General features: G+C 38.3%; 1 protein-coding gene across 1 annotated transcript; it reads right to left on the bottom strand.

The window, feature by feature from the left end:
• Nucleotides 1-399: 399 nt before the first annotated feature.
• On the bottom strand, nt 400-59,722 carry VIPR2 (vasoactive intestinal peptide receptor 2; the record flags this gene model as incomplete). Its single annotated transcript, XM_082015162.1, has 13 exons — nt 400-573; nt 2,267-2,308; nt 2,395-2,524; nt 5,765-5,856; nt 11,154-11,223; nt 12,554-12,614; nt 13,913-14,063; nt 16,979-17,120; nt 22,438-22,535; nt 40,323-40,420; nt 44,125-44,232; nt 56,465-56,567; nt 59,672-59,722. The coding sequence occupies 13 exons, from the start codon at nt 59,720-59,722 to the stop codon at nt 400-402; spliced, it is 1,320 nt and encodes a 439-aa protein (XP_081871288.1).
• Between the last annotated feature and the right edge of the window lie 1,226 nt (nt 59,723-60,948).

The following is a 60,948-nucleotide window of genomic DNA, read 5'->3' as shown; positions in this document are numbered from 1 at the left end:
TCCTTAAGTATAAATAAAGTGTAAGAAATTTTCTTGCTTCCCATCTTAGCCTTTTCAACATGTACCAAAGCGGTCTGCATTAAACAGGATGCCATACATCTATCTTGTAGAGATGGTGGAGGGTAAAGAGACCATTATAGTAAATGAATTTTTGAATAGTTACGGCTAGTAAATGGCAAGAGAACATCAGAATTAATATGAAGGCCACTTAAAAAAAACAGAAAACATTCATGGGGCAGGTGTCTCTTATTAACTGGTTGGCTGCACAAACCAATTTCCCAGATACCAACATGTAGAAAAGCAAAGCACTAAACTGTACATTTTATAAAATATCACATTAAGCTCCATAATGAATGATATATCCCACAGTTTTTTCATGTTTTGAGGAAGCTAGTTGATTTATATCATGGTGGTCTCTGTCTGCATAAATGACTGAGCCCTTGAATTCCGGTGGAGCTGAGAAACGCTTTCTGATCCATTTCGAGAAATCGAAGAGCTGTGGAGTCTGTAATCTCTGCCTGCTGTCTGCTTCCAGCACAAACTCCGCCATTTTCTTTTCAGCTCCCCTTGCACCTGTGTTAAAAAGAAAATCCACAAGATGAGCTGAAAATGTTCTTTTACGTGAGGAACTGTTCCATGTTTATTGGCTGTCAAACTGGGACCTCTAGGAATAGAATCATAGAATGGCTTGTGTTGGTAGGGACTTTTATTGATCATCTACTCCAACCCCCCTGTCATGAGCAGGGACATCTTTCACTAGATCAGGTTGCTCAGAGCCCCGTCCAGCCTGATCTTGAACACTTCCAGCAATGGAGCATCCACAACTTCACTGGGCAACATTTTCTGGTGTCTCCACCACCCCCATAGAAAAAAATTCTTCCTTACATGCAATCTAAATCTACCTTCTTTCAGTTTAAAACCATTACCCCTTGTCCTGTCACTACAGGCCCTGCTAAAAAGTCTTTCTCCATCTTCCTTATAATCCCCCCTTTTTGTCCTGAAAGGCTGCAATAAGGTCTCCCCAAAGCCTTCTCCTCTAGAGACTGAACAATCCCAACTCTCTCAGCCTCTCTTCACTGGAGAGTTGTTCCAGGCTTCTGACAATTTTTGTAGCCCTCCTCTGGACTCACTCTAATGGGTCCATGTAATTCTTATACTGAGGACAATCACCTCTCTCGACCTGCTGGCCATGCTTTTTTTGATGCAGGATACAACTGGCTTTCTCAGCTGCGAGTGCGCATTGCCAGCTCACGTCCAATTTTTCATCCTCTAGTGCCCCCAAGTCCTTCTCTGCCAGACTGCTCTCAATCCATTCATCCCCCAGTTTGTACTGATATTGGTGACTGCCCCGACCCAGGTGCAGGACCATGCACTTGGCCTCGTTGAACTTTATGAGGTTCGCATGGGCCCACTCAACAAACCTGTCAAGGACTCTCTGGATGGCATCCATTCCCTCTAGAGGATCAAATCAATTTTTACAAAGATCACAAAACTGAGGTGAAGACTATGGCTACACTGTCTGCGAGAAGATGCCCCAAGGCCACTTTCAAAATTAGTTTTGTACCACTTGTGCTGCAACATTAGCTTTTGGTATCTAGCTATTAATCACATGTACTTAAAGCATAGAATCAAATGATTAGCCCAAAATCAGGCATATTATGAGTATCTAAGACTAGAATAGCACTCAGGAGACCTGAATGTCAATTCCCTGTGCAAGAAGGTGTCTTCTTCAGACACATTCCTCCTGTCAGACACTGCGTGCTCTTTAATGTATAGTCTACCTTCAAAAGTGGCTGACATCAAAAGGAATTCCTTGTATCTTCCTCAGTTGAGATTAGGAAAGCTGCTACATGCTGAGCACTTCTGAAAATCTGCTGCTGTTCTGGGGGTTAGATTCTGTCAGCAGATTACCTCTAAATACTCACTAAATGGTGTTGCAAGTTTTGGATAAATTTCTAGACTTGTTGCACCTCACGTGAACAATCCATATTGCTTGTAACAGAGTGAGAATTCGATCATGTTACATAACAGAAGACACACTTACTAACACCTCGGTTTGCAAAGAATTGGATTTCGAACAACTCTTAACTCTTCACCCAAATACACTAATTTCTGCTGTTGCATCGAAACTGCCACATATATATTCCATAAATAGGAATGCAACCATCTTCTAAAAAAGCTTCATGTATCAGAGTGGTATTACAGGGGCACTTATACATTTACTAAACCAATATTTAACATCCTCAGTGGGAAAGGTGAGACTTACTTCACTGTTCAAAAAACAATACAGGACTGCAACAATCAACCCCTGGAAAGAGACAATATTCCTTAGTTAGTAGGCAGCACCAACCTAGGTCAATAAAACTTCTTTTGAATAAAAACTTTAAAATTTACCTGAAAAGATCCCAAACACAACTCAAAGATTATTTTATAATTATTGGAACTGCGGTCAGGAAATAGAGCAAACACTGTGTAGTGAACTCCAAATAACGGAATAAGCAACAACGTGGATTTTGCAAGTCTCCTGGGTAAATAAAAGACAAAAAGCGGGAATTTAATGATAAGCTCTTGCTTTACTAAGGTAAGAACCTGATGCAATGTCATTTACATAAACCTCGTATGACTTCAGATTTATAAACAGGCTTAGTAAGAGTCAATTATTGCAATTTGTTTTCCTTTCAGGCTTGCTATGAGATTAGCCACATAGTAACCTCGTGCATTTCCATGTTATACTTGATCTTGCTGACCTTGCACCCTTCCAAAAGCTGGCAAAAGGCTGCAGGGCCTCTCTAAACCAAAAGACCCTTTTTCAGGTGCCCTCTGGACAGCAGCAGAGTGTAGGACTCGCCCTCTTCAGTGTCTCTTTGACACACATTCAGTTCCCAGCCTGGTTTCATGGCACAGTTTTTTGGGGTGGGATTTTACTGCATTATTCCGCAGGATGACATTCGGCAGTGTCATGAGCTGCTGTCAGATCTCTCAAGATGTTTTTTACCTGGCATAAAGGGTTCAGAGTGGAAAGGAATAACACCTTCCTGCAAAGTCATACTGGCAGATCCTCTTGTATGGAAGGTAAAATCTCTCTCTTGAAATTAATTGATGTTAATTTCCTTTAAATGTGCAACTGTATGGTTAGTCCGTACATTGCACATACACAGTATGCAAACAGTACCTAGAAAATGTAATCCAGAATAATGTCAACTGTAAGATTTTCAAGAGCAATTTGAGATTTACCCCCAAATACTAAAATCGTGTAACTATACTGATGGTATTAAGCATATACTATTAACTAATTTTTAATGTCATCAATTACATAATACATTTTAACACAAGACACTACTGAAGTTTAGGAAGGAGATCTTCAAATTATTAAGCACAGCAGCCCTGACAAACTGTCTGTGAAACTGCTGAAATGATGAATTGCTAATTATCCCTTATCTGTCACTCATTTCACTCTAATAACATCAGTTTTATATATTATACAGGGCCAATCATGCATGATTATGGATGTCTGGTATCAGATAAAATTCAAGAAGTTATAATGTTGAGTCCCATAATTCATCACTGTCTTGATGAATATAACTTGATTCAACAATGAAAGGATGCTGTTGTGAATTCACCTATTTTAACAGAAAAATCAAGGTATTTCAAGAAGGGTTTTCTTTTTTCTGTGTCAGTCTTCATGGCCTTCCTTTGTTCATAGCGTCCCAGAGGCTGCATCTGTTTACATGGAAATAATCAGTTCTGACAGCAAAGTTTCTCAAGAATAGTAAAACCCTCGCATCTAAAGGTGATACCAGTAAGTGGGACAAATAGGATTTCCTTAGCAGAAAAAATTAATTTACAACTTGAGGAGATGACGATGGCAGCAAATTTCCTGGTTTCCCAAGTGAAATGGAAAACTGATTTTATTTGAACTTAACCTTACCCACTGCTAAAGTAAAATGAGCAACAAAGGGATGGAACCAGGTACAAGCAAGTGTGACAGAGGAAGGGAAGAAAAATGGTGACTTGCATTTTAGACTCATATTTCACTTTCACTCCATTCTTATTTTAATAATTTTTGTCTAGCTGATGTTACTTTCTCTACACTGCACTTACTTACATTTTAATGAAGGAAAGGGATAGACAAAAGAGCCTTATTCTTCTCTGTATTTTACAAAATGCATTTGCATTTTGAAAAAAACGAGCCTTCCAGACCTTAATTTGCTCTGTAGATGCAGTATTTCTTGAGGAGGTTAGTCTACTGTTCCCATGGGTATCAGCTAAAGACCATCCAATCCAAACTTAATCAGGCAATCAAATGCTAAACACAAAGAATCCACAGGGCTGAATAATGACGGACAATGTTGCTCTTACTGAACATTTTATACTATGAAGTGCTTCCAGTAAACTGTGGAAAATGATGGGACTGATAGGAAGGGAATGCCTCATTTTCATAAAATACATAAATACGACACAGAAACAAAGAAACGTTCCTGTCACAAAAAGTAAACTTGAGAGGATTCCCTTCCCACAGATCAGTTGTTGTGCTGAATAGTAATGTGGCAACTGCATAATTTCATCTAGGTTCATTTGGTTCTCCTACATGTTTAGTAAATTCAAGCAGCAAACACAAAAATGGACCCTTGTAGCTCTATGAAGCAAAGCCTTATGTCAATCTAGTCATGTCACCTTTTCTGTGGTGCATCAGAATTCTTCAATTTGTATCAAATGTATCACATTATTTATAAAACACATAAGGTTCTAGTTCTCTTGGCTTTAAAGATATGCTTTACTTTAGCACACCATGTTTCATCTGCTTTTAGCACAGGAATTCAGTATTTTTTAAATTAAGAAAAGCTGTTATCCAGGAGCGCATTTTCAAACGCCACTTGCATGGGTTTGAATTTTCAGCGTTCATGTTAGGTTTTGTCATGGAAATATCATAACAACATCCTGAAGTGTCAAACTCGGTGTCTATACCTGGACTTGAAAGTAAGACCTACTACAACAGACTCTTGATTCTAGATTACAGTATCCAGCAGCTATTATAATAAAAAACAACAACTGATATGGCAACATAATAAAGAACAAATCCAATTTTAGCAATGCATTTAAATTGCTCCCAATATTCCTTGATTCTAAAGCTGTGGAAACAATGGATGTTAGGATTTGATGATCAAACCAAAACACAAAAGAAGAAAGCCTAAACAGAAATTAAGTTGATCTGAATCAGATGCACTTGTTTTCCTCTAGAAAATTAAAGATGCGATTTTAAATCAACATAAAACATTGTATCTTATTTTTTACTTTTTGGGAACAACATAACTTCTTTCCAACTCTTAAAATAGATGTAAATATTACAACAAAAAGTATTTTAGAATTGAAAAATTGGAAGAAAAATGTTTTAAGGAGGTTGAAGCAAAGTGCTTTGATCTTGAAACATTTTTATGTCAAAATGAAATATTTATACATTGTAAGAAAGATATTACCCTCCATATCTTTTGTACCAGCATATCCATTCATGGATTAAACTAAAATTCAAGAATAGCTTATTGTCTTTATGAAACTGCATTTCTTCTGTTGAATTTAGTGTTTGACAAAAAAAATTATGTCCATCTCTATTTCAGCATAGTGATAAGATCTTTAAACCACATCTAAAAGTACTTCTGAATCAAATGTAGTTATAGTATCACAGCAATTGTTGGTAGTAGGTTTCAGTAGAAGAAATCTTACACAGATTATTTTGGTTCTATATATAATAACTATAAATATGACTCACTTGTACTGTGACTGGTCATTTCCTCCAACATCTGGAGATCTTAACTTCTGCAGTAAGATTCTTATAATACTAATGAAAAGTGTAAAATTCACCTGCAAAGAAAACAAATATAATGGTGATTTCTCACCTATCTACTCAATACGTAGTACAGAGAAATGCTTCTCAAGTAAGATAAATCAGCTCAGCACTGGGTGTTGTGTACCTCCTGCCAGAACACATCAAGCTCTACAATGTCAAACCTATTGTCTGTTTTCTGTCCCTCTAGGTCCCTCTACATCCAGCGCACCTCTGCATGGCCACCAGTTCTAGTCTGGCTGGCAAAAGCCTTTGAAAGCCCCAGTTGTCAGAAATGCCCTCCTTCCAAAATCTCAGCTGAAGACAGGTTTCCTAGCAGGATAGGACACTGGATGTAATTTGGTGCAATCAAACATTGTCCTAAATTGTCATGTGGATTCACAACTGGAAGCCCAAGGAAAATGTGAGTCCCATACACAGTTTTGACTCTCTCTTGCCTCTCACCTTGACTTTTAACACTTTCTGTCTGAATTAGGGGAAGAGAAGATTGTTGCACAGGTCATCTGTCCACTCCAGTCAAGCATAGAAAGGGCCTCTCAGAATTATCTGTCTTGGGTATCGATGCAGACATTATCACTGAAGGAACTCAATCGTTCCAGTCTAATTCTCATGACAGCCCCCTGAGATAGAACAGTAGTACTATTTTATTTCATATTTTATTTCATAGAAAGGCACTTGCATACAAAAGTTATGATCAGACCCTGATCAATCTAGAAAAATGAAGTATAAAACTCGGTGTATCCTAAGTCTCACTCCCATTATTTCTTCATTCTTGGCTTTTGGCATCTTGTGTTCACCAGACCTTCTGGTGCTGGATTGTTTGGTGCGGTCCAGAAAACCACACACTAAATACAGCATGCCGATACTAAAGCGAGGGAACACCTGGAATCCACACCTTCACAGCAACAACATGAGCTAAAAACTACAGCTACAGCTACCTAAACAGCTGCATCAAATTCACACATTTTAGAAGAAGTCAACCTAGAGAAAAATTTTTAGCACTGTGAAAATGAGCATTTTATTGTTTTTAACTAACCCCATCCCAAAGCCCAAAATCAGGAGGTTGGGTACCCAACCAGACAGTGCCTGCCTCACTGCTATAAACTTTCAGTCTCTGCCTTGATGTATTGCTGGAACTCTTCTTCTTCCAGTCTTAAAAATTTATCTGTAAGCTTTTTCAAGTCCAGTGAATTTCTGTGTCTTCTCTGACATACCCAGTACAATTTGTGGTGTTAATAAATAAACTATAATCATAGCAATTGCATGCCCCTCTGTATTTAATATTTTCTTTGAAATGACAGGTGAAGTGACAGGAAATGACAGGGATTAAATAAAAAATTAAGAAAATTAAATCTAGTACTTTTGTTGGAAAAAAAAACAAAAAAAGAAATGTTAGAAAATATAGGCCTTTACTGAAGTTAACATACATTTTTCAGGCAGATGATGACTTAGAAGTTTTCCTTGATGTACATCTCCTATAAAAGTAACAGGCAGAAGCCTGTTATTGGTGATTGTATCTACAGACTTAAAACACCAGAGTGTACAGACCAAGGGATATACATTTAGTTTGCCATAGGCACTGCAGCCAGTATTAATGGACAAGGAGAGAGCTTCCGTTTCACTGTATATTTCTTAGCCACAAAATAGGAGGAGGAAAAATATTTATTCTGTATTTGCAAAGGGACTGGCAGAATAATTTATCGCTCTTCACAGGCATCCCTAGTTTCTACTGTAACAGAATAAACTGCCATCCGTGTGGTTTCTGAAGCATCAAATCATCTGCAAAACTACACTCAGGTGACTCATATTCTCGACTGACATTTATGTATTACTTTTAAGCCTGTTTTCAAACACATACTTTTCTGTCTGTAAGCACAATCTTGGATTAATGAAAAACATACATTCTTGTTTGGAGTTTGTAACAGTCCTTGACAGTGCTGAGCTTGTAAATCCAGCCAACTGAAACTGGGTATTAAGATCTTAAAGGTGGCAACTGCCACTGACTTACTACAGTGGAGCAAATTAATTTCTTTAAGATTATTACTGAATTGATCATCTGTTAAAATCCTCTAAAGTATACACCTGATTTAGAATAGCATGTTTCAATAAAATATGAAACAAGTAGTGCCCTGGAACTTTACTTTTAATATCGTAGCTTTTCATTCCCATAAAATAATTTGAGCATAATGTCTTTAAATAAAATAGAATATATATACCGTTCAATGAACATCTAAGAACAGGAAAATAAGAAAAGAATATGAATGCAGAGAAACTGCAAGAGAGTGAGGACAAATGATGCCTCTTTAGTGGAGTAACAGCAAGATGCTGCTGGTACCCTTTTCTACTATTTGACTTCTGACAATAAGTGTTTTGAGCCTAAACACATAGTCCGAGCATGTATCATTTAAAGTGTCTTCATGTTGCTTCTTTCTTGCCATTTAGTCCCTTATACTACCTGCAATGTGAGATAACAAGATAAACATTTCTCAGTTACTTTGATGTGACAGAACACCACTCCTTCCCAAATGAGAACAGTTTATGCAAGTGGAAGTGTGGAGAACGCAGCTGTGGAGGTATTTGCTAAATGGAGAATATGGGTAACACCACATTAACTGTTTGGCATAGTCATCCTCTATTAAATAACTCTGAAATGTGTACAGTCTGAAGCATGGAAACCTGCCAAATAACTTTTCTCAAGCCAAAATTGTCAGCAGGAGATTCCAGGGAAAGTTTCTGACACGCCAAATTAACAGAAACCATTCCCACTTCATGAGAAGTGACTTCAGAACTTGCTCTCACGTTTGCTGTCTCATGTTTGGTGCTGGATAACAACTGTATAGAAAGTATAATCTTTTAAGCAGAGAAAATGTTTGGAGTTAACACAGAAACTGATGGAAGAGAGTGAATATGGCATGAAGATTAAGCAGACATCTTGTTAAATCTAATGCAGTTAAACCATTGTTCCTTAAAACCTTTGCTTGATTTACTCTGTCTTTCAAAAATATTCATGGCATCATCCTCACAATCAGTCTCTATTCTACTCCTCTTTTCTTCACTCTTCTTCCTTAAAGAAATCTTAAAGATTTTCAATATCAACCATGCTCTGGGCTTGCTTTCATGCCATTACATAAGACAGTAGATGAGAGTTCTCAGCTTAGGTGTTCTGCTCTCCTTTCTTTTCCTGAAATTCAGCTTCTTTCAGAGTTTTCCTGTGTTTACCTCATTGACCACTTACATAGATGTCCTTCCTACTGCTGAAGCCTTTTGCTATTGCTGGTCATCCTTGTCACCATTCTCTGCAAGTCTTCCAATTTCCCTACATTCTCAAGCAGACTGAAGGCACAGTGTGAGTAAGTATGATACAAGTACATCATACTTTTATCAAGGAACATCATGACTCTTTCACAATAACTATCCAAAGAACTTGCAATGATCTATTTTCATTGTTGAATGGCACGCAGCACTGATCTCATTATTCAAAGATTTGAATCTTCAACTTCTACTTTTTCGAGAAGGTATCAGGAAACGTTGAGGCTTATGATGGTGTATGTATATTGAAAATAATGTTCTCATGAATGTAGTGTTTTTCATTCATCGATGACCAATTTTACAAGACATTTCATTAGCTCCTCTTGAGCTATGAATGCATGCTCTACTTTGCACAGCAGTAAGTCTGCATAGCATCCTAGCTGCCACAATGAACATGCTGGCTGTAGTTCGATGTTCCAACAAGATACGTTACTTATCCATCAGGAAAGGGTGAGTATCACTCCCTTTCACAACTTAAATTCCCAAATGCAAAATGCAGTTGATCAAACAACTGAAGAATCATCTAATCGGAGAAGTAAGTGGCTTCTCACAGTAAACACTGCAGAATCACTTGGCTCTCTTTAGTTGCTCTCATCCCTAAAACATGCTGTTTAAGACAAGAAACATATCTGGAAGGAGACAGCAGATTCTAAACTTGTGCACCTGGCAAGCCAAAAAAGGTAACTGGCAAAATGTTTCCCTATGTCTTAGAATCCCTTTGGAGAACGACCGTTCCTTTGCCTCAAACAGTGATTCTGGTACATGTTTTATGATATACTGGACTTTTGCTGACTGACTAGTATGTTAAGTACTCCATGTTCTTAACTCACAACTAATTTCTGAGTCTTTGCTGAGATCCAGTCTGCCAATGAACACTTGGATAACTTCTGTTTCCAGGTCTATGACTCCTTTGGAGAAGCACTGCTTTCTGGCACATGAAGTCTCACCTGCCTACCAGATAGCTGTTTAAATTGAACATCCAGAGAATAGACTTTCATCTTTCTGTAAACACCAGGTGGTTTGTTTTGCTTTTATCTCTCAGCATGTTTTCTTCACTCTGGACCATCCGCCATTCTCCAGCTCCTTTGAGGTACACATACTCCTCTTCATGCTGCAGTTCTGTTGCATGCCCATTTCTTCATATCATATACCAACTTTTCTGTGAGTTACCTTATGTCATTTCACACATATGTCTACTCTGCTTTCTCTTTAAACACTGTAGCATTCACTCTGATGAAGATGATAGGAAGTTCTCTCAAAATGATTTTCAGCTGGCACAGATTGAAAGGCAAGCCCAAGAATAATGTAGACACTTGAAATCTTCTGTAATCTAATAATGTCTGAATTTTTCTGACTAAAATGTTAAAAATAAAGCAACTGTATCTAAAATGTATTAATTTGCACTGTGACTGTTTTCAGGAATGGACATATAACCGTAGTATATTATGCCCAAAGTTAATTACACAATAATCACAGTGAACAGGAATTTTATTACGCTACTCCAGTAATTCTAATGAGTTCCACATAGGAAAAACCCCATGAAACATTCTCAAATGGTATTCCTTTGCAAATACTTCATGTTCAATATGTATTTCAGTAGCCTACCAATTAAAGAAAGATATACACAGCCACAGTTTTTTATGGCTACAATAGTATCAGATTCTCAATTGCAGGGCTATCTATTTGCACACAAAATCAAATCTGCAATTCATTGCAAAGTGTAATTAAATTTTTGCATCCCCCAGGCTTATAAACAGGAGAGATATTAAAGAAAGAACAACATACAAATAAAAGCAACTGCTCATTTAATAGAAGGCAGATAAATTTTGAAGGCAACAAATTTTAATGGCCCTGGCATCTGTTTAACATTTCTCCTACAGCACAATTTCTTTTCATTAAAACGGAATTCTTGCCTATCTGTAACTAGCAGTAAAGAATAATGGCTATATTGATAAATGGCACAATACTGAACTGATCTATAATTCATGCTTCGAAGTTTACTTACTATAATAGAAATTAAAATTGGTATTCGTATAACCCACCAGGGACCACCATGCTCATTTGTATCCCAGCAACTATGAAAAAAAAAAGAGGGAAAATGATGTTGACATTAATATCATCTGGCAAGCAAGACCTATGAAGAGAAGTATTTCTTATATACAAGTCAAAACACACTAAAATAATACCTGTTCTAGCCTAGAATTTGGCATTCAATCTTTTTCTGCTTTAAATTTTATTTCCCTGGTTTTAATATGCATATTCAAATCAGCTAAAACACTAGGCACACTTGACTGTACTATTAGACATCATGGAGGATGTTGGCCTTTAGGGAAACCAAGCTTAGTTCCACTTTGCGTAAGGACACTTTTCCAATATGCACTTAACACAAGCCTCTGGGTAGCAAGATGATCTAAAGCAACTGACAGATACAACTGAAATGACGTAATTCCTTGTGGGATATTTAGGTTACAGATGGCTGGAACTGGTTTAGGAAAATGTGAGACAGAACGTGAAACGACATCTGAAAAACTGAAAATTACATTTTTTTAATTTAGCACTTTTGGTCTAAATACTCTGAGAATAAGTGGTCTGAGAGATTAATCTTAAGGAATGGCAATACCCTTGAGAGTTCCTCTAACTGTGATCATAATGACAAAGGAAAAAGGAGTTAGCCTTTTTCCATGTTAGAGATCTTGCAAAGAAAACTTAGAGATTATGCAGGACATGATTTTTCAGTTTAGTTACAGAATCAATTGAAAAATATTAGTAATGTTGCTAAAAAAGAGTGTGAAAACTGTTTGTCCCACTAGCTAGGAATGCTCTCCCATTCCTTGGGGCCAGCAGCAGCAGCAAGTCTGATCTTCCTATAAAATTCTCTCAGTTCCCCTTCCCATGCCAGGAGCCAGGCCTAACGCTAGTTAGTCATAGTTTTACCTGACTATGTGCATCCAACATATAGTTACATCACACTGCTTCACTTCTGGGAATGTAATTTAGATATACCCAAAGTTATCTAGATTTCAATCTTCTGAGCCGCTAGTTAGCAAATTAGAATGCCCAACATCTTTCTGCACTGTATTGCAGCACTGAACCCAAGGACTCCTACTGCTATTTTAAGTATTATTTTGACTTCCAAAGCAGATGAAAGCTCTAAATGTGGGTCTCAAGGGGTAACGTTAATCATAACCAACCTCTGCCGTCTCCTGCTCTTAGAGATTTTCAAATAAAGAGCAAGCATAAGAGCTCCTAAACGCCTGTCCCTTTATTGCCATATCTGAAATTTCTGTTTTGTGCTCGTCCCCTTCAGAACAGCAAAATACTTTTTTGTGAACACCACCACATCCAAGGCAAGGATTGCATTGGCACAGTTGGAGGCTTTAAGCTCTCCCTCCTGAACAGACTTACCCAGTGTCCTCTAAAATGATCCGTGTCACTGTCCACGTAATAATGAATATGGTAGGAATTCCTGAAAAATCCCAATGAGGTTTAGAGATCGATCACAGAAATATAAGTCCACAAAAAAAAAAAAGGTTCAGCTTGCTAGTAATCAATTATTCCCCAAATATACAGCATATAGTAAACAGTTTAGTGAATGGACGGAGGGCCCAGCTGATGAGCTATGTGATGTAAGCAATGCGTTACAAACAAAGACTGCAGGGAAGTGGGTTTCTTTCTTATAAAAATGCAGCCATAATGACTAATACACAAAAAACATCCCTTTCTTAGGCTTCTTTCAAGCTGTCAGAGTGACCTACAAGGGAGATAGTTACAAGTTATGCATTCCCAATGCACTTCCAAGGACTACAATATAAAACCGAACTGTAGATCATTTCATGAGGAACCATTTCCACAGACGGGTTTACTCTTGGACTCGATGATCTTGAAGGTCCTTTCCAACCTAGTGATTCTGTGATTCTGTGACTCCCATTTCCCAGCAATACCTAAATGTTTTATGACCACCTATTACTGGAAGCTTTAAAGTGCTCTGTATAAATATCATTGCACTTTCTGGAAATGAAAGGAATACATGTTAAATACAAGCTTTTTAGCTGGGCCTGTTGCCATAGGACAAGGGGAAATAAAGATTTTAAACTAAACCTTAAATAAGGTTTTAAACTAAAAGAGGGTAGATTTAGACTAGATATAAGGTAGAAATTTTTGACAATGAGGGTGGAGAAACCCTGGCACAGGTTGCCCAGAGAGGTCGTAGATGCCCCATCCCTGTAAACATTCCAGGTCAGGTCGGACGGGGCTCTGAGCAACCTGATCTAGTTGAAGATGTCCCTGCTCATTGCAGGGTGGTTGGACTAGATGACCTTAAAACGTCCCTTTCAACCCAAAGATTCTGATTTAAAACCAGGTGGACAATATTACTGAGTTTTTTAAAAAGGCAAATAGCATAGCCTGTGGCTGTGCAGCTAAACTTTTTTTTTTCCTCCCCAATTAGGACAGCCTGAATCGTAAGTTTTGCAGTGGTGGTCCTTACACCATCCTATATCCTGAATAACCCCACGGCATTGTGCAGGTTGGGACACGTCAGAGCCATGCCAGGGAGCAAGCTAGCAGTTATGCTTCAGCAGTTTTGTGCCTACTCCCACCCATGGTACCGCAGCTGTAACCTATGCTGGAGCTGAACTGAGGAACTAGGGAGTCTGAGGAGTCATCCAACAGAAATGGCATGACTACCTTGTTGTGAAACACTGAAGTTGGCTAATACATGCATATGTAAACAAAAATATTATTGGAAGATGTTTAAGTCCTTACCCCATCCAATCAGCAGGTAGATTGTGAAGTGTCTGTTGGGGGAGAATATTAGCACAAGGAGGATGTGGAGGTAAAGTCCTTCAACTAAGAGCCAGTAAAAGTTTGCCATAACACCATACTGAAAAAACACCAAAATAGCCTTGCAGCCCACCTGAAATAAGAGAATAGGTATCAAAGTTGTTGCAGGAAAGATGCTGTATTATTCTGTTATTAATATATCCTACAGGTCTTAACTCCATGTAATACTACTAACCCAGGTCCAGTAGAATTCTTTTTTTCTTCTGTCAAGCAAACTGAGATATTGTAAATGTTAACTGTATGTATAAAAAGAAAATGAATTATAAAAAAATTATTTAGATGGCTCTTATAGCAAATTCACTCAGAAATTTTGAAAACTTCATAGCATAAATATTGTAAAAGGTGGTGTTTATCAATAAATGCACATTTTTGCAACAGTTAATTAATGAATGGCTATTAGATTAAATTATCATCTATTAGGTGGCTAATAAATATATTAAAATCCCAGCTGTCTACCTAACACAGTAAAAACTAACAAAGAAACTGCTTTATGAATTTTTCAAGGCTAAATGGGAAACTGAGTGATAAAAATAACTTTACATGATGAATACCCTAATTAGAAAAAAAAGTTGACTAGACTTTTAAAAATTATGTTTTCCCTTTAGAAAATGCTTTAGTGTTTCTTAAGTAACAAAACTCATGAGCATGTATCATAAAATGAAGTCCCAATACACTTATAGTCTGTGTGCTGCTCTTCAGAATTAATTTTCAGATGTCTGTGCTTCTGATGTTCCACAGTGCTGGCTGCTGCTACTTTGGTACTTCCCAGCAGGAATCTGGGATGCGAGGATTGAACATAAAATGTTTCTGCTGAGATTGAGCTGAGAAATGTGATCATATGATAAAATCAATGGACATTGGACTACATAAAATGGATGAAATAAAACTTCTAGTTTCTGCCTGTTTTAATCCCTTCCCCATTTTTAATAGCCTCCATACCTCTGCTGTTTCTGTTACAATTCCAAGTGCATCAAATACTTAAGTAGGTAACTTGCTCATTCAGTGACTGATTCCTCTGTCTAAACATAGGTGTCTACTATGAAGTGAGATGCCCTCAGGGACCCCAGCCACCAGCTGCTAAGCCAGACCTCCTAGAGATACTTCTTTGTATCCAGCAGCCCCTTTTGGTGTCGCAGATATCTCAGTGCATCCCAAGTAACATACATGCCTATATTTATGGCTGTGTACATGCCTATATACATAGCCAAGTAAGAGCCCAAAGGCGTGAATTCATTTCACATAATTTTAGCTGCCTACATGCAAGGTTTGTGGTGAAAGCTAGCCACCTACTAGCCACCTGCTAGCCAGCTAGCTCCTTATACAGCTCATGAAGAGAGACAGGCATGTCCAGAGAAAGTCTTAAAGCGGATGAGAGAAACTGTTCAGTGAGAAAGACAGCAGCCAGTCATCTCATCTTACCTCTGGACTTTGTATCCACTGAAGGGATATCCATTGCAGACCAGTAATGGGCCAGAAAATTTAACACAGAGAACATGGAGAAATTTAACATTTCAAAATGCAAGTTGAGACTTGCCTTTATGCTTCTGACTACTTGCAACTAGATTAGCAGTCAAAGTCTAAAATTCTTGCAATCTCTTTTAAATTACAATAGTCCCCTGTATTATATTCTCGATTTACATACCAGAACCCCACATCAAAATATTTTCCCTTCCTTCTGCAGCTAATTCTGTATCAGGTGTATTTCCAGATGCTGAACAGCAAAGGTATCTGTCAGTAAAATTATAGCTCTGTGTCATTCAGATCCAGAACCTAGCTACACTGCATTTTGAATTGTGTGCTTTTTGGACATCTGTGCATATAACAGAACTGTGGAACATCACATACGTGACAAAAGGGGCAAACCACGCCTGCTGTTACGTAAGAAAGGTAGCATCAGCCAATGCAAGACAAAATAGCCTTGCCAAGCTGGTGTCAGATCAACCCACATACAATGCAACAGAAATTACTCAACGGTCCACAAAACTAGACATATTCAAATAAGAAGGTATGAGGCTTTGCAGCCAAGAATATCTGGAGAACAAAAGAAATTGCAGAAATCAAGTTGTATTTTGAGGGTCCATTGACTAATCTCTCAAGGACCCGAGAACTTTTGATTACCCCTGGCAGTCTGCCTACTAACTACTCTGCCTACTTTGGGTCTACTAACTCAGAGCCTATTTGTCTTCCTTAGAAATATCCCAGATTACAAATTCATACATACAGTTTGGTAGTGACTGCCAAGAACTTTATGTCTTCATCAATATAAAAACATCTTCCTTCCATTTTTTTCTCACAAGCTTTAACTGTACTAAATTAAGTTCAGAAGGTATTCAGCAATATTTGTAGGGTTCTTATGCAGCACTTCTGACTGAAACAATGGAGCTAGAGAATGGGGACTATCATATAGTGGTCAGTGTTTTAACAACAAGACTTGAGATTTTTTTAACCCTGTGCATGAAAATGCAGTAAACGTGTTAGCTTGCCAAGAATGCAGATGACAACACTTCTGTCACAGCCAGAAAGTACAGAGGAGTTAATAAAGACAACTCCTGGAAATATGTAACTTCCTGACTCATTTATCTCCTCGATTGATACCCATCCAATTCCTGGACCCCTGATAAAGCTGCTGGAACTTTTCCAGATGAGCTACCTTTAATGATTCACAGCTGATGGCACTCCTGTTTATCTGAAACTCTCCCAGCTGATTAATGCAGTGGCCATATTTATTCTGAGCTACAGCTGGTGATGATTTGTTTTGGCAGATGACATGTTGTCCCTTCATGGACATGCAAAACAACATTAAATACTCTTACTTGTCCTGCAATCTTCTTTCTCTGGCTACTTCTAAAAGATCATTTTGCTAGTCATTGTATTCTCTACAGAATTGTCTACACTGAGAGCTTGGTACTCTTAAATATTTAAAAGGACTGGGGAGGAAAATTTAGTGACACAACAGTATTATACCAGGTAGCAAATGAGGTTTATTACCCATGAGGTTTGATCCTCTGGACAGTGAGCTGTGTTGGAGCTGGAATAGAGAACATCGTCCTTGACTAAAACAGAGATTGCTCTTAGAATGAAAGAGAGGAACAGGTTCAGATGGATGTAGTTCCGAGTACAATGAAGTTTTCTAAGAAGAGATTTAAAAACAGGCATTTTAGATTTCAAGACAGAAAGCTCTTGAACAGACTTCTATTATTCTCCAGTTGTTTCTTAGTAATATGAACCTCAAATAGGAGACTACCCTTTCCTCCACTGTCATACTGTCAGTGCTGTCTTATCATCCTCAGGCTGTCCAAAATATAAAAATAAATATCTCTTACTCCTTTTCAGTATCACAGACCAAAAGATTCCAGTGGTATTTCTCCTACACTTTAGCATAAACTGACAATAAAAATAGATTATTAGACTATTCTTCTCTGTATGCACTCATCCCAGTGTTTTTCTTGCAAATAAAACCCTGGTTATCCTGCATATATTTCAGACCTGCTCTCATCTATTACTTTCTGGTTTAATTTTTTGTTTAACTAACTGCATTTTGCTATATAATGTATTTTCATCCTGTGATGTGAATGTATGCAGGAAAAATTAAAAAATGAATTCCAAACATTAGATCGCTTATCCTTTCTATCCAGTGCAACATAAAACTTCTCTTCTTTAGTCCAGCAGCCATGTGAAAGCCTGACAAACAAATGACAAATTAAATATTCCTAGTAGGAATGAGTGCTCAGGGGAAGCAAGTTATAAGTTGAGGGCTTTTCACTTAAAAGACATTCCCTTCAAGATTGTCCCATTCAACAGAATTTTTTAATAGCAAATCAAAGGAAAAATAGAAATAGAAAACAGAAATTTCAAATAGAATTTTCAAATAGAAATCAAACTGCTAGGAAGCATTTTTTGTCAAAACCAGCACCTTGAACTGCACCTGGGAATAAACCAGAAGCTAGGGCATTTCAGCAAGTACGAGGCATGAAAGAATGAAGATGCAATAGGATGTTATAGTGATGTGCAGTGTCAGCCTCCAAGCATTCTTCATGTTTTGGTTTTTACAAAAGAACAGGAAATAATCCTTTCTGAAACTCCTAAAGCAAGGATAGTTACAGTGAGTGTAGGGAAATAAATAACAGATCCATCTTGCTATCCCACAGTTTGGCAAATAACATAATACCAGGCTGAACTTAAAGCAGTTGTCAAAAATACAGGGATTTCTGTGGCTATGCTTGTCCTTTGCTGAAACAGGTTCTGAGAAAAACTGAAATACCTCTATTACGTTGGACTGCATCATATGTTCCTATGGAACTCAGAGATACATGCAAGGTGAAAATGGGAGGAAAATAATTTTCCTGAGTAACTAATTTACATGGTAAGTTCTTCATGCCATTCAGTACCTGAAATAATAAATGTTGGATATATACAAGGCTGTCAAACCAACATTTTAGAGGTAGTGGCAAGACAGTATTTTTATTTGGTTTATATATGATGATTCAGAATAACAAAGAAATTCTGTTCTTCAACAATGAAACAAAAGCTGTCATGCTGATTCCTTTGATATGACTACCTCATGATACAAAACTACCATGTGAGGAACTTTTACAGACAGCTGATGCATATGACATCACATCTTATAAAAATGTTGAAGATTTGTATTTTTCTCCTTGGTAATAAACACGTAGTTTTTTGGAAGGTTATGTTATACAGGAGTAACCTTGAAGGAAGCACAGCAAGAGCTACACTAAGATCTAGAATGTCAGTGTTAGGTAGAAATAAGCTGTTCCACAATTTATTTTCACTCTGAGGTGGAACAAACCAACCTTTTAAAAAATATCTGTAAATACTATTTATGTTCAGTCATTTTGATTTCTACTTTTCTACAACTTTATGATACATTAAAACTTAGACATTCAAAATGAAGAAATAGAAACTTGGATTCTAAGAAGGGTAAAGCAACTTCTTTTGACTAAACTGAAATTAGCTTTGCTGTTTATAAATTAAGTTTGCAGAAGCAAGAATGTGCCTTATGAATTGGCAGTATCTCCAACAGCAAAATGTTATACCAGAATGATACCAATTAGAATCATAGAACAGTTTGGGCGGGAAGGGACCTTTAAAAGTCACCTAGTCCAGCCCCCTGCAATGAGCAGGGACATCTCCAACTAGATCAGGTTGCTCAGAGCCCTGTCCAACCTGACCTGGAATGTTTACAGGGATGGGGCATCTACGACCTCTCTGGGCAACCTGTGCCAGGGTTTCTCCACCCTCATTGTCAAAAATTTCTACCTTTCATCTACCCTCTTTTAGTTTAAAACCAGAACCCCTTGTCCTACCACAACAGGCCCTGCTAGAAAGTCTGTCCCCACCTTTCTTATAAGCCTCCTTTAAGTACTGTAAGGCTGCAAGAAGGTCTCCTCGGAGCCTTCTCTTCTCCAGGCTGAACAACCCCAACTCTCTCAGCCTGTCCTCACAGGAGAGGTGTTCCATCCTTCTGATCAGTCTTGTGGCCTCCTCTGGAGCTGCTCCAACAGGTCCGTATCTTTCCTGTGCTGAGGGCTTCAGAGCTGGATGCAGTACTCGAGGTGGGGTGTCAGCAGAGCGGAGCAGAGGGGCAGAATCACCTCCCTTGACCTTCTGGTCATGCTTCATCTGATGCAACCCAGGATACAGTTGGCCTTCTGGGCTGCCAGTGCACATTGTTGGCTCATGTCCAGCTTTTCATCCACCAGTACCCCCAAGTCCTTCTCGGCAGGGCTGCTCTCAATCCCTTCATCCCCCAGCCTGTCTTGATACCGGGGTTTGCCCTGACCCAGGTGCAGGACCCTGCACTTGGCCTTGCTGAACCTCATGAGTTTCACACGGGCCCATTCCTCGCGATTGTCCAAGTCTCTCTGGATGGCATCCCATCCCTCAGGTGTGTCAACTGCACCACTCAGCTTGGTGTCATCTGCAAACTTGCCGAGGGTCCACTCGATCCCTCTATGTCATTGATGAAGATATTAAAGTGTACTGGTCACAATACAGGCCCCTGAAGGACACCACTTGTCATCGATCTCCATCTGGACATTGAGCCATTGACTGCTATCCTCTGGATGCTTTAATTAGAATAAGTACATAGAGTATTATGTGGAGAGTGGCACCACAGTAACCTGAAAAGTGCTGTCAGCTTAGTCTGGCAAGTTATTTACAGATATTCACGTTCTATGTCTTTGTTTTGAGATTAAAAGTTTAGCCAAATATAAAAAACTTTCCTTTTACAATGCTTCTAAATGTGTGCTTTACAGATATCAATAATGGGAACCCATACGATGTTTACATAAAGAATAAAATCAAATCGCATCTTTGGAAGAAATGCAAAACAGAATATTGCAACTGCATGGAAACTTTCAGAAACAACTCTCCTTTCCCTACCCCACAGTTCTGCCTTTCATATGCTTATAACTGATACTGTGAACAACTGCAAAGCCTTGAGGCTGTATCTGTTCAGCCAGACAGTACATAACAATATATAATGGACTGCAGAAGTCAAATTGTAATACTTAAAAAGGAATTTCCACTTCCTTGTCATGAACACATTACCTACAATTAAATTAAACTCCACATTATTCCATGTTTTCTTTCATTAAAAATACTGCACATATTCAAGATTAAATGCAGTATAATTTGAAGCACATATACACAAACCCAGCAATGCACAATTTTAATAATCTCTTGTTATTAATAGCCAGAGTTCAAATCCTAATCCTGCTGGATGAAGTCAGGATTCTTAGAACCCTCCTGCATTAGTAACCTCTCATTTTTAACTCACTACTTAACTACCAAATCTCCTTTAGATAGCTTCACTTAGAATAGTTCTTTGCTCTCCTTTTTAAACACAGCAAGGTGGAAGTTTGCTGGTTACATTCAAAGGTGAATGTGTTTCAGGGGTGAGTGACTGATCTTTTATTCTTATTTTCCAAACTCTGTCCTTAAAAATGACCATTATGTATGTAGGTATGCCCTACAAGATATGTGAGGGACAAACAGACATACACACATAGGCATTTGTATTCACTTCTATTATTGATAATTTGCAATTGCTTCAGCTGAAGTCTTCCATAGTAACTGGCTGCTTGCTACATGCTTGGGAAACTATATACTGAATTGGGTATTTTTACAACATATTTGGGTTCCTAATTGAAGTCACCATGTTAGGAGGCCCATGCACTCCCTGTAGATAACAAAGAAATAGGCTTCTTTAGGAGGAGACTTAGAAGACTCCCTGAAAAAAAGCCTGGACCTTTCCACTGACTCAACAGAGAGACTGAGGAGTTCTCAGCTTGGATATTTAAACTGAAGTTGAAGGTTTTGAGTACACTTCTGAAATTCTTGATCTGTTTGTTAGAACGGACTTCCAGAGACGGACAACATTCAGATGTCCATAACACACTGTCTTAAATGTGTTATTAGGTTTTAGCAGTTTTGAAAATGCAAGATCTGCCTGTAGCATTTGCTAGTAGAAAGAAGATAACCATGAGTAACTCAATTCATTTTATCAAAGGTATCCCAAAATATAATTATGGGTTATGTATCTGCTCTGTATGGTCTCTGAATATTTAAATATTGACAATTTCATGGCAGACTGAAAGGCTTACAGAATTCACCATAGGAACAGTTCATCAAAGGAATGAGGCTCTGACAAACAACATGCTCTCCTCTACATATTATGTGTACTGCTTTTCTAGCAAATCTGAGAAATGCATTTTCTTGTTTTTCTTGCTGCAGAGTGGAATGGAAAAACTGTGTGAAGTTTATAATGGACAATACAAAGGCTATTCTATTAGACAGGTAGAAGTGATACATAAAGGCATGAAGGTGGACAGACTGAGAAAAGCTATGATACTGATAATAGCATTTTGCAATGTCTTTTACCAGCTGGAGATTGCTTTCAGTCTCAGAAAACTCCCAGAAATTAGGCAAAACCAAAAGACAGTACTGCCTTTCCTTAACACTGCCTAAAAAAAACTCACCACTATCCTTCAGCACAATTATCCATACCTTTACAACCCCACTTGGGCAAATTAATGATTACCTTTGATTATAGTAGCCCTGGAGACCACTGAGAAACTTCTGAAAAATATGGCTGCCCACTTGTTCAGTGTTGAGACCAGCATCCTACTAATTTTCAAGAGCAATTCAAGGTGTCAATTTTAATAATCAAATAGAAAATGCTTTATATAATCCATTCCTAAATGACTATTGTTTATTACATGGCCTGTAATATCTTTAAATTTGTAAAGTGCTTTGAAATTTTTTAGTATGACTGGTGCTAGCACAAATCAAGTTCGCATTACATTATTGTCAGCTGTTTAATTGAGCAAAGTGTAAAAACAATACATTTTCTAAATACCTGAGCAATCAGACAACAGTTAAAACTGTCTTATCATTGTTCAATTTACTCATGAAAAATAACATACCTGAAAAGGCAAAGAATTATACTTCCTGTTGTAAGAGCAATCAGAGATAGGCTGTGTCCAAGGGTATAAATTGCCTTCACCCTTACATAGAAGTTGACCTGCACAGAAAAATACATATGCAGAAACCACTTACTCAATGTAAAATTGACTGTGAAATAATATAATTTTCCTTTAAATAGCTCTGAAGGCTAAATAAATAGCATTATTTTCACTCTTTGCTCTGCAGTACATGATGAGAATGTAGCTTTATTCCAACCTACTTTTGCAATGCAACATCTCAAGCCAATTGACCTCAGTAGAAAATTCAGCCTCAGGAACTCAAAATTTAGACACACAAGCTGGTACAATTTCAGCTGATTATTCCATGTCAATGAGGTCATAGAAAATATCCGATTCATCAACTTTCATAAGCACAATGAAACTGGGAAGAATGAGCCACAGTTTGAAAGAATGGATTATCCCTGAAAGAGAGGATCTCTCTCAGTCCTTCTCCAGTGTACTTCGTAATGCACTTATACTTTAGTTTAATTTCAAAGACATGTTTTTAAGTCTCATTAATTTCCTAATCTAAATGTTCAAATACTTTATTAAATTGTGACCCAAGGAACTCTTTCTCTCTTTAGTAAAGTTACTTGCTAAAACTTGGAAAGGAAATTTTTCAACAGAGTAAAAGTAGGCTGAAGTGCACAGTCCACTGATTAACTGCAGTTATCTGTAAATTTCCCAGCTACATATTACATTAAATCCTATTCTGAATGACAACATCAAGAAAAATAATGCTAAATACTCCCAGAATTAAGCCGCTTTTTCATTTATGCCTATAACAAAGTCATTAGACTGACATCATTTTCCACTGAAGGTAGATAAAATATTAAAATTGTAAAGTTTTTCACTATGTTATGAAAAGTTTTTAATAGCAGTGTAGAATGTGCTATGAATAACAGCCAGAATTTCAATATTTAGTGCACATGGTTAAATCACTCACCTTCTTGAACAACATTTCTAAAAAGTAGCAAGGAAGCAATACTTTTAAATAAATGATAGCAAAAGGAAAAGTAAATCACTTAAATATATTCATTTTTATAGCATTTAAAAGGCCAAGTAAAGAGGTAACTTTAGCAATCCCAATTCATGATGAAATTAGCTAGACATTAACTTAGAAAATATTACACAGATATAGAAAAGACTAAATGAAATGTTAAATGAAACTGCACTATCATAGATTAAAGGCAAAAAACAAGGGAAACATAACTGCCATAGATCTTAAGTATATTCATAGCAAATGTCATGCTTGTTAGGAGCTAAAAGCGGAATATGAGGTGTCACAGGAAACCAAAATTAGAGAAGTAAGTTTTTTTAATTAGAGAAGTAAGCTGGGCTGGCCCTTTTGACAACAGTCCTGATGTTAATATTTTGTTTGCTTTACATGATATTCTTTTACTGCGGAGACGAAAGAAGGAACATACAGACTTAATGAAGTTTCCAGTGGCATTACAATGATGGTAAGAAAGTCCGTCAGTGAAAATCCTGCTTTTTTTTTTTTTTTTAATTGGTGTCCCTGGCTGGTTAAAATGGTAAAACCTAAAGTATTACTTTATTGCTCTCTATAGAGTCTGCTGTATATTTGCAAAGCCCCACTTCATTCCTAGGCACTCTCTGTGGCCATAAATTGTAGGCTCTATTTCACCTAGTGTTAGGTGTCTACACTGCAAATATAAACATCTAAGGCAATGTAGGGTCTCTTCATAGGGTCATCTAGGAAGCACTTCTTGTATCTGTGTAAGCAGTCAACATGGACTTCATTAGATATATTTCTGCAGACAATGAAAAGGCCCCATAGTGACTAATTCAAGTGTAGCTACCCAGAGTGTACAAATGCTTGCACTTAGACGAATGCCCCCAAAGATCCTGGTTTTCCCCATGAATCCCGTGTTTGCTAAATAGGACTCTAAGTAGTCCAATGTTTCTTGAACAATGTTTCTACAATTGTTTTCAAATACAATTCTAAAAATATTATTTTCAAAATTAACATAATTTCACATAAAATCGGTTCTGAAGAACTCCCTGCTAGAATGGCAGAATTATATTCCCCAGTTTGGCTCATTTTTGGACAACTCTGAAAACTATGCCTACAGATAAGCACTGCAGAGCACCCCTACGCTACTTTAATTTGGCTTCTGTCATAGCAAAAGGAACATCACCCAGTCTACAGGCAATTTTCTGGGAATCGAGTGATAAACTGTTTCTCAGCAGCAATTACAACAGCCCACAGCACCAAGAACACTGCAAATACTTTGGGCACCCTCCTTCATTCATTGAACCTGACCTGCTCTGCAAAATCATGGAAAATGGATGCTCTGATAAATGATTTAGCAATTTGTCAGCCTCACTGTGCCCATCATCAGCGTTCTGTAAGGAAATTACTTTTATTTCCTGACCTTGTGCACATCAGGAGTTGCAAATATAGTGTAAAGCTTAGAAATTATGCACAGCAGTTCCACAATATGTTCTATTTGTTATCAACTTGTTGGCATTTGCAGACCCCATTAAAATACATTTCTACTGAGTGTACAAATAGCAGCCTGAATGGTCTTTAACTCAAAAATTCTTAACATCCACCATGTAAACTTGAGAAAGATAAATGCCATTTGCAAAGTAAGTTGCAATGACAATGAATCTGCATTGTTTAAATACTGAGTGGAAGTATTCCTGTTCACTTTCACTGAAAAAAATGATTAGAAGAGATACCCTTTTAATAGTAACAGGGATGCTCAACATCACATTACTGCAGAGCAGAGACAGAGGTCTCCCCAGGTATGCTAAAGCCATGGACATGACACCTGGTAAAAGTACACACAGGGACAACTTTACACTACTCATCTTCTTATCCGGGGAACTACCAAGTAGTTTAACAAATCCTAATATGTTAAAATAACCACTGGTGTCCTGTAATTTATATTTGTTAACAGCCTTCAAAAGGAAAGCTCTTAAACCAGAACTTCTGATGTAAATTGTGTTCTGGCCCTTCACAGTGCCCAGTAGAAATTACTTCTTGCCTCCTATTGAGGCTTTTCATTGTGCTAGAAAATCTTAAAGCAGCTGTAAGGTCCCATTCTGCTGCTGAGCAGCCAAACTGTGCTATGAGTTGGTTATAAGGTCTGCTCCAAAGTCAGTCTTAGGTTTGCCTAAGGAGCAGAAATAACTCTGAGACAAGAAGTGTGTGAGTTTGACACATGCCAACTCATGCATGTGCTGTTAAACAGATGACTAAACTGTATACTTTTCTGTTAAGTACCATGGTCTTTATACTCCAGACTTAAGATTAGTTCCCGCTGGCTAGACATTAAACTTCCCCCCATCACCTCCTTGCTTCATTCAGAAACAATCTTGTGCTGACCTTTTTGCTGCTGACATTTGGGTTAGGCCTTTGTACCGGTTTTGGCTGGGATACAGTTGATTTTCTTCATAGCAGCTCGTAGCATTTGTGATGAAAACACATAATAATGCAGGGATGTTTTTGTTATTGCTGAGCAGTGCTTACACAGACTCAAGGCCTTTTCTGCCTCTCACACCACCCCAGCAGCAAGTAGATAAAAAGTTGAGAGGAGACACAGCCGGGACAGCTGAACCCCAACTGACCAAAGATATTCCATACCATATGATGTCATGTTCAGCAGTAAAAGCTGGGAGAAGAAGAAGGAAGGAGGGACGTTCGGAGTTAGGGCATTTGTCTTCCTAAGTCACCATTACATGTGATGGAGCCCTGCTTTCCTGGAGATGGCTGAACACCTGCCTGCCAATGGGAAGTGGTGAATGAATTCCCCGTTTTGCTTTGCTTGCACAAGCAGCTTTGGCTTTATCTCTTAAACTGTCTTTATCGCAACCCATGAGTCTTCTCACTTTTACCCTCCCGATTCTCTCCCCCATCCCACTGTGGGGGAGTGAGTCAGCGGCTGTGTGAGGCTGAGCTGCTGGCCGGGGTTAACCCACAACAGCCTTGAACCCTTTTTCTGCAGATCTTGTAAAGAACTCTGCACACATATGATACACAGGAATTATTAGGAAGCTGACAGTACTAGAAACACTGTTATTTTGATGCAGGGATCCTTAAAAATATTTGAATTAATAAAATACATTTAGCTTACAATAAAGATATTAGCAATTTTGATTCTATAATTCTGTTGCTAGTGACTACTTATCCCATATTTACACCAGAGATCAAAGAGTCCAGCATTATAAGAAGTAATTTCAGCTTGCAAGTTTCCTTTCAACAATGGAAAGTAGCTATTCTTGAGCATGCTTGACATTTTTGAGAATCCATTACTCAACTTCTTGGCTTCTACCTGACACTGAATATAACATTAGTTTCTCAAAAATGAGTCATAACATCCTTTACTATTAATTCATCCAATGGGTTTCTGTATCTACTGCAGAGAGTGGATTTCAAAGATTGTACTATGGCAATGTGTCTTTATTGTTTTGACTAACCCAGACTGTACAACATACACAAATGCAAACATACTACACATCTTACTATCACACAATGATTCAGTTAAGCTGTATAAGCATCTTTAAGTTTAATGTCTTAAATGTCTTAAATCACAGTCAGTCAAAAGTGTGCATTCTGCTCATCAGTCTAGAATACCTCAACTCACTGATACTCATTCTCTCCTTTCAAATACGTAAAGGAAAACCAAATAGAGAAGAACATCATTCTAGTTATAAAATATCTAAGCAATAAAACCCCATTATCAAATTGCCTTTTTTTGCCGGCCAGACTAAACAAAGTGAAGCCACAAACCCACTAGACTGAAGTGAACATGCCAGATTTACCACCAGCTGATTTCAGATCAGTATATGAGATAAGAACAGCTTTGAGATACTGATTACAGAATCAAGACCTGAAAAAATGCAGTCATTTTGACAATGAGAGACATTCAGTTCACCTTTAAGTAGACATCACCGTTTGGTCAACACAAGTCCACTGACATAATGAACAAACCGTACCTTCTTGCCTAAATGTAGTCACCTAGTACTACTTGACATGTCCTATGGTATCCAAGACACCTGCATGGCAGATGTGACAAAGGACATCTTTGCTGGAACGGCAGTGGCGAGTCAAATGGCACTAGATACCTATGTTTAGGCAATCACATCAAGCCCTGTTTCCACACACTAGTGATTAGACACTTACATCTCAAGTAAATATCTAACTTCAGGAATTTTTATTTGCAAGTTAAATTTCATCTTTCCGGGTTTTAAAATATGTGGCAAGTATGGGATGCAAACAACCAGAAAGAATTTCATGTGGTTGACTGTTGGCACAGACATGACTGAGAGACCCAAGAAATTTGTTCCAGCACCTGCTCTGATATTCTGAACACAGCCAAGCCAGTGTCCACCAGATAAAAAAACCTGAGGCATAAGGTGAAAGGTTTCACATTCAGCTTCTACTCTGAATGGGTAAGAACAAATCTCTTGTCTCTGATCACTTCTTCTGACGCAAATATTTGCAATGCAACAAGTTGACTACTTATGAAACAGTCACTGCTTGTGTTATCATATAATTTTCTCATCTATGTACTGTATTTTTATGATGTTAATAATCCTTTAAAAGGCCTAAGCATAACGATCTAGACAGAGATTGTATATTCTCCTTAATTTTTGTCTTGCCTTGGAAGTTTTTGTTTAGGAAATATGTAAATTGTTTGGTGCCAAGTATATCAAATTTGTATCTATGTTTAGTCGGTGTTGCCTTGCTCACTTTTTCCATATTTTTGCCCATCTTCATTTCAGAATGAATTGCAGTGCTCCTACATTCTTTTCCTCCCCTCCCTTTCCTAGACACAGCACCCATTATACTTTCATAAACTGAGAACTCAGAATCAACTGATTTACAGACTCTAACGATCCACAGTCACTATAGTCTTTAGATGGCATGCATTAAGATTTTTATAGGAATGATTCTGGGCCAGAAGTCATTATTGGGAAATTGCAGTCAGACCAATGTTCCCATGGGAAAGCTTTGATTCTGATTATATGTTCTGCATTGCTTCACATCAAGAATAATTTGAACTCAATGTATCTTTTACTTCCCCTTTTCTTGGAGTCCATTACACTGAGTAACAACACTGAAATTTATCAGGTTTATGTAATTCCACTGAGTATTTTTTCCATTTTTTGTGGAATAATTTTCTTTGAGATCTCTATAAAATTGATTATATGATAAGCAATTTTGCCTTCCTGTAGCTGCTCTCCATGCCCAGGAATGCAGAGTCCCTGTTTACTTCCTCAAAACAAGTTAGAATAAAGTGCAGGACAGTGCAGTAAAGAAACAGATGCACTAATAGCCACTGAATTTTGCAGGGATGAGGCCATCTGAGCTAGGTCTCAAGAGTTTCTTTACAACCAATGAATAGAAGCAGCAGATTGCTATTCATGTCATCCTAAGACTGGCATCTAAAATAATTTAGAAGGAGAGTGAAGTAAAAAACACCTACTTTTTCTTCATTAAATGCAAATGTAACCTTGAGAGACTAGTGCAGAAGCAGATGACAGATGTCTAAAGTTAGACAACATGACTGTCCCACTGTCTCTCCACTGATTTGGTCAGCTTTCCATTGAGCAGTAAAAGCACTACAAAACTTTGGGGTTTATTTCCATTAAGATTTTTTCCTTTATTCTTTTTTCCCATCTTGTTTTGAAGGCCAACATTTGAAGTCTGGCATTTGTTTTCCTTTTATTTGGAATTTTTCCAACTGAGGTCCAACTCTCATGGAATTTCTGATACCACAAGTCTGTTTTCTCAGTAATAATATAATGAAGAAAAATACAATATATTCTTTTAAAACCTTTCAAGTAACTGCTGGTGACTAGGTGAAATGAATAAGGTAAAACTCATTTAGCTTAATACATGTAACTGTGGGATATAATCTTTCTAAAAGGTAAGCAACGCAGCAGAATTAGTCACTGTATCCCAAGAGCCGATGGAGAAGAACAGACTCTTCTACACTATGATTAATGTGCTTCGTTGTGGTTGTAGCAGTTCAAAGAAATTAGGGTGATTTGATTTCCATCCAGGCTCCAAAGACTAGATCTCCTTTGACTGTAGAGAAGGCATAGGTTGTCTGGATTAAATGCAGACAAGTACATTGTACAATCTAGTCAGATGAAATTCAAAAGTACATATTTTTGCTTACTGTTCAAAAAACTCAGTTTTGGGATGTGTCCTTTCATTAGCAGCCACCACACTATTACTGGTAAGTGCACACAGTCCTACTGATGCCAGCATGTAACGTAATGAGCACATATCTCAAAGGTTTTTTTTTATATATTTTATTTAAGTTGCTAAAGACTAATGAAAAAGAAAACAGTAGTGCTTGGTACAGAGAAATTACAGGGAAGTGAGGGAGGAGGCATTTTTAAAGGGTAATTTACTAAAAGGTCAGGTGTCAGAAGCTACTGACTAACCTATGCTTTAAATACTGTTTTCTCATGGAAAGATATAATAATTATTATTATATTATTATTACCTTGAATGTTTCCAGGGATGGGGCAACTAAAATCTCTCTGGGCAACCTGTGCCAGGGTTTCACCATGCTCATTGCCAAAAATTTCTACCTTACATCTAATCTGAATCTGCCCTCTTTTAGTTTAAAACCATTACCCCTTGTCCTATCGCAACAGGCCCTGCTAAAAAGCCTGTCCCCATCTTTCTTATAAGCCCCCTTTAAGTACTGGAAGGCTACAAGAATGTCTCCCTGGAGCCTTCTCTTCTCCAGGCTGAACAACCCCAACTCTCTCAGCCTGTCCTCACAGGAGAGGTGTTCCAGTCCTCTGATCATTTTTGTAGCCCTCCTCCGGGACCCACTCCAACAGGTTTGCACCATTCCCACAACAGATAGGGGCTTTAATATGAATATACAGCTATCTATGCACACAGATGATGTATACTTTATAGTCAGTTAGAAATTAAGGTAATTCAAATAAACTTAATTTAAATAAAATTAAAAACTATGTTTTATAATTATGTAGTATACATGTTTTACATTATTCAGCTTACTTCAAAACCACATAGTTGAACCGATGGAAGTTTTTGGGTAGCCAGAGTTTGAGTCTTAGTCTTTTGAATTTGTTTCTTCTGTTGTAACTTACATTCATTCAAAGCAAGACATTGGTCAAAAGGAGTTGTCATTCTCACCAGATATAAAATGAGCACAGAGCATGTAGTGAGCACACCTCCCATTCTAGCTACTGTAAACTGAAGATGTTATATTTGTTCAAAATATCCCATGTTTGTCTCTTAAAGGATATCTTGCAGAAGACAGTATGCAGAATGATTTTATAGTATGTTAAAGAAAACCAAGATGTGAATTTCAAATTCGTTGTTTTTAGTAGCATCCCTATGTCACATTTGTTTGAGGAAAAGTTTCAATAAGAACTTTAAGAGATAAAATCCCTTCTCTAACACATTTTTTATCTTACAATTAATGTCTTAGACCTATGTCTCCTCTTAATACCTAACTGAATAACTTGCCTTTTTGACTCATACCCTCTGTTACCTGAGATGTGAATCTAAACTCAAACAGGTAGAGGGAGAGAGAACAATTATCATTGACAGGTATTTTTTGCCTGACGGAGTCCTTCCCTTATGAATAAAATATTGTCTGCTGTTTCTACCAATAAAGTATACTGCATGAAATTCTTGACTGACCTGTCTGTAACAATGTCTCCACAATGTCCTGGAGAGTTTATACCTAATTCATAACCCCCCAGTGCTCATGGTTAAGTGGACAAATTGTTCCTTTCATGTCTGCTCCTGACTGGCCTGGCTAAACTATGATCTGCCATCACGCTGCCAAGTTAACCAAATTTGGAGGCTGTCAGTTTGCAAAGGCATCAAATAAACAGACAAAAGGAATAACATACAAAGAAAAAAATGAAGGATGTTATTTTTAAAAATTGTTTATAAACATTCAAAGAGAAGGAAAGCAGATTAAATGGATTTGCAGGCAGTCTCTGAATTCAACACAAATTTATCTAACAGCATTTCTGAGATTACGTTTATGTGTAAGGAGTAAATTTCCAAAGTCAGTAGTAAAAGCATCTGATAAAGGGAATGGTGAACGGTCCAGAAAGTCAATAAAGGATTCCCACTAGAGACACCCTTTACTCCAGTTCTCTCATGCTTCAGCTCTTATCAACTTCCAACTGAGATGATCTCAGTCCTTAGAAAGCATCTAATAGCAAATTCTGTAACACTGGCAAGAAATACACGAGCCATTATATTTACATTCTCCCAAGAGCAATGCCCTCTATATATAAGCCATGTGTCACCTCTTGAAATAGATGGAACTATACCACCTATATTCACTATGTTCATAGAACTGAAAGCAGAAAGGTCCTAAACCTTGTCAATTTTTGAAGGCATCATAAAACCCCATTATTCAAGTTGGGAGCTCGAATGTTGTCTAATAACTCCAGCTGCAGACGTAGATGCATAAATTGCATTCAGCTGCATAAACTTACCAAAATTGTTGCCATCTATAAACAAACTTGCATGGCAGGTGTTGATATTACAGAATTTAAGATATACTATAAATATTTTTCAGCCATTAGACTATATAATAAGAGAGTGCTTTGTACTTTGGCATAAAGAAAGTAGCTGTGGTTCAGACAACATTGGGTCAATTAAAACATGCCCAACAAAATAGTTGGACTCATTTCATTTTTTTATCATTCCGTACCATCTTGAAAAATCTGTCTAGATTTGATTTCAGAAAAAGTCCATTGACTGAATCTTTTGAAACTGGACCCATCTTACTTGCATCTGGTTTCAGAATTCTTAAATTAAGGAAAAAAAAGGTGAAATCTGGCATGAACTTTCTAACAAAGCATCGGTTGTCCAGCAACACTGATGTAACTGCACCTCTAGTTTAGCCTCTAGCTATGTATTTTGGGCTTGACAGTAAACGTCAGGCAGCCTGGATGTAAAATGACTCCCGTCACTTCTACCCACTAGGGAGAATAGAAGAGGTTGTCTTCCTCCAGAAAAAAAACACTATTTAAAATGAAGTTTCTGGCATTCTGTACACACGCATGACCCCTACAACAAATAGTCTGACTAAAATCAAAACAAGAATCCTGTGTACTTTCAGTCCAGCACAATAGCTGTCAGTGTCAGCAGGACTGAATGTATCTGCTGGCCATTCATGTGCCAAATGGACAAACACGAAGTAGCTGCATGGAGTTATATGTCAGGATGGAAGCTAATCAGCCAAGAGTACTTTGACATTACCTTAATACTGACCATGATCATTTTGTTCAAACTAAGTACAAGCAAATAAGAAATAATTATACAATTGAAATTATTTCATCGTATGACACAGATTTCTAACTATTCCGTATTCCACACTTGAAATTGTGGCTAATGAGCACATTTCTTTTTTTCAAACCATTTTACTGGTCTAGTATAATAATGGTCAGAAATCTTAAATGTTTTAAAATTTTCTACTGATCAAAAATTAATCCTGCTTCTCAAACTACTGCAAAACTAAGTAAGTACTACTACATTTTGAAAGCATTACATCCAAAATTATAATTATTTAAATTCAGGTGTCATGATTCTCAAAAGCAAGCAAAAATTTCAGTTGATTAGCATGAAGCACTTTATAAGACTCAGCATCAAAGAAGATGCAATGACACTGCTACTTAAATTTCCTGTATTAGCGTAAATAAGTGTCTCAATTTGCCTGTAAGACCTCTGTAACTCCTAGTGACTCAACAAAAAAATTGGCAAATGGTGTTCTGAAACTCTATATTTATTAAATATATACACGACCCCCATAAAGACAAAGAATTAAATTCTGCATTGTTTTGTAGTAGTTGAAAACCAGGAAATTACTTTAGATTAATACTGACTTAGTTGTAACTAGTATATATTTGTCACTACTTTGTATTTTACACAGTACCATTTAGAAACAAACTCTTTACATTGTATTGCTGCAAAAGAAATAGGCAAAGAAATACCAAATCTGATAGCACATAAACATCAATGTCTTTTCTGTAAGATGGGCATATCTTATTTCTTATTTATTATTCTGTGTGAACCATAATTAGCCAGTTCTCAATTAAACTTTAGCTTTAAACCTCTGAACTTAACAAAAAATTTGCAAGATTGGCAGGAGTAAAATGAGCGCAAAGAAGGTATGGATTAACCAAAAGAGAATTTAAAACTAAATAATAGTTTTAAAAGATTTTAATACAGAATAAATATCAAAATTCATTTAGATTTTGTTATTGTATTCAAGGCATAAACTGATTCGAGTCCTGCATAGGAAACTGAAATGCCATTATGAAATGGAAATTGAAATGCCATTAAATTTTCTGCATGTCTAACAAAAATAGTACTTTTGCAACAGTAGTAGGAACAGCTGGCCTCTGAAAAATATTCACAAGATTATCTGAGCAATACTGATTCCAAAACTGAAATCCAACAATTTACTTTTAAAGTTCTTAAGAAAATATTCAAATTACAGTCACTAAGCTAAACTCCATAGGTAGTCAGGCACAGCAAAAATCAGTGGCTTATGATTTTCAGAACAATTTTATGGAAATATTTACAGAGTCTGTAACTGCTTTCTAGACTATAAAGACCTAATTCTAAGATATTTCCTCTTTTTTTTGTGGCTACTTAATGTTAACAGGTTTTAAAAGAATAAAAATAAATTGGATTAGTACAAGTTTGTGTAATTAGTCTTCAATACATTTTTTTGTAAAATCTATTCTTACGCACACTTGTGTGTTGTTTTCTTAGAACAGACACTTTTTTCTGATAATGTTTCCTTTAAAGTTAGTTTCATGTTATTTTTACTAAGTTCAGGTGACAGAAGTCTTCTGTTTATTTACAGAATAGACACAGCACAGAAGCTTCCTAGGAAAAGTTGACAGTTACCCAGTGGATCTTTCAACCTCTGCCTTAGAAGGACCTCTAGGGGTGAGAGGGTAATTCAGTGCTGAAAGGACAAAACGCTCTGAAGAAAGTTTAGGGCTTGATTCTTTGGCCAAAGAAGATTTACTATTGACCAGATGTCATCCTTAACGTAAAAGAAAACCCCACACCTCTTTATTAATTTAGCCCAAAATATAACTGATCACTACTAAAGTATTTACGATCATTATCATCACAGGTGACTCTTCATTTTGTTTATTCAGTGTGCTAGTATATCCCTGTAATACTGTATGTAAGACAGTATAGTATTCGCAGATGCAATTACTTACATATATTGGTTAATATCTTACATATATAAAATTTGTGGTCTTACATTTTCATGATACGTGTGTCAGAATACATTCCATAATATCCAAATATTCATAAGAGAAGAACATATCAGATAACCTTAAACTGTACAAACACTGTAAAATCAGAACTGGGCTTAGCAAATGAGATCAGTGCCTTAGAAACACTGAAACAAGCAAATGCAAATAGAAGTGGAATAAAGAACCCTAGTCCTTTCCTTTTGCAAAATGAACTTCAACAACACAGTAGCCATTTCTAAAATCTTGTAGTACTTACTTACAAGAGAATAAATACAAACTGAGTTAAAGAGATGGATTACATGTTGTGGACAATTTACTTTTTCCTAATCACGTACTTCTACACGTTTTTAAATGGTATAAAGCAAAATAGAATTTAATAAAAATATATGTAATAAAATTGGTATTCCTCATGTTATTTAATATCTGTATGCAAGTAATTAATTATATCCCTTCTCCAACACGTTTCTCCTTCAATTCACCTTAAGTCTAAACATCACCGAAAAAAGATGAAACCACTATTGCCTTAGGTATGTCTTTATAACAGTAGCATCATTAAGTAATGAAAAACGCAGAATGTAACATAAATATAGCATGATTTCAGGCACACAGAAAACCATTGGTAGATGGCTGCCCTGCATTACTTTTTGTTGAGAGGGAAGGATTCAATTTAGACTCAATACAAACAATCCATTAGTCCAGTGCAATGATCCACTTCGCAGACAGTAGTAATGTAACTGTTTTCTAAAGGTAGCTACAGACATTCAAGACAGTGTTTGTGTCAGTGCTGACCTCACTGTCTTGACTCCACTTGTCTTGGGTAGTTGTCGTGGTTTAGCCCCAGCCAGCAACTATGCACCACGCAGCCGCTTGCTCACTCCCCCACGGTGGCACGGGGGAGAGAATTGGAAGAGTAAAAGTGAGGAAACTCAAGGTTTGAGATAAAGACAGTTTAATAAGTAAAGCAAAAGCCGCGCACGCAAGCAAAGCAAAACAAGGAATTTGTTCACCACTCCCCCTGGGCAGGCAGGGGTTCAGCCATCTCCAGGGAAGCAGGGCTCCGTCACGCGTAATGGTTTCTTGGGAAGACAGACGCCATAACTCCAAACGTCCCTCCACCCCTTCCTTCTTCTTTGTCCCAGCTTTATATACTGAGCATGACGTTATATGGTATGGAATATGTCTTTGGCCAGCCTGGGTCAGCTGTCCCATCTGTGTCCCCTCCCAGCTTCCCGTGCACCCCCAGCCTGCTCGCTGCAGGCCAGCATGAGAAGCTGGACTGTCCTTGAGTACTTAGCAACAACTCAAAACATCAGCACCTTATCAACATTTTCTCATCCCAAATCCAAAACATAGCCTCACACTAGCTTCTATGAAGAAAATTAACTCTACCCTGGCTGAAACCAGGACAGTAGTGTATCTGTATTGGGTAGTGGGTAGCACAGCCAGGAAGTTATCTCTGACACCAGCCTAAGAGCGAATGCTTCAGGCAACTGGCCAAAAAGGGGAATACTTCTTGCATAGATGATGCTTCTACTTATGTACAAGCTGCAACAATATCATTGCAGTTAATAGCCCTGAGGATCTTTCTCTTTTCTGAATTTGTCTTTGTATGACCCTTTGCATTCAAATCATAGAGTCTGTAACTTGTATATATTGTTTTTTGTGTGACCTAATAAACCTCAGGCCAATTCCCACTAAGATTAGACAAGACTGGTTTAACTGACCCAGTCATTATTTTGAGTAAAGTAGGCACATTTCAGTCCTTTACATTCACCAGGCATCTTGTTGTATCTTAATAATGTTGACAGAGAGTTTAATACCCTCTGAGGACAGCCAGGACACATCCCTAGCTTGTTCAGTGTAGATGATAGAAGATGTCAAAATATGCCCATATGAAAAGAAAGATTGTGGTGAGGCTTGGATTGGATTAACACACCTTGACCTGTGTTTCTAGCATGGTCAAATCATGCTACTCATTTTCCCGTTGTGCTGCCGTGACCTCAACAGAAATATTAAAGGGAAAAAAAGACACTTATTTATTGAATCTAAAACTTGATCTTGAAGGATAGTGGTGTCGTGGTTTACTTAGCGGTAACGAGTTTACTTATAGGAAAGCGACTGGAAGTATATAATAAAGGTTTAGATCTACAATTTGATGTGGTAACAACATACAGATTTTTTTTTTTCAGACACTGGCATATTTGTCAAATTGGTCCCCTATAAATACAGACAGGAGCACTAAGGAATACTAACAGAAAATCTAACACAAAATAAAACATTCTGCTTAAGGGTGCTGTATCAGGAACTTATAGTTCATTTCAAAATGCAAATGCATTTCTTTTTATAGAGCCTTCTAATATACCATTTGACATGGAATAAAAATTGAACGTCTTAACTCTCAGTAAAATCAATTCAAACTGTGGAAGTAGACAAGTTCTTTCATACCCTAAACACTATCAGTGAACTTTGAGCGAATTCGAGGCCGCACCTCGAATCCTGTGTTCAGTTTTGGGCCCCTCACTACAAGAAGGATGTTGAGGTGCTCAAGCGTGTCCAAAGAAGGGCAACGAACCTGGCGAGGGGCCTGGAGCACAAGTCTTATGAGGAGCGGCTGAGGGAACTGGGGTTGTTCAGTCTGGAGAAGAGGAGGCTGAGGGGAGACCTTATCGCTCTCTACAACTACCTGAAAGGGGGTTGTGGTGAGGTGGGTGTTGGTCTCTTCTCCCAAGTAACTAACAATAGAAGGAGAGGAAATGGCCTCAAGTTGCACCAGGGGAGGTTTAGATTGGATATTAGGAAAAATTTCTTCACCGAGAGAATGGTCAAACGTTGGAACAGGCTGCCCAGGGAGGTGGTGGAGTCACCATCACTGGAAGTGTTCAAAAAACGTGCAGACATGGCACTTCAGGACATGGTTTAGGGGACATGGTGGTGTTGGGTTGATGGTTGGACTTGATGATCTTAAAGGTTTTTTCCAACCTTAGTTATTCTATGATTCTGTGATTCTGTGAACTTGGCAGAGAAATAATAGATGACATGCTTATGGTGTTTTTAAATAAGCTTTCTCATTTCAGTTAATTTTTAGCATAAAAATTTGGTACCTATTAATAAATTGCCTGTTCAATATTTGCTCATCAATCTCTATCATTTAAACCTTCTCTAGAATATTAAAAACTGCCCAAAATAGATGCATATTTGAAGAGAGATATATGTCTGTGTGTATGCATATATATAAAAACAACTATAAAATATGCATAGAAATAAGTCCCCTTTGAAGTAAAGATACAAGTCCATATCCTAAAAGACAGCAAAAAAAGGAGTAACTATTTAATTGGCTGTATAATGGAAATTCATTCAGCAATGAAGAAGCATGCCCCAAACTGACACCAAAGACAGTTTCTGTCTATTCCTTTAACACTGTCTTCAGAGAAAGTACACTGAAGAAAATTTAAGACTTACTATAAGAAAAGTATTTTGCCACCTTCCCTAAAATATGATCTGCTTAGTTACTGTAACTTTGAGGGCAACCTCACACATCATCCATAAAGCATGACATTTTTGTGTCCAAAATATTTTGCATCCAAATACTTAGGATTTCATTCTTAGGTTCTTTTTGTTGAAATTCTAGGTCAATTAAAAATTAACTATACTGCTTCATTTTGGGTAAAGACTTTTTGTTTTGAGGTGCTACCATTGAGCGCTAAGATCCAAATTTAAGAAAACATCTTATTTCTGTGTAACAGTTGGCTGATGCATTTAAATGCCTCCTGAAATCTCACAACTGCATGATACTTGCATTTTTTATATCGTCTCCCATGAAGAGATGGATTTAAACATATGCTTTCCTGTTTCCCTTTTCAGATTTTATTTTGGTAATTTTTATCCTTTCTTTAACTACTAAAAATATAATATTTGCACAGGAACAGCTTATCTTCTGACAAGCCAGCAGTATTGTATCCACTTTTTGACTTGTCATCTTTAGGGTTAGAAAAGAATTATTGTCTTGTCCTACTGAAACAACCAGCTTATGATCTTCAGGCAAAGAATATTCCCTGAGCAATGACACTGGTACTTGAGAAAAAAGGACAGGGTCCTCGGGCCGTCTTGCTAGAAATGCAATCAAGTGCTTGCCTTTCCCCTTTGCCTCCCTGCAACATGATATGCATTTATTCTGTATACTATCTATATTAGATATCTAAGATATTCTATCTACCTATTGTACTTTTGTTAAACATTTTTTCAGTACCTGCTTTCCACATCTCTTTTCTGATTTTTATCCTCACTGGTTTATTATTTGCTCTTTTCCAGGCTTTTGTAAATGTTGCTACTACTTCCTATTTCCAGTTTCTCTAGGTTCATTCCTGCAAGTACAGTCAACTTGCATGTCATTCTTCTCCTTCAAATTACTAATGAATATGTCAAACAAGAACTGATTTTCTATTACACTAGTTCATCTGCTAATTAAGTACTTCTCACTACTTGAAATGTTATCTTTTGTTGATTTGAATTTTTAAGTCTTCACACATTTTCACTCCATGTGACAATGTCTGGCTTGAATGACAGTGTTTTAAAATGTCTGTTTTAGCAGTAATGCGTGTGCGTCCCCAAGCTGTCATATGATGCCAATGTTTTAGAATGTGCCTTCAGAAAAGTTGGGAAGACAACATATTCTAGCCTTTTTATTTATTATCTGTTTTCAACTACAGGAATGGCTGGGCTTCTAAATACAGGAAGAGATGGCAAGAACTGCACGTCTCAGCTAGAATGCCAGCACATCTCTGCAAAGCAGACAGAACAGGCCTCTTAAAGCAATCCACACATCCTAAAATCCAGAAAAAAACAACCAGCCAAGTATCTTTATTCATGAGTGGACTTCGTCTCTTGTTCATGATAACAAGAGTTTTACTGACTCTATGAACTCATCCTTGTAAACAAAATCTTGCTCTGTTAGCCTCAACAGAAAAACAGATACAAAATAGGTAAAACGTGATGGAAAAGTACTTGCCTTATCAAAAAGAACAAGAAATAGGATCTGCAAAGTGAAAAAACTGATTTTTCCATTTATACTGTATACAAGATATCTCGATAGCTTTTTGAACCACTTCTAGTTGTTAATGCAATTTAAAGTCCAGTATAAATTTGCAAGAATTCCAATTACCTAAACTCATTCTATTTTACTTCTAACTTAAACACATACTAGCAATGAAGTGGTGCATGTATTACTAACAGTAATTAGGATTTGTTATAATAGAAACTTCTAGAAATAACACAATGAAAAACTTACTGTGCATAAGACCAGTAACACTACAATATTGGAAATACAGATACATTACTGCAATTACCAACTGTTTATAGCCTTGAGTTTCAAACAGTTACACAATTCTACATTTCTTTGTATCTTATATGACATTTGCACTCCAAGCATATGGCAATCAATGCTACCAAAAATTACCACAGATTTCCATGAATTCTGGTAGAGTAAAACGGGAATTATTTAGAGGCAAAGTGTATCTGATAGCTGTATTGAACACAGGCATCTAAATGAATAGAAAAAGTATTTTTCCTACCTTATAATCATCCTCATAGTCATTATATCCACATGTACTTAAGATGTCAGGAAAAATATCTGACCATCCATTACTCGTACAATTTTTGCTAATATTTCCTGTAAAGCAAAATTTTAGTGTTTAAATCAGAAAGCTTCAAAAGTCTCCTCATCAATGAATCTTTAGACAACCTAAGTTTGCCATTTTCTGTTAACACGCTGTATTTCCTAGCACTCCTGTTAAAGCAACCCAGCCATTTCCTTTCATGTGCTCTTCGTTCCTATTTCTTTGCTTTTACTCTTTCTCTGAGTTCCGTTTGCACTAAAGAAAAACGAAAGTAAATCCAAGCTGTGATGGCAGGCTTCTGCTTTGGTATCACAGGTATTTCTGTCACATCTACAAAAGCCTGAAATATTTTGCTGTTTTGTCTAAAGTATTCTGGAGGGAGTCTTTCAGCTCAGTCTATAAAGGGAATAATTTGTAGGTAAAGTAATCTGACAGAAAAGTGAGAGTTGTTCTAACCTCCTATTTAAGCTTTTCTGAGAAGGTAATAGCAAATGATCTTCTGAAGAGTTATAAAAGGTCTTAGATATTATGGTGATGAATCACTGCTACAGCAAATGTTGGCAGAGTTGGTAATGCACTTTAAAAGGCCAAATTATGAGATAGGTTGAAGAATGAAGAAATAAATATGCATGCTGAATCTTGCTCTTTGAACCAATCACTGAAAAAACGTAGTCCAAGGAATATACAGGAAATGTGCAAATATGGTGGGAAAGGAATTTTGAACATCTATTAATGTCAGAAAGGATTTTTTGGTTGCAACTGAGAGAAGATGTTGACTCTTTTCCCAGATGAAGTCATGCAGATGAGATGGGGGCAACCCATGATTCTACTCCTTAATCTAATTAATATGAACTAATGTTCATACAATATGTAACAGCTTCAATAGGAGAAAACTAAAGAGTCTGATGTCATAATAAAGAAGTCATTAAAATTATTGTAACTTACTCTTACAATGTTAAATTATATGCAACTTCTCCTCGCCTTTCTTACAGCAATTTTTATTTCCATGATACTTGAAATCTATAACAACACACTGCTTTGGTTTGCAGTTTACCACTGGTCTTTATCTGACCTAGAGATGCCTGTTTTTCACCACACAAGGACAAATTTATGAGTCACAGATCAACTTTGGGCAAGAATAACCAAACGTGCTTATATACACTCTAAACTAAAGCTTTTGTGATTTTTATTTTGCTGATTGGTAACTGGAATTTCTTCTTTGTATAAATTCTTCAGTGTAAAGTTGTAAATATCCTACAAATGGTTGACCAATCAAATCTTTCTAACTTATAACAATGCCTTGACCTCAAACCACAGTGTCTCCTCAAATAACAGGACCATTTCTGCCATTTGGCATAGACATGCCATTTTTAAAGACAATGTAACGTATTTATGCACTCTGAAGAGTCTTCACTTTCAAAGTACATCAAGATTCTCTGACTAGGCAGAGCAGAGGAATGTGTTAACAGAACCACAAATTACGTCAAGGCCAGTTTTGCAAGAAAAAGACTCTATGAACTCAAGATGCTGAAGTATTTTCTACTGTAAGTACTGTAAGGCCTTCTAACTTAAAGACAGTTAGGCAATGTTCTATGGAAGACATTGTTTATTTCTACGCCGTTGTTCCATGCAATTAAATATTTCAGATGGTAACCTCATTTAAAACCTATTACTTGACACATACATTTGAATAAAAAATTCACACAGTAACTTTCTGATACGCATATACTTATATCATCATGTACAATATGGAAAAAAATTATAGGATAATATGGTTGGTTTTACAGTAAAAAGTAATTTAATATAAAGTTACTAACATTCAACTGAGAATTAATTATGTGGTATGCTTAAATTATAACCCTGACCATCACAGAAGAAATTAAAAGCCAGTTCTCCAAAAGTTTTAAAGATGAGACGACAACTACTTTTTTTAATTCACAATTCGAATTAAGAAATACTTTAAGGAATTGATGTTTTTTAAAAGCCTACTTAACATTTGGAATACTTCCATAAAAAATAAGGTAGTTTAGATCACCTTGTACGAGAATTTTAATTCCTCTTAAACCTTGAAAATACTAAAACATACATCTCACAAATCTGGCTAAATAAAAAGAGTTAGATTTCTTGTTTAAAATTATTTTTATAATTTCCTGCCATAAGAATCAAGTGAATTTGAAAGGTGCTGTGTATGAATTAAATAATGTACATCTTCCTGAGCGTAATCAAATTAGGTGCTGAGATACTTAGTTAGATCTTAATCGAATTAACCATGCAAGATATTTGCTGTATTCCTTCTCTGAAATTATAGAAAGACAAGATTTAAAAAATCCTCTTAATTGAACAGGCACCTCTAAAAAACCACCCTGTTAGTTCCATAAGCAAGAAATAAACAGGCAGCTGTAATAGAATCTGTACACAGGAAAATTATAGCAAACTATAAGAAGGAAGTGATCTTTCAGTCTTGATGACACCATGCCCAAGTGAGATAGAGTTGTAATGCATTGTGAAGGTTTCAGACTTAAATATTTATTGCAGTTGTTTCATAGGAAAATTAAAATGTTATTGCAATATAAGATACTAACAGTTGTTAAATACCAAACATCCAAACTCCAGAGAGAGTGTACATGTTCTAGCTTTTGGCGAATAGACAGAAGCAGTGTGATTTAATTCGGATTTTGAATTTTTGATATTAATAGTTTGCCTCATCTCATGCCAACACCTTAATATCTTCATTTGAATCACTTGAATACTTTTATAGATTTCACAAGATTTAGTGAAGATTATACATACTTTCCTCTTTATAAACTGTTTAGACTATCCATGATAAACTAATCAAGATTTACGAGCTGCAGGAATGAAAACCTTTGCTCATCTGTAGATTGAGTTATCTATTTTTTTACTGGAACAAGATATAACAGTTTTGAGAATAAAGGTATTTTAGTCATACCCCAAGTTAGCCTCTATGTTAAGCTCTCCACAGAGACCTCAAAAGCAGAATTAAATCACTGTGGTAAGTTTTGCATCTTTCACCAGCTCTTCATGACAAAGGTTTCTCACCTGAGCAATGGGGATAAGATTTTTCCTCCTGCATTTTGAGATACATATGTGAAATGCTATGTGTGCATCACCTATTTTTAAAACCCCACTAACAAGCCAAAGTGCAAAATTAAACCGCAGTATGATATATTGACAAGATGGTGCAGAAGATGGTAGACTTAGAACAGTTTAAATGTTTCAGCAGTCTGAGACACTGATGACCTCTTTTCCAAGTTCCATTACAAAGCAGAATAAAAGGTTTCATAATAACTACCTTAAACTGCGATAGTGATAATTTTTAGGTATGATGTGTTAATGTTGGCTCATTATTCTCATGAAGGCAAGGCACAGCTCCCCTCCTAAGAACAGAAGGAACAACCTGCATGTGACCTGCTGGGAACTGTTAAAGATGTCAGTCAGGCTCAGCTGCCTTAATAATTAACACATGGTCAAAAAAGCAAGCAATGTCTTCAGCCCTGATGAGTGTCACTATATCAGAATATATATTTAGTATCTGACTCAAAGAACACCATATGGACCACAAAGACAATTATTTGGTCTTTTCATGATATATCATGTTAAGAATCTATTATTTTAACTCTTTAAAAAGAAAATAAAAACCTTGAACTGAAAAAAAACCCCAACCAAAAAACATTTTTAGCATATTACGTTATAAAATACCAAAGAGAAGCCAGCAAAAAACCACCTTAAAATGAAATACCTGGTTTGCCAGAAAGAAGGCTAAATACTTTTGGACAGGGGACAGTGACAGTCTCTCCAATCTTTGCAGGACGCCAACAGGTGATGTTATCCCAAACTCCAACACACCCTGAAACAAAACCAGCAGTAACAGACTTGAAAGCTCAGTCTGGTCCAAATCACCCTACTGTATTTACCTTATAAAGACTTGGTGGAAGATTTGGATGACTAGTTCAAGAAAGATCAGACTCTTTCAGGAAAGTTGCAAATATGGTATTTTGTATGAAAATGTTAAGGGAATCATAAGACTCTGTTGATTAACCAGCTTATTTTTAGGTCAGTTAATGCCTTATTTGCAAAATGACTCATTAAAACTATGTAATTTTGACAGGATCATGCTAAGAAAAGATAAGAAAATATTTAAAAAAGTAAAAGTAGTTAAGTGGACTCAGCATCACAAATAAAATGGAGAGTGCATCATGACTGAAGAATTTTTGGAACAATGGGCATAAACTATCAAAATAATCTCTCCTAACTAAATAAAACAGAGTTTTGAACAAAGAATACTTCTGTATACTTATTTCGGGAAGGGGGTGTCATAAAATGTTCTAGGCATTTTTTTTTTGTAGTACTAGTAAGAACTTGTTACTAGTAGATAGTAACTACTTGTTAATGGTTGTGCCCATGCTGAAGTCTGTATATATGCAGCTCAAAAGCAGTATCTTGTGAATGAGCATAAATCTTCCTATAGCCTGCTGCAGGCACTTGGATCAAGCACGCTCTATTTGTTTAAAGGTGACTACTTATAATGCATGCCTTCTAAGCTAAGTGAAGAGTTATGAAGGTTTCTGAGCATAAGCCTTATGAAGAATTGTAAGTACAAAGAAGTAAGGAAATGTTACTCATATTATCTCAGTTCAAGTTCTCTCCCTCCAAGAAAGATCATGTGCAAAATTATGGGCATTTATGTCTCCAAATAAGAAAACTGACAATCAACATTCTCAATTTGTAATTAACACTAGAGAGAGAAATAAAACTTATCCTATCAGTATTATCTCCATAAGATTATTAGAAAGTATAAGGGACAGTTTGTTCTCTTCAGTAGAGAACATGAAACTTGGACTAGGAACTACTCATATCCATGTATAATACTATTCTTCTGAATATTAATAGAATTAGCAATTCACTATTCATTTACTCTCTGGTAGCGAGGTCATGGCCAAAATCAAGCCACCTGAGTTAAATGAAGAAGGAAAAGGAACATTTAAAAGTTCTTTATTTGTGTTAAACCATCTTAGTGCAATTAAACTTGGACAGCTTGTGTTGACTTAAAGTGTCTAGCATCCTACTTTAAGTCACTTTCAAAGTACGTGTAAACTAGGGAACCCGAGAGTGTGCTGCAGAACCAGCAGTTGGATTCGGCCCTGGGGGTAAGTCCTAGCTGCAGCTTGAAGGAGCGCCAGTGGCATAGCATTCCCATGGGCCTTGCTTTCCTTTGGAAGATATCTAAGCGTGATAGTCGTCTGGGAACCTCTGTGCTGTACCAAGAATAGGGTTTCGAGATGAAAAAAGAAGATGAGAGGAGGATTATGGGCTAAATTCTGCATTTGGTCACCAATTCCATAGAGTCATCTTTACAGAGTTTCACAAGAAAATATTCTTGTGAAAGAATTCTCCAGAGGAGTCACTTGTTCATGGGGACTAGGTCTTTCTTCACTCCTCTTAGGATTACACAGCTCTAAATGCAGCATCTGTTCTATACTCAGAAAGATGATGCCAAAAATAAGGGATTAGTAATGGGAACACTTCACAAAGTTTATCTGTGTGAGTAGATATCATGCAATGCCTTATTCTCCACTGCCTTGTATGCTGTATCAACCTCCAAAGAGGTATACAACAAATGTATTGCTGTTCATTACCTCACACACTCACCCATACTCACTTCAATGCCTCTTCCATTCAGGCACCAAAAATCTCCAAAGAGATTTGGAGATTCCAAATCTCCAGTCTATCACAACCTCTCTGGGCAACCTGCACACACACAACTTTCTGCATGAAGAATTTGCCATGCATCTAATCAGGATTTCCCTTGCTGCAGGTTGCTTCCACTGCTGCTTCTTGTGATTTTTTTTGTTTGGAGGTTTTTTTTTCCTGTTCACATCTCAGAAGAGTCTGGCTTCATCTTCTCTATAAGCCCACTAGGTAGATGAAGACAGCAATCAGATCACTCTTCTCCAAGCTGAAGAAACCCAGCTTTCAGTCAATTGTTATATGCTGCATATTCTCATGCCATCTCCATGCTCTCTGCTGAGCTGGTTAATGGCTTTCCTGTATACAGGAGCCCAAAACTGGACACAGTCCTCCGCTGAGATGCAGTCTCACAGGAGCCAAATAGAGACAGACAATTGCTTCTCTTGATCTACCAGTTTGCTGATGTAGCACAATATATGGTTAAACCTCATCTCCATAACAGTGCACTGCTGACTCATGTTTAAATCAATATATTTCTAATGCAAACACCTAAAATAGGTCAGAAGAATTTCATCCTAAAAAATGCTTATTTCTTCTCAAGAGAGCCTGAAGTTGTTAATTCAGTTGCGGAATCGAGGCTGTAGGTACCTGTCTTTAAGCAATCCCACCCTTACTTGCTTAACACTGTGTGACTAACTTCAGCTTGTCAAGTTCTCCAGTTACCTGAAGAGGACTAATTGTTTTGGTTCCTTTAGTAACTTGGACTCTGAGACCAATATATCTTTTAGTCTTACCTTAGGGTAAGGGAGATTTACTTAGGACTAGGAACTGTGAGAGTGGCATTCTTTTTATCTGTATTCCACAATTGGCTGAGAAGTTCCCATTCCCATTGACAATTCACTCTTTTCAGGTTTCTGGTCCTTACCTCTTGAATGAGTGTTTTTAGCAACTGAATCAGAATTTAATATTCCATAATCATTCCTTTTTTCCTGATGATCATGCAAAGTTTGCCCTTTCTAGTGTATCTGCCCCTACAGCTGCTTCATACATTTCTTTAAGAATTAACTCATGAGTTTTATCTATGCTCTATTTCACCTGACTCCCTTCTACTCTCTCCAGCACTTGTGGCTTTTCTTTTAGCATTAGTAATGATATCTCCGAGGTGATGTTGACTTGGCCATATGTATATCATTTAAGAGGTTTACATCTGAGCAAGTCATCTTCATACCCTTTGAAGTCAATGGAACTTAAACATGTTTATGTGCTTCCTGAGTTACAGTACTGGCTTAAAATCAAGTCCTGCATCTCTACAATGCAACACCAGAGCTTATGCAAAGTAAAAGAATATTTACTTCAGCCAGTTCAGGTCATGCTTCCTTCCCAATTGATTTTAAGCCAGAAACAACATCAACAATGTGACATACATGAAAGACAAAGAAACTATTTTCTTTATCTGCTAGCACTCAGAACTATAGTGACCAAATGCAACTCTTTTGGCTTTGATGGATGTACTGCCTGAGCCAGCATAAACAAGCCCTGTAGTACACGAGAATAATTAGCATTTTATGCGACTTCAGACCTTTTTAGTTCATCCCCATTTCCACTAACAAGTGAGAGCTGAGATGAGTCATGAAAGTGTTCACGCACACCCATAAAAGCTGATGACTTTCACAGATTTTCCCTTTTGTTCAGTATTCTCTCTGTAAAATGGTGGATTTGCTACAGTAATCTGCAAACAGTTCAGAGGCTACACTGCTATATGGACTGGGCTAAGGTTTTGCTAAAAAGGCAGCTGAACAATGTGGACTTCAGAGCTCCATTAGTACCTTTACCATAAAAAAAACCCAGAAAACTTTTATTCAAGTTGCACTTACATGAAATACTAGACAGAAAAACAGAGGTCCAAGTCCTATTCCCACCAAAATTCATCAACACAATTTGTATCAGATCTCGAAGCTGACTTGCAGGAAGGAAATCAGTATGCAAGTTTTTGACATTCAAAACATTACAAGTCACTAATGTGTTCTGGGGAATGTATTTTTTACCTCAATTTGTCTTCAGTATTTTAGGACTTTACAGGCATCTACAGCACGGGAGAGAATGATACTTTTTCAGACTCCTTAAATCAAATAGATGAAATGACACAAAAGATGTATTTCCTACATCTAGACTACATTCAGATGCATCAACAATCATGAGAGCGAAACTTGAGTGGCTGTCATCAGAATTCCAAGAAAACATTAAGCTTCAATTTATGTATATTTACAGGCTTATTTATTATGGTACAGGAAATCTGAGAAAACTGCTGAAATGTTCTGGAGGCCTTTATAGTCACTGACTAACTACAGTGTACTTCTGAAAACTGGTCTAGGGCTGAATGCTGAAATGATGGTGTTACTGGCGCACTGCTAGGGCGTCTTAGAGGTACAACTATTAAACAATATGCACTTTTCTGGGCTTTCAACTCATACCTTTCCCCATTTCCCCCTCTTCCTATTACCATAGATTTCTGACAATATTGCAGTGATGTATCTTCTTCTCTTAGCAAAACACACCCTTATGCAGAGGTGGGATACAATCAACAATTTCATTCTTATTACACTTGCATCAATTCATCTCTTCCATCCCAACAACATATCTCTATTGTACAGCACAAGCTTAATTGTGCACAATTGAAACTAGCAATTAATTCCCACTGATCTTGGAAATTGAAGATGTGGCACAACTGGAGATCTTGGTGGGTTTCATAAGTCTTCAAGTAGATACTGCTCTTTACCCACCATAGCATCCTTTTACAACAATAATGACATACACAATATTGTCAGAGGGTGACAGCATGATTCACTTCATACTAAAACACATGAAAATAGGCCAGATTAATTGCTCCCAACAATTGCCTGTTTCTCCCCAGTGACTATAGAGCAGCCTACAATGCTATAAATACCTATACTACTGGAAAATGAAGGTGCTATAAATGCTATGTTAAATGTGCCTCTTTCTGTACATAGAATATCTAACTTGATCAAGCTTGATATTCTACTCTCTACTCCCTCTCTACTACTCTCTGTCCAGCCATTGATTCATTCAGTGTTAGGATTATCTGAGATCCAGTCTTTGAGTAACAAATTTGCTTACCTACATATGCTTCTTTGTCTATGAAAACGTGTAACACTGGGTTTGTACTGTAAAGTTTGGTTTAGATAAACATTTTATCCATATATTAACCACTAGGTGGCACTTTGCATTTGGATTTTAAAAATTGCCAATTCAAAGAAAGGTTTAGCACTTTTTAAACTGCCTAGGCATGCATGATACATGAAACAGAGAGTGCTTTGAAAGTCAGCCAGAAAATTGTCAACTAGTCCAGGGTTTATTTTTCGAACAGGGAAACGTTTTGATTTTTGTACTGAACTTGACAAAGCAGAAGCAATCTCACCTCTTATGGGCAACGTTTTCTAGACTGTAGGTCTGAACACCACAGCATGTAATTTAGGCTGCATGAGAATTTATGAACATATACGGACTGAAATTATTCCTGCATTTTCACCCAAGTCGTAAGAGAGGAAGGAAAAGGAGGCTATAGAGAAGTAGCGAGCTAGCCAACTGGAAGCAAAGCAAACACACAGCAGAACTGCTTAAAGCGGTAATAGGAATAGGACAGAAGCAAAAATACTTTGCTGCAACCTACTTTGCTCAAGTTATTTGCCATCTACTTCTGTAGGCCCTGAGCAGACTAACAGGCCTCAGGGGCCTGACCAGCCTCACAGCCCCTGCTCAGGGTCCCCTCCAGGCTCAGGTCTGGGCCTTCGGCGGTGCTGTGGGTGCACCTGACTTCAGCTTCATCACAGCAGCGCCTGTGCCTGCCTCTGCCTGGGTCCCGACCGCCACTATGGTCCTGCCTGGCCTTCCCAGGGCTGCGTCTGGCCCTGGTTGCCCGTACCAGGCCGGATCCTGACCCCACACCTGCAGGCTGCTGTCCTCAGCTGTCCCCAGCTGTCCCAACCCCAGGGAGGTGGCCGACGCCTGCCCTGCCTGCCCAGGGGCCCCCAATCCCCCTCCACAAGGAGCTGCTGGCCTGCAGTCATGTGAAAATGAACACACTGGCTGCAAAACGGCCAAGAAGCAGCTCCAATATGCCTATGTTGAACTAAAACACTGTTGTGAAATTGTACAGAGTGTATACAAGCTCTGGTTATTCAGCAATACTGAGGAGATGTGAGTGTAAACTTTTTAAATTACTGGTCAACACAAACCACTCATACACAGCAAGTAGAATTTGGGAAGGCTACCATACACATCATATGTAACTAGTTAAACTTAATGATGAAACCAGTAGCATTTATCTCATATTCACCTTAAATGTTTGCAGTTTATACGTTTTCAAAAGCCAGCCCTATTACCAGGAATGGCAAAAACACTGTTACTGACAGGAGATTACTGGCTTTTCACTAAACGAAACACTTCAGAAGAAATACCTTACTTCCTTTCAGAAGAACAGTTTCCCATTATAGAATCAAAAATCTACAAGCCAATTTTATTTTTAATGTAATTTACATATTTTAGAGCACTGTAAGAAAATATGGACGTTGCCAGCTGAAAACTTTGAAAAAAAAACCCTCTGAAAAAGAGAGTTTCCACACATTTCTACCCCAATCTTCTACCAAGTAAATCTTGCTAACCAATGAGTCAAAATGTCCTTTGGAGACAACAGCATTTATTTTTGTATAACTGGACAACACTCTAATCTTACAATGAGAACACCATTTTCTATTATATTGGAATGGTATTCATGGGTGTATATTCAAAGCTGTAAGAGTTTTAGCTTGGATTTGTTAGTTTGGATTATGTCTAACCCACATGCTATTTGTTTTATCAGTTGGAGCCGATTGCTTCCTTGTGGTATTTGAACTTAGGATGTCATGGAGAGTAGACCCCCACGGCCACAGCTGTCTTTATCACAACTCAAGAGCAAAACTATGCAGGGCAGTATTTCTTTCAGAATCTTCTGAAAAACACAATAAATTCACTTATGACTGTGCACTTTCCCTTTTCAGGGCTTCAAATGCCATTTATTAATGTCTACTGCTGAATTTCTATTTATGTTGTGCAGGGGTAGAAATTTCAGACCTTCAAAATTGTAGAATGTATCTGTGGCCAAATGTTGCCTCTCTTCTGTCCAACAAGGTTTGTTATTGTCACTCTTAGTAACCTTTATTATGTGAGATTTTTGAATGAGGCTGATCAGGACATTTTCTTGGTCTTCATCGTTTATTTCCCGTTGGTTATTTTTCAGTAGGCAGCTCCTACTGAAAGCTTCTTTCTGACCTATCACCCCGCTTCCTCAAAAGGTACGCCAGCTCTGCCTGTCTTCTGCCCTCAAATAAATTAAGTATAGCTTCCACAAAGCCCAGACACTGTCAACACCCTAAGGATGATCACTGTCATAACGATGACACTTCAATTAACAGGAACCAAAACAGACAATGTTCAAAGCAGCCCCTTCAGCTCCCCTCATAAAAAATTATGTGAGCCAAAAAGTAGCAACATGTGTGTGCTACAGCTAGAAAAGCAGCAGCATGGAGATTCAAGAAAGCACAAGTTGTCCTGCAAGAGCTACTGGTGCTGTATGAAAGGAAGTTCCGTGATCCCACTATCTCATTTAAATTCTACCTTTAGTGCTACCTTGGATAACTCTAAGCAACACTGCAGTCTGAACTACTGGCTCATTTTACAGAGAAAATAGCTGCAAAACCAAACAAAAACTGATGGAAGACCTTGACGAGATTGGGAGGATTAGGAAAGGGGGAACCTTGAGGAGACTCCTTTTCACATAGCATAAGAAAGGCCTCATCTGGCTTTGTGTAAGTCTCCTATTTACTGATGTGGAGGAGAGAGTGATCACCAGGTTGGCTTAGTTACACTCACAGTCCTTCTTTTGTACAATACAGAGATATGTGTGTGTATATGTGGGTTTGGAACGCAAAATAGGCACCTTTCTTACTGGAGAAATAACCTTAACAGCAGAGGTTAGTTGGGTAAACTAACTTTTGGACAACTGGCCATGGGTCCAACATTTGGATATTCATCCCACCATTCTGAAAAGGTTTCAGAAAGATATGCTCTTTTTCATCCACAACATTACGAGCTCAGTGCTGGAATCACTGAGTGAAATTCTGCTGGCAGTGTAATTTGGGAGATTAGATTACATAGTGACATTGGTCCCTCTTGCTTTAAATTTATGAATAAGTGAGAATATAATTTTGGTAGTCCTGTCCTTTTTAATTTCCCATTACTAGCTGCATTATGAAACCTCTCTTTGAGAGGTTTATGAAATTCTTCCCAAAGCCATTTCTCTTTCCGTCTACATCCCTTCCTCAAAGTTAAGATGCCATATCTAAAATTGAAAATATTGTCTGGCATAAATATTGTCTGGCATATGGGTCTGACAAAAACAGATTTTGAAAAGCAAGAGCTGAAAACTCATTTAACTGTGCAGCCATTCAGTCCCAAGTAATAAAATAAATGAATTTAAAAAAACCCAAAATCACACTTCATTTTTTTGTAATGAGATCTTTCTTTTTAGAATGTTTTGTTGTAGAACCCTGTTATAAAGTCTTTTGACTGAGTTTCAACAGTTTTGACCATAATATTTCACTTCAAATGAAAAGGTGAACAGAAATGAATCAATTACTTTATAATGTAAAATTCTAGATACTGAATAAAATAAACTGAAATTTGCAGTTGGCCTTTTTTTATGTATTTTCAATTACTTCTATTGGAAGTTTTCTATTTTTTTAAGACAGCAAGCCATGGGTAGTAGGTAAAAGATAAATTACTGTTTTCCCATATGGACCTCAAAATCTGTAGCTATTATGAGCTATTTAGAATGGAATTAATCTGCTCTCCAAAAATGAGAGTGCAAAAAAAATCCTCTCCTAGGCTTCCAGCTAAGGTGCATCCATACCTTGGGTGTCAAATTATAGGAGGAAAGAAGAAAATAAATGAGAATGGAAGTTAATGCAGTCTTCATAAAATAAACAACTTGAGAGCACTACAGAGAGGAAGACCCTGCCATGGATCTTTGGAGAGTGACTTTCTTCCCTAAATGGAGTGTAATGCTCTCCACTAATGGAACAGTATATACTAATGCCTGAAAAAACCCCAAAGGGTGTAACGCAGGAGGTCCAGATTGCTGTCTAACAGTTTGACGCTGGCAAATGAGCAGAATTTAGACAAACTGGGTCCTGTGGTTTTAATATATCATTAGCATTGTTGAAAGGATTTTTACATAGTATTTATACAGTGTTTACTTGCAAAACACATTATTGCTTTATTAAGCCATGAAGCAAGCAAGTCCTTTGTAGACTTCATAGCCAATGATTTTAGGTGCACTACAAAAATTACTCAGTGAAATCCTTCAGCCCGTGTTATGAGGCAGCTCAGGTGAGATGACTATAACAGCATTTTATTATATAAAAAACAAAATGCCACAACTGCCTTTAAATCTTTCCTTTATGTCTTGCTAACTGGGAGCTGGGAAGTATTAGATAAGGTATTCCATACATAATTGCCATCTAGGCCATAGGAGAAACTGTCTGTCCCATAAAATTTCTATCCTCCAAAATTCAGTAGCTGTGCATGCCAGTCTAATTCTGGAGCATGTTACATAGAGGTGTGAAGGCTTCTCCGGTGATCAAGGAGTTAATAAAAAAATTTCCCACTGATTTGGATAATTGAGGCCCAAGCCTCCAGTGGAAAATCTCAGTGAACCTTTATTTCCAAATTCTAGACAGGACCTTCACTAGATTCCATTATAGCTTTTGTGAGGCAAGTAGCACATACTAGAGTTACGAAAGTGTGACAAGGGCTGTATAACCATCTTTTCCACTGAGGAAAAAGTGAAATAGGTTTTGGGAATTTATAGTCATGAATTATGTTTCAAGTGTACTACAAGTTTTAGGTGCGGAGCTACGACTTGGACTAGTTCAAGTTTACCAATTTTCATCAGCAATTCTTCTTTATCAGTAGCCAGAGTATCTCTCTGACAATCTGCAAGTCTGTTCGAAATACTCCTTTTAGGAGTTTATTAGGAAAATAAAGACATACATAGAATGGATATTTTTGGAAGTGCAAATGCATGTATTTAATATAGCCTCTTCTGAACAGGTGCTTGGTAAAGGTATCTATAACATGAAGGATAGGATAAATTCTCCTATAATATTAAACATACAGTTTTTAAGGGTTCATTACCATAGGGGCTTTATTCCAGTCTCCTACAAAATGGAAGAGTCCCTTACTTTCTGCCAGACATTCAATTAAATGTATAAATCCTTCCTCTGCTGTTTTATCACTACCTGCAGGGCTGAATCAACACCATCAGACATACTGTCTCGTTCCAAGACATGAAGTTCTTACACAGCAGTTTGCCTTCAGGAGGCACCCCTCTTTCAGTGAAAAGAGGCTGTGAAGAAAATACTGACAGAAAACTTATTTCTTCCTCTAGGGAACCCAAAATAAAACTGGTGTGCATCACAAAGATACCCTTGGAGCAGCCCAACATCTGGATCACAAAAGTGGATCCTGAAAAAAGCTTGACTTTCAAAGCTGTGTAATAGCTAATAATGAATTTATTAATTCAAGATTTAATGCCTTAATCTGGGCTAGTAATTATTTCTCCATCTGGCTTCACACTAGTATTATTTATGAAACAGCCGTCTCTCTTCACCACTCATATAAATAAAAAAAATCTAAATGTAGATTAATTATTCCAGTAAGACGTTGCTTAGAGAGATAGCCATGTAAATTATTCACTGTTATTATAATTTTTCTAATTACTTATCTGGATTAAACAAAAGGAGAAATTATTGTAAAATACAAACTGTTGATGATCCTTTTAATCATTTTATTGTTTACAAATGGATATTAGAGTATGCGTGGAGGGAGTTACACATTTAAATCAAGAAAAGAGGTGGAGAAAGCATCATGAGTTGGGACTCATGTTTACGCTCAAAGGGCACTGCACATGGCAAGTCCCTGAGGTAGCATAATCATCTTCAGAGTGCATTCAAAACAGACTGAATATGAAAAAACAAATACACTATGTATCACCTGTTCAGCCAGAGGAAAACAACTGCACTGCAAGATATACTGTAGTATTCCAAGGAGTCCCGTTATTGTGACATTACTTTGTAAATATCAAAGTTGTGTTTTCAACTGAAAAATGTTCAGTCACCATTAGATCTAAAATTTCTTTCCCCTTTTTCTAAGCCTCACTGAAAGCCCATCCTTCCCTTCAATATTTTACATGTTACGAGAGGCGTGCTGGACAGGTAACGAATGCAAATGAAGCATGCCAAGAAGCACTTTTACCTTTTCACCAGGAGGTGAGTAGAGGCTGCTTTCTGCTCACAAGTTCCGGCATATGGTTTACAAAAGGTAACTAATCACAAAACATTAATACCTTTGTCATAAAAAAAAAAATTAATGAATACACACTTCCAACTTTCCTAAATAGAAAAAACAAAATTTAACCAAGCTCTGCCCTAGCTACTGTCATGTTACAGATTTGCTTTTCATTTGGCTGTCTGGATTTATCTGCTGCCTTCATATTTTGCTTCCTGAACAACTGGCTTTATCAGCACCTCCAACTTACAAAAATAAAAAAAGTCATTTATTCATAATCTTATTCATAATTTTCACTCACACGAAAATGTAGCAAGGAAATCTAGTAAAATCTAAAATAAAAAAACAATAAACTACATCTGCTCTTCCTTCTTTCTTCCATTAAATTACAATTTGTCATATCTGTATCTCTATATTTATCTTTCTATGCAGAGAGCAAATAAAAACAATAAAGTAACAGAGAGAATTTGTATTTTTAACATAACACTGCTGTCCAGTTTTTCCTTTGCATGACTCTTTCATACCCTGGGGGTGAATGTGATCTTCTGTCTGAAGCATATTCTGACTGGGAAACCCAGAGATCATTTCTGCCACTAGTATTTTACTTTCAACCATAGCTAGAGAGAGATGCTTGGATCCAAGGCTTTCAACTTTTCCTCAGACTTCGTCTTTCTGTTGGTCCTGTCATCACCAGCCTTGAAGCTTCTCTGCCAGTCAGAAAATACTGGCAGCAACAGCTTAAAACATGAGAATGCATTTGCTCCCATCTAGCATCCCATCCAGTGTGTGCCTAGCGCCTGGCACACCTCTCACAACATGCTTGCTGCAGTTGTACTCTTAACACAAAACCTGCATGAATTCTAAAATACATAAAATTATAAGCACAGTACAGCTAAGTATGGCGACTGCAACCAGAGCAGCAAAGAAGGTAAAGGCAGGAAATCTTGAATACTCCAGTCGTCTCTACATTACAGCTTATCTTTTCTTACCTTTGTAGTCCACTGGCTTTGCACTCTTTAGAAGTTCCATGCACCTTGTTTCCTCCTTGTGAATCTCCAGATGAAACCTGCATTCTGGCTGGACACCATTCACCTGTGTCAAATTAACAAACAGGCCAGAATCTTGAAACATAAATTAAAATGCTTTATGAAGGATGCAACTACCAATAAAGCAATCCACAACTTCAGCTGGCACTGGTTTTGCCCAAGTGTGTGCTAGGCATTTTACAGACACAGTCATTGCCCATTTCAGCTTCTCATGCACTGACTTTTAAAAACAAAATGTTAAAATAATCTACTGGAGCATTCACTGCCTTCTTCCTGTAGCATTTCAAGGCCAATTGTCATTTACAAGAAAATACTTAACTTTCCAGTGCATTCACCAATATTGTTTCATGAGACTTTTTCCTCCAGAAAAACTGAAGCAGGAAAGTAAACATGTTTTTGCTTTTGTAGTAAGTTAGGAACCTGAAAGTTTAATACGAATCACAGAACAGGAAACCTGATCAAACTGCGTTCTCTTTGACATGGTAAATTTTGCTTTTCTTCCCTTTTCCACCATGTATATTTTACCTCCTGAAGGCCCCAGAGCATGATTATTTGATTCAAGCAAGTGCTACACAGAAGAAAACCACACTCCTTTAAAAATTAAGGCACTATTGCCTTTACTCATTTATAGTCCTGCTCCCTTGATTTTCAGAAAGGGTTGTTTATGTCCATGGGAAGAGACAGGGATGGAGCAGTATGGGGGAGAGAAACAAGACACCGGGAAGTTGTGCTGAAGTCAGCTGGATTCACAGAGGCAGACAGAGCCTAATAGAGAAACATGCAGAGTCCGTAAGAGACTGCGTGGGAGAAATGACTGTAGTAGGTGACAAATGGGAAAATAGGAAGTGCCACTGGAGCTGAGGGGACAGTGAGATGAGCTCAAAGGAAATAACATCATCATGAAATAAAATGTGACTATGTTGTACTTCAGACGTTCTCACACTTGTAGCACCAAGAAAAGGCTGGTTTCTCTCCAAGCTTCTCTCTCCCCTTTTCTCTCTAACTTTTTCTAGGAAACATTTAATAGCATAATCTGGTAATAGTATCTGATTCGTGAGACACTATTTTTTAAAATGGCAATAGTTAATTAATTAAGTTGTGATCATCAACCCAGAACCTAGGACCAAGAGTTAGGACTGAGAACCTGGTTATTCTGCGGTCTCCTTACAGGCAAACCACTTGCACAGCTTTTAAAAATAGAGTGTAATAGCTATAAGCTTAACAGCAGGAGCTCCTATGAAAACTCACAAAAATCTGTCTCTTCTCCAATGTCTCATTTTACCATCTACAATATCAGAACCTTACTTCCTTTCCCCCATATTTTCTCTATATTGACTATTGAAATTATGTTTTCAAGACAGATTTTTTTCTTTTTAAAGTGACTTTGTACATATCTTTAACATAAATTAAGATTTCTAGCACTTAAAACAGAAAGTTCAGCATTATACTGAAAATATCTATGTGTTTTTATGCATTATCTACTTTCCAGATAGCTCCCATGTAAAATAAAAACATCATGCATACATGGGATTTTTCCATTTTCCTTTCACGTAACAGATTTTGAACATTGTTTTTTCTTCCAACTGCAAACATGCAGTAACTGAGAGTAGGTCTTCTACTCATCAAAAAGTATTAGAATTACTGGGTCTTGGAAAGGTAGGTTCCAGTAAATGGAAATTTTAACTAAATGAGGGGTAAATCAAAGCAGCTAAGAAGCCTGCTGACTAAGTGACTTCTCTCTCCCTCGTACTTATGAAAGAACTGATCTAATAGAGGTTACTTTGAGAATTTGTTAGTACCCAAAGGTAACACAACATTACTTTTCAAACCCAGGATGCATGCCAAACTGTAATATAGTTTGTTCTAATACATACACCAGTTTCGTTCAGATGTCCTTCACCAAGCTAAATTTAGAGATTTAGGCTTCAAATGTATGTGGCACTGACCATGTCCTGAAACGCATTAAGAACCCCAAAATGAACTTTGAGGGCACTCAGCACCTTTCAGGGCTGGCGCTCTTCCATCTTTCCCTGTGCTTTACCAAGGGTAGGTTAACCGCTGTGAGCACTGAATACAGAACCGTGTGCGCTGTGTTGCGCGTTGTAAAGGTACACAGTTAGCTGCAAACCCAGCTGAGGAGCCTTTCTGCGTTTGTAGGGGCTTAACAATTTTTAAGGCATCCAGAACAGCATTTTGACTGGAAAAACGTTTCTTCTGACAAGGAGCTTACATTTGCCTTCAGCATGCTTTCACGCCTTTTGGTGGAAATGATCTGTTATTTTAAACTTACAGTAACATAAAAAGGAAAGATTTAAAGCGCAGATTTTTAATTATTTTTGTAGATCATGTTTCCAGCAACGTTATCGACTTTTTCAAATATTAAGAAACGCTTAAAAATCTAAAAATGTTAAAAGCAGACGCCCTACATTTTAAGGCTTTAGTATTCTGAACGCTTCGTACGTTGTTGTCCCGTGGCATGTGTTAAAAAGAAACGAAGGACGGGGGTTTCTCCCTCCGTTGCGGTTGCTAACGGCCCTCTGGACCGCACCAGGGCCGCGTTCGCTGACAACTCCTCGCAAACTAGCGCTGGCCACCGGCTGCCGGGACAGAGAGCGGCGAACGAGCGTCTCGGCGCCGAGCGGCCCGGCGCCGGCCGCCCTCAGCGCCGCTCCGCCGGGGACGGGGCCCGGGCCCGGGCCCGGGCGCGGCCGCGCTGCCCCGCCGGGGCGGAGCCGTCCCGGCCCCTGCGGAGCGCCCGGGGCTGCGGGGCGGCGTCCCCCGCCTCCTGCGCCCCGGCCCGCCGCTCCCTGTGCGTCCGGGGAGCCGTGAGGGCTGGGGGTGCCGGCGGGGGCCGGAGCCCCCTCCCCTGCGAGGTCCCCGCCCGGGGACTCCCGGCACGCGCGAGCGGCGGGAGTCGCTTGTCTCCCCAGGTGAGTGCGGCGGGGTCGGAGTCTCCGCACCCGCTACGGCCGAGCCCCCCGCTCCGGGGAACGGGGGAAGCTGCGAGGGAACCGCCAGCGCGGGGGGCTCCGCTCAGGCACCTCAGGGACGGGGCGGCGGGAAGAGCCGTAAGGGTCACCCCGGCCGCGGTCTGGAGGGGACAGGTTGCCCCTTCTCCCGGCGGCGCGGACGGGGCCGGGGGTGACTTACCCGCCGCAGGCTGCAGCAGAGGGAGAGGAGCAGGATCGGCAGGTTCTTCATGCCAGCCAAGAGCCGGGGCCGGCGGGCTCCGCTGCCCCGCGCCGCTGCGCGGGCCCCTTTCGAAGGCGGCGAGCGGGAGCCGGGTCCCGCCGCGGCACCATAGGGCCCGGGGGCCGCCGCCGCGCTGCCGGGGCACCGAGCCGAGCCCCCCACCCCGCCGGCGGCCGCCGCCCTGCGGCTGTAGGCGGCTCCCGCACCTGCCCCGGCCGCCCCCCGCCCGCCGCTCCGGCGGCCGTCAGCTGCCGGCCCGAGTGAGTCCCTGTCCGCCGCCGCCTCTCTGCGCTCAGCTCCTCCTCTAGACACCGGGTCCCTTCCCTCCCGCTTCTCCTCAGCCCCTCTCCTCGGCTTCGTTTTCTCCTCCTCCCTCTTCTCCCTGCCGCGGCTGCTCCCCCCGTAAGAGGTGCGAGTCGTTCCCCTCAGCCGGGACGCGCCCCGTCCGTCCCGGCGAGCCGCAGGTGCTCCCCCGCCATCCCGGGCTGCTGCCGGGTTACGGACGGGATTTACCCCGCTCTGCCTGCTTCGAGGTGCCGGAGCAGCCCCCTCGTCGCATGCATAAACGTCCAGAGGGGCCTGGGTGCCCGTCCCGACAGCGTCCCGGTGCCAGCACTGGGATGCCGTTTGCCCGTAAAACCATTAAGATACTGGAGCACGGTCCCCCCGCAGGCCAGACACACACGAAAACCCGCACAGAGATGTCGGGTAAGTGAAGTGATCCCTGACAGGGTCAGTCTTCCCGGTGGGCAGATCAGCAGCTGTACTACAAAATCTTTCTTCCCCCCAAGCTGCTTTTTTTGAGGTCTCGGTAGAGGACTAACAGTTTAAGGCAACTCCATGTTATTGCCTGGCAGATCCACTGGGCACGAATCTTGGTTTTGCCTCACAAGGCATATAAAATATATAATTAACATTTGTGTTAGCCCATGCCTTATAGAAAAAGCAGAGTTTATATGCTGGCTTTCAGCTGAGAATGAGAGTAAATTAGAGTTGTCTTTCCACTGTCTTATCTCTGCTGTAATTTAAGTACTATGTTTTAAAAGGGACTGAGCGGGCAACATTAATACTCTCCTAAATAGCCTTATAATAACCAGACAAAATAACCAGCTATAAGCATACCAAGGACACTTCTTAGGAAAAAGGTGAAGGGAATTTTCATATTTTTTAATGCATTTGCAAAAATTCTTTTTGTGTATTGAGAACAAAGACCAGACTATAACATTAGTGATACC

Source organism: Phaethon aethereus, assembly GCF_964289735.1.
Source record: "Phaethon aethereus genome assembly, chromosome: 2".
NCBI classification, from domain to species: domain Eukaryota; kingdom Metazoa; phylum Chordata; class Aves; order Phaethontiformes; family Phaethontidae; genus Phaethon; species Phaethon aethereus.
This window is presented reverse-complemented; position numbering and strand designations above follow the sequence as displayed.